General features: G+C 43.2%; 1 protein-coding gene across 1 annotated transcript; it reads left to right on the top strand.

Moving 5' to 3' along the window:
- The first annotated feature begins 5,376 nt into the window (after positions 1 to 5,376).
- Positions 5,377 to 35,682, top strand: TEX29 (testis expressed 29). Its single transcript, XM_029604688.1, has 7 exons — positions 5,377 to 5,488; positions 12,527 to 12,622; positions 14,253 to 14,363; positions 15,964 to 16,033; positions 22,219 to 22,346; positions 33,405 to 33,482; positions 35,391 to 35,682. The coding sequence occupies exons 1-7, from the start codon at positions 5,428 to 5,430 to the stop codon at positions 35,402 to 35,404; spliced, it is 558 nt and encodes a 185-aa protein (XP_029460548.1). The 5' UTR covers positions 5,377 to 5,427; the 3' UTR covers positions 35,405 to 35,682.
- The last annotated feature ends 30,195 nt before the right edge of the window (positions 35,683 to 65,877 follow it).

Genomic DNA, 65,877 nt, shown 5'->3' with positions numbered 1-65,877 from the left:
CGGCACTCAGACGGGAAGGAATTCTGGTCCATCCCTACCTAGACGATTGGCTGATCAGGGCGAAATCACGAGAGGAGAGTCATCGGACAACCGACAGAGTGATCGCCCTTCTGGAAAGCTTGGGCTGGGTAATCAACCTCAGCAAGAGTTGCCTACAGCCTTCCCAGTCACTGGAATACCTGGGAGTACAGTTCGACACGCAGGCGGACACAGTCAGTCTCACTACCAAGAGAAGGTTGCAACTTCAGACGCGTATCCAGTACTTGATGGGAGCCAGTCGGCCCATAGCTTGGGATTATCTGCAGGTTCTTGGTCTCATGGCATCCACCCTGGAAGTGGTACCTTGGGCAAGGGCCCATATGAGACCTCTACAACACTCCCTGCTCTCTCGCTGGAGCCCTCGACTACGGAACTATTCCATGCCCCTACCTCTGCCTGCCAGAGTCAGGACACAGTTATGGTGGTGGCTGCAGTCCGACCACATGAGCAAGGGGTCGAGGATGTCCTCCCTCACGTGGACCCTGCTCACCACAGAAGCCAGCCTGAGCGGCTGGGGAGCACACTGCGAAGGACTCACCGCACAAGGGCGGTGGCGCGGAGAAGAGTCAGCGTGGAACATCAACCGTCTAGAGGCTCGGGCAGTCCGATTGGCATGCCTTCGATTTGCTCACAAACTGAAGAACAGAGCAGTCAGAGTGATGTCCGACAACACCACCACGGTGGCATACATCAACCGTCAGGGCGGAACCAGAAGCCGACAAGTATCTCTGGAGATCGCCCCACTGATGGTTTGGGCAGAGGCGAATTTTCAGGACATTTCCGCCGTCCACATTGCCGGGAAGGACAACACCACGGCATACTTCCTCAGCAGGGAACGTCTAAATCCGGGAGAGTGGCAGCTGTCACCCACAGCCTTCCAGATGATTGTGGATCACTGGGGGATTCCGGGCATGGATTTACTGGCGGACAAGTCCAATGCTCAAGTACCCAGATACTTCAGCCGCAAGCGCGACCCGTTCTCCCACGGAATCGATGCCCTGGTTCAGCCGTGGCCTCCAGGGACTCTGCTATACGCCTTTCCTCCGTGGCCTCTGCTGGGCGCCATCATCCACAAGATTCAGAAACACCGGGGCCTAGTTCTTCTAGTGGCACCAGACTGGCCAAGAAGACCCTGGTACGCAAACATGAGAAGACTTCTGGCAGGGGAGCCTCTTCCCCTGCCTCCTCTCCGGGGCCTTCTACGTCAAGGTCCTATCCTCCACGAGGATCCAGTTCAGTTCTCTCTTACGGTCTGGCCATTGAGAGGGCTAGACTGAAGAAAAGAGGTTACTCGGAGCCCGTGATAGATACACTCCTCCGAGCTCGCACGTTTTCCACATCCCTCACCTATGTAAGGATCTGGAGAGTATTTGAAGCATGGTGCGACACTCATGGCACCAACCCACATGCAACCACAATCCCTATTGTGTTGGATTTCCTGCAGGATGGACTTCAGAAGGGGCTCTCCCTCAGCTCCATCAAGGTCCAGGTGGCTGCGCTGTCTTGCTATGGTCCCAGGAGGGATGGCAAGACTATCGCCAAGCACCCAGATGTTTCTCGCTTCCTGCAAGGAGTCAAGCATATTCGTCTGCCACTGAAGTGGCCAGTGCCCTTATGGAACCTCAACCTTGTTTTGGATTTCCTCGCGGGATCCACCTTCAGACCCCTTCGGGGCCTGTCTCTCCGTTCTCTAACCTTGAAGATGGTGTTCTTGCTGGCTGTATGTTCAGCACGCCGCATCTCAGAGCTACAAGCACTGTCCTGCCGGGATCCATTTCTCAGAATCACTCCGGAGGCTATCCATCTTCGCACTGTTCCCCTCCTTTCTACCGAAAGTGGTTTCACAGTTTCATCTTAACCAAACCATATCCTTGCCTAACACGGCGAGTTTGAAGAAATCTGAAGAAGGGCGTTTATTACGCCATCTCGACATTGGCAGATTGGTGCCCAGATATCTGGAAGTGACACAAGAACTTCGAAAGACGGACCATCTGTTCATCCTGCACAGCGGGAAGAAGCAAGGTGAAGCGGCCTCGCGGCCCACCATCACCCGCTGGATTAAAGAAGTTATCAGAGCAGCTTACGTGGAGGCTGGGAAGTCTCCACCTCTATAAGTCAAGGCTCATTCTACCAGAGCACAAGCGGCATCCTGGGCAGAATCCAGGATGCTGTCGCCTGCAGAAATATGTAAAGCGGCGACATGGTCCTCCCTCCATACCTTCTCCAGGTTCTACCGTCTGGATGTCCAGGCTAGGGAGGACTCAGCATTTGCGAGGGCGGTACTACATGGTCCTCAGGCAGCCTCCCGCCCAGGCTGCGAGTAAAGCTTTTGTACATCCCATTCGTTCTGAGTCCATCTGGCTACACGCCAGGAAATGTTGAGATTACTTACCTGATAATATCCTTTTCCTTAGTGTAGACAGATGGACTCAGCATCCCGCCCAGCTGCCTGTGTACATGGGTTTCACCGATTCAAGGTAAGCCATGTCATCTGTTTCCATAAGAGCGTACACTCTACCAGGTGTCAACGCCTTCCGGTTGGGAATGCTGGCGGTCTCCAGCTACTATCAATCGGTCAGGGGAATCCTGTTTCACTTTTCACTGAGCGTCAGTACACACATCCATAACAGCTTTTGCAAGGAAGATTACTAAGTTGCTACGCTTCCTGTGGGGGTATATATACGCCCGTGCTGACGTCAGATCCGTCTCCAACCGCTAGCACGCGGATACTATACCCATTCGTTCTGAGTCCATCTGTCTACACTAAGGAAAAGGAGATTATCAGGTAAGTAATCTCAACATTTTGATTATTTATTCAACAGAAAGTTTCAAGAATAAGTATCCTTGGGTGAAAAAGTACGTGAACCATTGATTTAGTAACTGGTAGAACCTCTTGGAGCAGCAATAATTTGAACTAAACATTTATGTACCTGTTGCTCAGTCTCTCACATCACCTTTGAGGAATTTTGGGGCTATTCTTCATATAAAGCTGTTTCAGTTCCTTGCACTTCAGATCTTGCCACAACATTTCAATAGGGTTTAGATCAGAACTTTGACTTGGCCAGTCCAAAACACAAATTCTCCTTTTCTTCAGCTATTCTATTTATGTGAATATTTAGGGTCATTGTCATGCTGCATGACCCACTTTTAGTTAAGTTTCTACTCATGGATAGATGGCCTGACATTCTCTAAAATTTTCTGATATAAAGCGGAATTCATAGTTCTATCAATGATGTCAAGCCAATCCAGGTCCTGGTGCAGCAAAACAGCTCTACACAATGATACTTCCACCACTATGCCTAACAGTTGGGTTGAGGTTCTCACTTTAGAAGGCAATGTTTGGTTTTTACCAAACAAAATGTTTGTTATTGTGACTAAAAACTTCTTTAGTGAACCTGAGGCAGACAGCAACATTCTTTTAAGAGAGCAGTGGTTTCTTCCTAGCTATTCTCCCATGAAGACCATTCCCATTCAGTTTTTTCCTGATGGATGACACACAGACCCCCTCATTAGCTATGGCAAGAGCTGCAGATCTTTAGATAGGGTTTCCTTGTGAATTTGTGAATGATTTTCCAGTTTGCTTTTGTGGTAATATTGGCAGGTGTTTCAGAACAGGCTCAGAAATCTTTATGACTACTACTACCTGCAACTATCCCTCACAGGGAGCCTCACTGCAGGTTTAGAGAGGTCAACTCCCAAGAGTAACCAGGTCATACCTGTGGCTAGTGCCTCGCCTCTGCTCATGCTGGCACCACGCTGTGTACTTTAGGCCTACTTCACCTGAATATATCACAGATTTATCCCTTGAGAGCTCACTTCAGCCTCATTGAAGTTTGTTAATTGGAATTCATAAAACATAGCTTTGAGTCTGCACATATTCAGATCCCAGTAATAGGTTTATTATATGCTTAGTTTTGCATATAGACATAGCAAACATAATGGTTACAATGATAATACATTATACTTTCCTTCACTGATGTTAAAAGGGCCCAGGAAAGCAGCATAGCTTTGGCACTTTAAAAGTTCAGGATTCACAAACATGCACACAGACTGAGAAGGTTTTCATGGGTAATGATTCAGATGGACTGAACAAGATCACGGTGAACCTAGATGTGGTAGGCCTTATTGACAAACTGAAGAGTAGTAAATCACCTGGACCGGATGGTATACACCCCAGGGTGCTGAAGGAACTAAAAAATGAAATTTCAGATCTATTAATAAAAACTTGTAATCTATCATTAAAATCATCCATTGTACCTGAAGACTGGAAGGTGGCTAATGTAACCCCAATATTTAAAAAGGGCTCTAGGGGTGATCAGGAAAACTACAGACCAGTTAGCCTGACTTCAGTGCTAGGAAAAATAGTGGAAAGTGTTCTAAATATCAAAATCACAGAACATATAGAAAGACATGGGCTTGGACTTCTTAACTGACGAGGAAGAGACCAATCCGCAGTCAGTACTCACTGATAGGTAGGCAGCAAATTCACGCTCCTTACAGAATTTCTGAATGGGAATTGGCTGCATCACATGAGAGGGAGGTGAATCAATTAATACTAAGTGCTTGTAACCGTCAGCTATTGGCATTGGTATTTGGTGGAGTATTTGCTTTGCTTTGGGGACATTTTGGGGGTTTCTGTGGTGGGCGCGGGGATTTATGATCACATTTTAAGGATTGGGGAGCAGGACAGCTTGACAGTTTTTAAGATATTGGGAAGGCACCACTTGACCCACTCTACAATATTAAAAGATATTAGGGGGTGAATAGGGCGGGATCAGCCACTGCTCGGCAGCAAGGTTTTGTTTTTTTAAATATTCAGTAAGCCGGTGAGCGGCAAAGTTACCTGATAACTTTATCTGAGTAACTTTAGCTGACTTATATGCAGTGAGCACCTAACCAGATTAGTTCTGCTGAATGTTCACTAAAGTTAACCGAGTCATTTTATCCAGAAAACTTCTCTGCCTACCAGGTTATTGAATATTGACCTTTAATAGCGACTAGCATAATGAGTGTGTGGCATTGTGTTTTTTAGTGCATTTTAGTAAATTAGCCCAGAAAACCTTTGTTTTGGCTTCACAGGCTTCTTTGGAAGTACCAAGAAACCAACTTACCAGTGAGAAAAACAAGAATAGATAAGGAGTTTGCATTGTCAGTGGTGATGTATTTGTGAAGGCAGTGGTTTGAATGCCAACAGAAAATCACCTGGTTCAGCTTCTTGTGAAAATATTTGCTTGTAGCTGGGCTTGCAGGAGTCCTAGGTCTTCCACAGTTATGATTATGATGTCACAGTGGCATCACTGAGTTCTCGTCTGGCTTTCTGGCATCAGCTTCTTTAGAGTAGGAATCCAGTTGGTTACTCAGTAACCCCTGGGCTCGCACTGATTTGAAATGAAGGAATGCATACTTTTAACGGCAATGTTTGTCCTGCTGAATTCCTGTGATGCTAACAGTAAGTAGAAATATATGAGGTAAAAAGAGGGCAGTTTTCAAAAGCCATGTATCCAGGTAAGCACCAATTTAACTGAGTAAAAGATTTTTCCGGAAATTTGCCCATACCTTAAAGTATGCGTGGGGTTCCACTTGCATTAGGAGGAAGTATTCGTGAGGTTGCGGGTAGGGGTTGTAGGTCATGAAAGGTAAAAAAAAAAAAAAAGAGTTGCATGGATAATGTTTTCAAATCTACATATGTTATTTTCCATGGAAAAAGCAGGGGCAAATGACAAAGTATTCTGAGGCAAGTTTCAAACTGAAAGGAGTGTCTACTTTCACTGTGAAAATTGGTGCAAAGACGGTAGGTAAATAGCATCCACAGACTTTGCAGCAATTCAGGACATCTGAAAATTGCCCCCAAAATCTAGTTCCCGTGTTTATTGTCCATTTGTTGCAGCATTTCTGCATTCTGAATTTTGAAGCTTTTGGTGGAACAAGAATAGTGAATCAGTTAGGATAGACCCCCAACAATGTGATTGCATTGCCCGATGGAAGAAGACTATAAGAAGAGGAGTGGGTTATGTTTTGCAGCTTAGCTTATATTTAGAGAATTTGCCAATCCATGTTAGAAAGTTGCCTTGTAAGATTTTTGTCGGAAATCTGATCACTATTAGGTAGTGCTAGACACCTTTCAGAGGAAAAAATACCATACATCAAAGGCCTTTTACAACGTCCAGAGCTTTGTTAGCGTGCTCAGTTCCTCCTAGGTCTAGTCAGAAGTGTTCAGGCCTCTAGGATAGCTCCTGCAGAGAAGAGAAGCAGACACTCTCTGAAGCATGCCGTAAAAAGACTGATGGTGAGCATGATGCGTTATATTATTTTTATATCAAAATATTTAATATATTATTACACTGTACATTAGTATCAAGGACTTATGATCATTTAAATTAAAATTAGAACAAAATGTTGTTCACATTATTTTAATTGGCCTCTGTCTTTGATGTGCTACTGGATGATAAATTATTTTCTGAAAGCAAAGAGTGACCTAGCGGGTAGAGAAGATCTAGTGAAAACTCTTGGATAAGAAATTGGTAGCGCATCACAGAGGATTTTTATTTTGACTTCTGTTGTCAGATGATGAAGCATGGATTTTATTTTACGCTTTTCCAAAATTAAAACTAAACCTATTAACTGCCCAGTGCCTGCACCTGGCTCTTTTTCAGCCATGTTAAATTCTTCAGTGAGGTGGAGGTGAGCAAAGGAAATGGGCCCATAGTTTCAAAGACTTTTACCTTTGGTACTGCTTCAAGTCTAGCTGAAAGGAGTGACCAAAAGTCAGTACCGTGTAATAGCCCTATGCGCAGTGAGCTCGTAGTTTCAGCTGATTCTCTTTAGACAGGTGTCTACATCACTAAAAAAACCCAAAAATCCCCACAAAAAACAAAAAAAACTCCTCATTCCAACCATTACAATTTGGCACTAATTGTTAGCAATCTCAGCAGAGAGGCCAAAAATTGCATAGGCATGGAGACCGAATTTTCCTCCCACCTATAGAGGTAATCCCTCCAGAGCAGGGTGATAGCAAGCTGGCAGGACAGTATCAATGTTTCTCCGAGGACAAGCAGGATGTTAGTTTTAACAAGTAGGATGACATCATTTGATTTCAGAATTTCTAGTGACAAACTGCTGTGTATCCAAATGGGGCCCCTTCAGTCTCATCTTTTCAGCAGAGGCCACCGGTCACGGATGTTTTCTCTCTCTTGCTGTTAGGGAATCTTTGTTTTCCAGGAGTGCAGAATTTGTTATTCATGGGGCCCTGTGATCTTCTCTTACCCTTTTAGTCATCTTTAGGTAGGTTGTCGAGTGTTTTTGTAAATTGTTTTCTTATTTTTTGGCAGCCATGTGGTACACCAGGATCAGTACATCAAGTTGGTATTAGTCACGATTTTACTCCTACATGGAGTCATTTTATTTTGCTGTGTTAATTTGCTGATTAAAGCCCCAGAAGGAGAAAAAAGCCAGCAGCTTTGAAAAGTGTGTGAAAGGGTTATTTATGTCTTTCATGGATTTCTATAATACATGTGTCCTTTACCTGGGGGCTGACCACACCATCTGGAGGAGTCCCCTTTGTGCAATTATGCTGCTAGATAGTGATGTTTCTGGCTTGACCTCATCGAAAAACATTTTGAGTACTGTAAGTTTGGCTATTGGCATTGGAGGCATCAACATCAACGGATCCAAAGACTGCACTGACCAATGGCAGTGCATCTACTTCATGAAGACATCTATTCCCCTGGAAGTTGAGCATCAATATGACTAGGGACACAGGCTATAATTTGCCTCCTCCCACCCAAAGAAAGAAAAGGGTTCTGTCACTACAAGTACTGAGGAGCTCAGATAATGTGATTTGCTGAAGGCCAAGAAGCAAAGACATCGGTCTCCATCAATATGCGATGCAGGAAGTAGGGTCATTCTGCCAGCAGCCTTGAATCCCCAAAAGCATTCCCATGGGGAAGAGAGCTAATCCTTAAGGCATTCCTGGGAATTGTGACAGTCTCTAAGGGTCCAGATGTCAGCCACCAAATACATCTCCGGTGTCCCAGAAAGTTGTGGCCTCTCTTTCTGCCTCTCAGGACATGTTGGCAACAGCAAATTTTGAGGAGGAGCTGGAAGATCCCAGAAATCCTTGCTCATAAGATGCACAACAGTAGTGCATTAGCATCATCTGCATTGGTGTCTCTTCAGATGGATGTCCTGCACCTGCTGGAATCCATGCTGGAACCCAGTGGAAGGGCTCCAATGCCAGTTCCTGGAGAGAAATGAACATCAAGTGTCACTGTGCAGATCATGTTTATGTCACACTAGGCGACAGAGAAACCTAAAACTTTAGCCAGCATCCCAGCCAAAACCCAGGATCCCAATATCATGCCAGAGGGCCTTCATATTGGAGAGAGGCTAAAGTTTTACATAAACCATTGGCCCAGAATAACTTAACTACCAACAGTCAAAACCTCTGTTCCCACCTTGAAAAATCATCAACTACTAACCATATATAGAGAACTCCCTAATGTGTGGTTATGTGCGGTAGCCATATATATGAAATAACCACTATGTGATTATGCCTTTTTATGGCTGCTGTCTTTATTCTCAAAATAATTTTTCTTTTTTTTCAAATCTTTAATTAATTTATATCTTTAATTATATCTTTATATCGTTAATTAATTATATCTTTAATTAATTTATATCTTTCTATGCACCACTGTTTTAATGTAAACCAGCATGATGTGATTGTATCATGAATGTTGATATATAAAAACCTTAAATAAATAAATATCTAATCCCTGATTTCCACTCTCCCTAGCGGTCAACCGACTTCTGTGTAGCGGGAGAGGCATCACGTGCAAGAATTATTCTAAAAGAAAATATAAGTGTTTTTCAGAGCCCTTGAAACTTAAAGATGGCTAATGTAGAAACTCTCCAAGGTCCCTGAAGCAGACAAGAATTGTCGAAACACGACCGATGTCGGACAGGCGGCTTCAACTCAAGTGAGAGACAACAGCAGTTGGGTAGGCTTTGACCCACATTACAAAGATAGATAAGTATTGATTTGAAGAAGCGTGTGTGTTACATGGGAGTCGGTTGACTGCTGGGGAGAGTGGAAATCAGGGATTAGATATAAATTAAAGATATGAAAAAAAGAAAAATTATTTTGAGAATAAAGATGGCAGCCATAAAAAGGCATAATCACATGGTGGTTATTTCATATATGGTTACCGTACATAACCACACATTAAAGCGTTCCCTATATATGGCCAGAATAACTTAAGACATTTGGGTCCTCAGCATAATTTGAAGAGAATACAGATTGCATTTATTGGATGTCCCTCCAAATTTCCACTTGGTCGATGTCTCAGCATCAGGAACTGCTGCAAAAAGAGTTCTTCTACCTCTTAGAGGCCAATGTGGTCAAGTCCATTTCACCAAAGGAAAGAAAGTGAGGATTTTACTCCAAATACTTCCCAATCCCTAAGACTACAGGGGGAACATCATCCCATCCCAGACCTAAGGGCTTTGAACAAGTACCTGAAGAGAGAAAAGTTCAAGATGGTTTCCCTAGGCATCCTGATTAACTTTCTTGGAAAGGGTACTGGCTAAGTTCTCTAGATCTGAAGGATACTCACACCCATATAGAAATATTTCCAGATCACAGATGATATTTCAGATTCATAGTAAGAAAACACCACTTCAAATATCAATGCCGTCTTGTGGTGGTGGTGAAGGCACGTCTATGAAAATTGGGGGTGCACGTGTTTCTGTACCTGGCTGATTGGCTGGTCAAGAGCACATCTCAAGGTTGGGGCTACTGAATAGTGAGAATTTGCTAGGGTTCATCATAAACTATTCTGTTACACTTGAGCTTGTCATCTCAATTGGAATTTATAATCATGCTGCTAGATACAATTCAGGTGAGAATCTTCTTCCCACGAGACAGGTTTACCGCATTGATATCCACAGCAAAGAAGCTATGAACCTGTCAGCAGGCATCATCATGGGCTATGTTAATGCTATTGGGTCTCTTGGCATCAACAGACCATGTTACTCCCTTGGCACATCTTCATATGAGAGAGGCCCAAGAGACTCTCAGATTGCAGTGTGATTGGGTCGCTCAAGATCTTCAGGACAGCATCTACCAGGATGCTCTGTCCTGGTGGCTAATTCATTCTAATCTGGCCAGGGGAATACCCTTCCAAGTACCTCCAGTACAAATTGTCCTAACCATGATGCATCCAACAGGGGATGAGGAGCATATGTAGAGGGACTCTGCACCTAGGATCTTTAGTCTTTTCAGGAAAAGCTTCATCAGATCAATTTCCTAGAGCTAAAGGCAGTAAAATACACGCTAAAGGCTTTCAGGGATCAGTTAACCAACAAGGTTATCCTTGTTCAGACAGACAAGGGTAACCTTCAGACAGACAAGCATGTAGCAATGTTCTCTGGCAACAAACAGGGAAGAAAAGGGACAGGAGACTGTCCAAATTTGAAACTGAGCCATTTCTCAAGGTATGGTCCTCAGAGCCAAGTACCTGGCAGGTGAAGAGAATATTCTGGCTGACATAGAGTCTGTTCATGGAACCTCACAAATGGTCCCTGGACCAAGGGGGCTGTGTAGCAAACCGGATATTTTGCAAATGGGGCACATCCATGGCAGATATGTTTGTGTCCCTGCTGAACAGAAAAGTTCTGCTTTTCTGTTCCAGATGAGGGACACAAGGAAAATAAGTCTCCAATGCTTCTGCTGTGAATTAGGGGTCAGTGTCCTACTGTATGCTTTTCTGCCAATTCCTCTAGTGGAAAAGGTTTTATTGAAACTGAGACAGACAAACTATGATTCTTGTAGCTCTCTGTTAGCTAAGACATATTTCATTTCTACTCCTGCGGGAGATGTCTGTTAGAGATCCATTCAGACTGGGGAATTCCCCAACTCTCATCACTCAAGATTGGGGGGGCTGTTGTGCCATTCCAACATGGGCTCCCTGGCCTTTACTGCCTGGATGATGTGAGGATAGCTCAACAACCCCTGAATCTTTCTGAGGATGTGTCTCATATTCTTCAGGTTTCCAGGATAAATACCATGAGGAAGTCCTGAGGTTTGAAGTGCAGGAAGTTTGCCTTTTGGTGTGAGAAAAAGCCCCTATATTCTTTCTCTGACGTCACACTAAAACTGCTTGATTACCGTCGACATTTTCCAGGTCGTGTCTTAGGACCAACTCAGGTTTCATCTTAGTGCAACTGATGCTTACCATTACCATGAAGGTAAACCCTTTTGTTGTCCATTTTATGTGGGACTTTTCACTTGAAGCCTCCCATCAAGCCTCAGGCTGTGTAATGGGACCTTAATGTGGTATTAACCCAGTTGATGCAGGCTCCCGTTGAGATTGCCGTGAGCTGAAGCACCCAACTTGTAAGGTCATATTTTTGGTGGCAGTCACTTCGGCATGCAGAGTCATTGAGCTCCAGGCTCCAGTGACGTATCACCTTATACGTTTTTCACCACAGGGTGATGCTGCGCACGCACCCTGAGTTGAGATCGGCCTCCATGGAAAAGATATTCAAGGCTACGACGTGGAGGTCTCACCACGCATTCACATAACACTGTGGCTCGGACGAAGACTCCCAATGTGACAGTAGGTTTGGCCAGTCTGTCCTGAAGAGTCTCTTCGAGGTATAGTACCCAACTTGATCCCTCCTAGGGCCTGGTAATTTGATTCCATGCTGCCCCCATAGAGGAAAAAAAAAAACCCTCACAAAATTGGAAAATGGCTTGTTGCCACAAAAAAGTTTTGCCATTGGCACTGTTTTATGGTCCCTGTCCCCACCCTTTATTTGTCCAGGGCAGTCTGTAGTCTCGGATTCCTCATATTTGAGGTCTGTCATCCTGCTTTTCTTGGGAGAAAGCAGAGTTACTTAACCATAAAAAGTGTTTCTCTGAAGACAGCAGGATTGTCCGTTCTCTCAAATTCTGTCCACCTCCCTTTGGAATTGATTTTTTCCCCCCAGGAAAGCTAAATCATGGACTGAAGGTGCACCCCATGTGCACGCATGCAGGTATAGTAGGCTACACTTACCCAGCAGGGCCATGTTCAAAACTTCTCGAAACTTTGAAGCCCAACTTCCATGCTAGGATCCATCTGACGCACATTCTGCTGCCCTCAGAGAACACTTGTTACAGGTAAGCAACTATGCCCTGCACTGCCATTTGCCTGTGCTGTAACTGTTTTCTGGGTACGTTGAAAGCTTTGGTTTTCATTCTCTCAATCTGGCACCTTTCATCCGCACTAAATTAACCAGAAAAGTAAAATAAAAGAAGAATATCTGATTTAAAAAATTGCATTTCTTTCCGTGTCCTTCCAGGCTCTTGTTATTGTGTCAACATACTGTAATGTGTTTTTTTTTTCCTCCATTCTGCTGGGAATAGTTTTTCTAATTTGCCATGCTCCTAACAAACAAACTTTTATGAGGAATTCAACAGTTTGTAACTGTGTGTTATATTTTTCAGGTGCATTTACTCTGCATTTCTACAGTATGGTTGAGTCCTCTATGCTACCTCATCCCTTAAAGAAAAGATCAGTACCTTTTCTTGGCAACTTTGCAGGTAAATCCAAGAAAATAACTTCTCAATAACATTTCTTCACCGAGGGCCCCCAATTCTGCGAAATTCTTGGGCTAGGCAAGTGGCTCCATTCCTGGAGATGCTCTGTCTGTGGCTCTTCCCCCCCCCCCCCCCCCCCCCTAATGATATAGCAAGATATTCTGGATTATTTGCTGGGTTGTTTTATCGTAGGACAAATGGGGCACTTGCCCAGGACCCAAAGCCTTAAAAATTAAAGAATAAAATGGTAAATAAAAAAGAAGAGCAGATAAAATAAGATAGCTGACTAACATGCCATATTATCTTCTTTAGGTCTTAACAAGCATCGTCTAAGTTGCGCAAAACATTTTATATGGTGAGGCGTGGGGAGGGGCCCATCCTAGTGAGGTTTACCCAGGGTCTCATAGAGGTTTAAAACTGCTCTGATTATTTGGCAGATTTTTGTTTATGCCCCTGTGGAGTTTACTTCTGTGCATAATCTTTTGCACAGCTTAGAGCCGTGATAGCGAACGCCAATCCTCAATGCCACAAGCAGGCCAGGCTTTCAGGATATCCACAATGAATATGCATGAAATAGATTTGCAATACAATGGAGGCAGTGCATGCAAATCCTTCTCATGCAATATTCATTGTGGATGTCCTGAAAGCCTGGCCAGTTTGTGGCACTCGAGGACTGGAGTTTCACCATCGCTGGCTTAGAGCTTTGCAGAAAGCAGGCCTTAATTGTGTGCCCGAAGCAAAAAGCAGTCAATGTGTAGGGCATGAAGCTGCTTAATGAGTTTAGACACGTGAAACGGGTGAATTGAGGAATTCCTGTGCAGAAGGGCACTTAGATTTTCCGTTGCACTACATTGTGCACCATCTTAAGTAAATAAAGCTATAGACATCAGTTACTCCATGCGTTCACTGCTTTGACAACAATCACTGCTGTTGTAGTAGAACCGCAAATGTATATTCTGCCAGCATCATCTTTGCCTCATTCTGCACAGCTCTCAAAAACCAGTCTCTAATGTATTAAGTTAGGCCAGTGAAAGCGCATCACCTGCAACTTGTTTGTTGACCTTTATTTCTGTGGTGGACTCGTTAAAATTTGGGTAAGATGCTAAAGGCTAATGCTGTATGTGGACATTCACGTTTGTTCGGACAGACGGATGGGTACTGAGGAAGGAAGTGAATTTTCATTATTTTTTTTACCAGAGTGTAATGAAATCTGAAAAAGAGAGTGAAGGCGATGTAAATGATTTTGAGTGAATATAAAAGTCGCTGTCCCGAGTTCACATATTGTGTTTTATTTACATGTGCTTGTAAATGAGTTTCCCTTGTTTTGTTTGGGTATTGTTGCTCAAATATTACAAGATGCTTCAGTTGTAATAGAGCTCCCTCTTGTGGGCGTATTGTCTTCTGCTTAACATTTTAGCATCGACGGAAGACATTCATACCGGATTTGTTAAAGAGGGTTGACGCCTTGCTTGGGTCAGCCCTGAGAGCGCTGACCCAGTACTAGCTTTGCCCCATTGCACGAAGATGTAATTCTTTTTTTTACCATGGGGGGAAATCAATTCAGTGTTGCATTCCTTATTCCAAAGTTTATTTGCTGCCATTTAGAAAATTCTCTTTTTCTCTCTCTGGGCAGTTTGCGAGCCTCCTCTGTATGAACTCTGTCTAACAAACATCTCGAGATTGAAGTGCGTATCATATGGATGCTGTTTCTTTAAAAACAAGTGCTACAACAAAGCGGTGCCGTGTAAGTGGACTGTATAGAGGCTTCGCCTCCTGCATCTTATCAATTGTACCAGTTTGTTGCAAATATTCAGAAGTCAAACTGCAGGCGTGAAATCTGAATGATCTAATGTGAAATATCAATACAGGGCCAAATTTAGTTGTAGACGGCATAGGCAAGAGCCAAGGGTGCCATATTTTGAAGGCACCCCAGAACTGGGACTCTTCCTGTTGCACTCTGATTTTTGGCAAAACCCCTTGCCTCGCATTACTCTGTCTAAGGGCATAGTAGGGGCATATCCAGCCCTATTAATAGATAAGTAAACAGAGCCAAGGTGATACCCTATTGTGGTCATCACTGAGTGCAAAGAGGGAATCTATTAGGAAATTATCCTCAGTCTAAACACTAGATATTTGTTCAACAAAAGATATATTTGTGTCACGTGATATTGCTGTAAAAATTGATGTGCCCATTTTAGGTCATTCTGCTCAATGTCCCATAGGAAGATGGGTGATGCTTCTAGCCACCCTACTGATGGCAGTTCTAAAATATTACCGGGTCACCCAACAAATCTGACTGCAATGGTCATGCTTCATGAAACTAGTATAAGAATTAGGGGTGAAGGAAGCTTGATGATGATGTCATAAAATGGATAATGATTGCCAAATGAAGGAGGCAGTAGTTTGTCATATGCCACTAACTGATCATACAGCCTTTGTGCCAATGTGTAATGCTTTTACAAATGTAAGATATTAGTGGTAAATATGTGCCACGAGTGATATGAAAAATGTTCATCATATGAGACAGGGCAAGAGGATTATATTGTCCCAGGTGAAGGTTGATTTCCCTCTAATGACCATTCCCTTACCTGCCCATCAGGAGATTCACACATTTTTTGGGGGGGATATTCCCTAGAAGAGAGCAGTATTTTTTTCCATTGTTGAATGCTTTTGCTAAAAATTAAAAAGAAAAATTGACCTTAGTGGCCATATTAGCCTAATTCTAGGTGAACAATAATTTAAGTGCACATGAGTTTCGGTAAAGCGAGAATTTGTAAAAACGAATAATTTTCAGAGCATGGGAGCATAACCTGTTCTTGCCAGTGCGCAGAAGAGTCAGGCATTTGGTTTTATTCCCAATTTTGATATATATATATTCTTTAATTAGTTTGAGCTGGCAGCACACTTAGCTCCTGGTGGAAGGATCACACAGGCAATACATTGGGGTGGTCTCCGTTGACTAGCCAAGATGAACTTTGAATACATCGTTGAAGTTTTGTGTTTTGTTTTTTTGGGGGTTTTTTTGCCACAAGCAGTTTATTCAGTGTTTGGTCATACATATTTATTGTATTTAAATATTTTTGAATAAATGTTTTTTTGGATACTGTCTTGTCATTTACCATTTCTAAGCTAATGGCGCTTTATCTCCCGTGTCAATGGGCATTTTAACCAGGGCCGTATTGTTGGGAGCAGATCATATAGTGTATACGGGCAGGGTGCTGGGGTTGGAGAAGACCTGGGGACTGAATGTGTTAAGATTTGGGAAGTGACCTTATACAGGAAGATAGCTGCCTGAAATTCTGACTGTGGTTTTTACAGTGTCTTTGTGCAACTATGTTTTTCAGCTTACACGAAAGCATTCGCCATCATGATAGTTGTCGTCTTTGGACTGTTTATTCTCTCTCTTGCTTACATGTGAGTAATGTTTCAAAAATCTGCTCAGTTGAACTTCATAATATTCAGTGAAAAATAACTCATGAAGCATTTGTTGGGTATAGAAGCTGAAGTTCAGACCAGATCTAAAACTACAAGGAGTAGTAACATATGTCTTTTTTTTTTTTTTTTTTTCAATTAAAAGTAAACAAACCCTTTATTTTACTTTCCAAACTAACAATCAAGTTAGAGGGGAAGAGTAAAAATTAATTTCCAGAAAGAAATAATAATGTTAAGAAGTAGGAGGAGCTGGTTGAAATAGCTAGATTACATTTATTTCTTGTTCAAAAAATCTTGATGATATTTAGTTCAGTTGAATAACATTTACAGTTTGGTTTGCAAATACCTTTCTAATCTGAGTCAAAATATTGTGTCTGGAGATCACGGTTTCTTCCTAAAGATTCATCATTGCACCAGGTCTGAAACTGGTGAATAACTGAGAAATGATTTGCCGTCGTATTCTCTGTTTCTGTGACTGTGCTGGAAGTTACAGACGTGCCAGGGGCACATGGCATGATGTCTCAGTGGGGTTCTAATCCAGCCCCAGGCAGAAGGGATAGAGGAAAAGGTGACGAAAAGAAAGTCAGCAGAGAAAGAAGCAGAGGTAGAATATGATCAGAAGAGGGCAAAGAGACACAAGGAGGAGGAAAAGACAGAACAGGAGGCAGACCAACATGGTAGGCAAATGCTGGAGGAGGCGGGGAGGCAAAATTGAGAACTTCTGCTGTTAATGTATGCTGCATTTTTGATGCATTTGTACATTTGATGTGTATTTTGATTTATATGGGATTTCTGATATGTTATGTTTATAATGTATTGCTATTTATTGCATTGTCTTTCTATTTTGTGAACCACTGTGGGTTGGATTATATCTAAGGAAGGCGGTATTCAAATATAACTGGGGGGGAGGGGGGGGGGCAGAAAAGCGGCAAAGGAGAGGCTGAAAAGAAAAAGATACAGAAGGGGAGAGGAATGCATAGGGAACATAAGAAATGCCATACTGGGGTCAGAGCAAAGTTAATCAAGCCCCCCCCCCCCCCCCCAGCGTCCTGGCTCCGACGGCGACCAGCCTGGGGTCGCAAGCACATCCGCCAGCATCCCACGACGCGGGCCCGGATTTAGGCACAGGCTTCCTAGGCAGCTGCCTTCCCGTGCCAAACGTTTCCAGGCGCCCGAGCGTCGCCACGGCTGCCCAAGTCTAAACTGAACTCTGCCGCCGTGCTTCTCTTTCGGCGCCGACGCCAATGGCAGCGCTAACAAAAAATCCGAGAAACGGGCGGTGCGGGGCCTTCCGCGGTCCTTTCGTGCTGACGGGGGGGGGGGGGGGGGGCACGACCCTGCGGTGCTCCGCCCCTCTCACGGGTTTCCCTGGGTAACAGGAAGCCCGGTGGCAGAGGAAGGGCGTGGGGTGCCACACCGCTGAATATCCCTCCAAGTCCCGCCAGTGACTGAATGTTTACCTCAGAGTGCAGGATATAAAGTTATCTGGGCTTGTGTGGCCAGATGACTTGCTACTTTACTGAATGTCTTCCAAGATCTCTGGTTAAGAACATAAGAACATAAGAAATTGCCATGCTGGGTCAGACCAAGGGTCCATCAAGCCCAGCATCCTGTTTCCAACAGAGGCCAATCCAGGCCACAAGAACCTGGCAATTACCCAAACACTAAGAAGATCCCATGCTACTGATGCAATTAATAGCAGTGGCTATTCCCTAAGTAAACTTGATTAATAGCTGTTAATGGACTTCTCCTCCAAGAACTTATCCAAACCTTTTTTGAACCCAGCTACACTAACTGCACTAACCACATCCTCTGGCAACAAATTCCAGAGCTTTATTGTGCATTGAGTGAAAAAGAATGTTCTCAGATTAGTCTTAAATGTGTTACTTGCTAACTTCATGGAGTGCCCCCTAGTCCTTCTATTATTCGAAAGTGTAAATAACCGATTCACATCTACTCATTCTAGACCTCTCATGATTTTAAAGACCTCTATCATGTCCCCCCTCAGCCGTCTCTTCTCCAAGCTGAACAGCCCTAATCTCTTCAGCCTTTCCTCATAGGGGAGCTGTTCCATCCCCTTTATCATTTTGGTTGCCCTTCTCTGTACCTTCTCCATCACAACTATATCTTTTTTGAGATGCGGCGACCAGAATTGTACACAGCTGTTAATGTATGCCTCGCTGTAAAACCTAAAAAAAAGAATATATTGCTTATAGGCCTGGGGCCTGATTCTTGCCTTTCTCTCCAATATGTTTTAAACAACTTTGCCAGGCCGAGCAGCTCCCATGCCCTCAATACCCCCACCGAAGATGGCAACGTTTTCTTTTAGGATGGGGGGGGGGGAGGGTTGCAGATTGCTGGCAGCCCCCTCCTTCCTCATTTCAATTTATTTTCCGAGCCTCGTTGCTCTCCTCCTCGCCACCCACACACACGACCTCAATCGCTCGTCATCCCCAGCCCCGGACCCCCCCAAAAAAAACCCCCCCGCAGGAGCCGGGTGGCTGTAACGCTTTTACCCACTCCCCGTGCTTCCGGCGCCGAGCTGATAAGACGAGCGCTGGGAAGCGTAAGCTAACCCGCAGCTTGCGCCTTTCAGCACTGCTCCAGCACCTGCTGCTCGGTTTATAAATCGGCGAGCTCTGATCTCCGCATGGCCACTCGTGTGCAGGTGCTGCGCCGTGAACAGGCGCGAAGGCTGGGCTCCTTGTGTTGCAAAGTTTCTTTCAGGCCTACTGAATATGGACTCCTTCATTGATAAGGATTTAGAAATAGCCAGGTAAATCCCAGGTCCATGATCTGGGAAGAACTCCTCGATAGCATCGGCTGAAATCTTTTCTGGCAAAGGCTTTGATTAGTATTTATCCGTTCTCTCTCATTACCACACACCTAGACTACTGTAAGGTGGTGGTGTTAATGGGAATCCCAAAGAAATACCCTTATGTTATTTCGAACTTGTTCCGAATGCCTCCGCCGGAATTGTGGCAGGTTGTCAACCCAATCCTCGGGACGCAACCAGCCAGTCAGATATTCAGGATTATCCCCAAGGAATATGCATTAGATAGATCTGCGTGCACTGCTTCCATTCCCTTTCTTCATGGATTTTGTGGTTTCTAAAGGGGACACAAGAATTTATTATATGAAGCTGTCTTCACTTCCCCTCTTCCTTTCCTCCAAGGTGTGGGTTCTTTTCTGCGGGGGTAAGGGCAGCCCTTCTTGGCCCAGGCAGTGAATGCCTTTCCTTTCGGTGTGTGTATCACTATCCCTCTCTTTCATACGTCTGTGAGGCTGCACTGGCAGGGACAGTCAGGCTGGACACTTTACTGAATTTTTCAGAAGTAAAAATCCATGTCCAGTCGATAAATACTTGTGTCAAATTACAGCTGGGGTTACACAGATTACCGACTCTCTGGTGTGTGCGTCCTTTCAGGTGCCTGGGCTGAGTGCATACATTGCCCCAATGGGTAAGGAAAATCCTGTGGGTGAGGGGATCCCCCCCCCCCCACAGTCCCAGAAAATCCTACCTGAGTCCTCAGAGTTCAGTCCTCTTCACCCCGCTTGTGTCCTCAAAACGCCCGATGGATGTGACTTCTCTGAAGGAAAAGTCTGACGTAAGCAGGAAACCAGCTCTCACAGCCCAGCTTCCCAACCAAAAAAGAAGTAAAAACTCAATCTGGCATGGTGCTATCACCGCAGCTCCTTCTTTTACTTGGAAAAGGGCTAGCGGGTCATCAGTTACCTGGTCCTCCCGATCAGGGGATTTGTCCTTCATCGAGACAGGACCAGGACTTCACACCAGTCATAAACCTTACTAGAGTCTGTCTTTCATAAGGAGGAGGCAGGATCCTCACAGGCAGGGAGTGCACTGTCCGGGGTCTCCTTCAAAAGAAAAAAAATACCACATCAGGGTTGGAAGGCCCTGACTTAGCAGAGCAATACAAATAACGCCTCTCTCCTCAAAAGGCAACGGAAGATGAGCACCCGCTCTAAGGCCTGAACCCCCATCCCTCCCTCCCCCCCCCCCCCCCCGCCTTCCATGTCTGGAAAAGGCTCAGACCATCACAGACAACCTCAGAGAGAGGAGCTGCAGAAAATTGTCTGTCCCTCTAGTTGTAATATCAGGACAGGGATCTGGGGCCATCTAGTGGGAGACCAGGGGGCCCGCGCATATGAAAATCTAAATAATTTATCTTTACGTGTTTTTATCTCTTTATATCTGCTCGGTCACTTTTTGGTTTCTCCAGCTATTTGCTCTATCCTTCCTCTATCTTTTGCTCTTTAGTGTTTTCCATCTCTTCTGTTCTATTTTCTTGTGTTTGACTGACTTTTCCATGTTTCTCTTATTTTCTCTTTTCCTTTCTCCCTCCTTTTTCTCCTCCCTCTCTTTTCCTTCCATAGTCTCCACCCTCTAAGTCAGCATTTCCCAAACTGTGTATTATGGCCCCAAATAGGACTCAAAAAATCAGCCACATGCTCTCCCTCCCTTCTAACACTGACATCAATGCCATGCCACCTCCCTCTGACAGTAATGCCATGATGCAGGCCCATCATCTCAACCCTGTTGAACTTTTATTTGATAATTTGGGGCCACGTTAAGCCCATCTGTGTGGCATCTGCGGCAGAATTAGCTTATCAAGGCACGTGGGATGGAATTAGCATGTTCTCTCCCAGGCCCCCATGGTGGTATCACCGCCTCCTGGTAGGATGCAGGATCCTGGGATAAGAGCACGTGCTGACTCTGTCCTTGGTCCATGCGTGCTTATAAGCTTATTCTGTTGTAGCCGCCATCCACATTGGGCTAAGAGTGGCCCCCCCAATTACAAACCAAGATTCTTGGGGCAGGCAAAACAGTAGGGGAGGCCAACGGTTGGCAGAAAACTGGCAGCTATATAGGCTGGTTTTCTGGTTCTGTCAGTCTCCCTTTTTAAGGCAACTGGCCAAGCCAGTCAAATACCAGTTGGTTGGCAAACCTAACCGCAAATGGGGGTCGCAATATGTTTGTTTGGGTTCCATGAGCATGCCCACATTGCAAAAAAACAAAAAAAATCCCCCAAAAACCCCACCCCAAAACCCATTACAGTTGGCACCATGTAGCCTGGTGATGCAGATGCCAAGCCGTCACAGTCCTTTCACTTGCTGGCTGAGAAGGAGAGTATAGAGTAGGGAGCCAGATGTTCTCATGTGCCTGCTACTTGAGAAAAAGGTGAAAAGCAGGGACCGGGAGCCTGAAATTAATGCTCACGGATGCTGTTTCCCTCCCCACTCCACTCAAGCTCCACTGCCATCAAAGGCCATAATTTTGTGGGCCTCCACACCTCCACATTGCCACTGCCAGCCCAGCCTGCTCTCCGCCTCACGTTCCCTCGGTGAACGCTGCCACCTCAAGCCCCTTAGTTTTTTACACCTTACCCATGAACAGCACCGGCAGCCTCGGATTTTCTTTCTCCCCCATGTTTCCCCCCACCAAAGATTAACTTTGACTGCGGCTCTTCCACTATTGCTTTGTAGAAGCCACCAATGGCTGCGGCTCCTTTCTGGCCCACGACACCTCATTATCCTCCTCCTGCAAGCTCCTCAGGCAGTTTGAAAAAATGGAACCTGGTGGTGGAGCGTTTGAAAGAGATTTGGTGATCAATGTGGGTTTAAAAAAAAAAATGCTGACCCCCCTTCTAGATCTTTTGAATATCAGCCTCTTTGAGTCTTAAAGTGATATTTAAAGGAAAGTTTCATTTTCTCTGGGTATGTTGGGAGTTCACATTGCAGGAAACCTTTGCTTTGTACACACAACAAAATAAATATAATAGGATAATAAATATTTGCCCTAGCAATGTTTGTTATTTTTAATGCAAACGGTCTAGCAAAGATTTGTTACTGATTATATTAATACTATTATACATTTTATTGCATGTACTTGCCCAGGCTAATAATATTGCATGCTAAAGTAGATTGAACAAGTAAATGCAGTATTTATTATCTTACTATTTCATGTTGCTTTTTTTTTGTGCAATAAGAGGTAGAACATGAAGCATAAACTGGTACTTTCCTTTGTTTGCTGCTGGCGCCGGCATTAAAACTGCACTCTGAGCAGCTGCGTTTGATTCGAAGTTACATTACAGTTGAAGCCTATCTCGTCATTTGTCATTAAAGTTTGGAAAAATCATGTAAATTAGCATTCTAGGGGAAAGAAAGAGAAGGGAAGAAATATTCAGAGAAAGAGAGTCCTCCGAAGAAAGCGCTGGTCCAGAGGAAAGGGAAAACCAGAAGCAACAGGAAGACACACATCCTTACCAAAGGAAGGGTACAGTATCCGTTTGTTGTGCTGTCACGGTGCGTTGCTCGCTGCGCTGGCGATGGATCTCCAGGGTTAAACTGGGGGGCAGTAGGCTTAGCAGGTAAGCAAAGCCAGGACGGACTTTCAGCATGGCTTGAACTCAGCCTGCTCGTCTGGCATGAAGACCCAGGTTCGAGGAGTCTTTTGTTCAACTCTACCGATTAGTTGTAAGGCAAACGTTTAGTTCCTCATCGCCCAGTGCGGCCTTCGAGCACATTTGCCTTTGGGAAGCTGGCGTGCCTGTCACCAGACTGGGGGTTCATTGTTGCCTGTAGGATGGATTTTCTGATTCACTAATGTTTGCTTCAGCTCTACTTTTTTTTTTTCTGTCATGGTCCAGTTGATGTTTTAAGCTGCATTAGGGTAGTTTTGGTAAACCACACTTCCCCACTCTGCTCTGGCTTACCCTTCTCTCTAAAGTTTATAGGTTTCAATCATGCATTTAGAGACCGAGGCGAATAACTATTTGGAACGGCAGGATGGATATTATTATTATTTCTGTTTATTTAGCACTACAAAGTGTACTCAGCACTATAGAGAAACACAAGAGACAATTCCTACCCCATGGAGTTAACCATCCAGTCAAGACACACAAAGGCCGATATTTAAAAAAGCCTCCAACAGACACCTTATTTGGCTAAGATTAGCTGGGCAAGTTATCCCAGATAGTTGACAGATATCCGGCTACCAACAGCTGGATAACCTTGCACCTCAGCAGCAGTCTTTGGAATATCGCTGGTTAGGATTACAGATATCCAGTCTCATGTGGCCAGATAACGTTAACCTTAATCCAGCTATATTCAAAAGACAATGCGGACTTAAATAAATAAATAAATAAATAGCTCCTTGCAGAAAGGGGCCAGGTGGGATCACCAGCCCCACTGTCACCCCTCTCAAAACAATCCTATAAAAACACACAATTGGACACAGAGTGGCCAGGTGTCTAAAGCCTTTTACACGAGTAAATACTAGAGATGTGAATCGGAACCAGAATCTGTTCGGATTTCAGTTCCGATTCACATCTCTATAGATGTGAATCGGAACCAGAATCGGTTCGGATTTCAGTTCCGATTCACATCTCTAGTAAATACAGATTTACCCAGGTGAAGGGACTTTTTGAAAACTGCCCAAAAAGTATTCACAGTTTTAAAGGGAAAGCAATGCCTATACTTTCTCTTTGAGAATTGGTGCAAAGTATTATCCACAACTTTGAACCAAAATGTAGTTTTCAAAATTGCCCCCATACTTTTGACTATGAGAGCTTGTTTTGTATGTCCGTGCTTCCCCCACCTTTCCAAGACCATTAACAAAAAGCTTGGCTGGCACGCCAATGTCCAAGGAGCCGGCAATGCAGACATGGAGAGGACTCTGATACTTACCGTACCTGAATGTCATTTTTTATTGGTAGCTCAAGACAAAACGTGAGCTAATAAATACACAAATATGGCCAAAAAAAAAGCAGGGGAAGCACTGGAAGCCTCACCAGTCTGATTTCCAAATTTTACAACCAAGACAGAGGGGGTAAAGGTGCACATGAATCTGCCATGTTGTACCAGCTCCCTTTATGTACAAGAGAAGGGAGAAGCCAGTGTGGTGCGGGAAGCCACTAAGTGAAGTTGCTTTGGACGCCACAAGTAGCTCCTAGAGATCCTTAATAGCTGCTGCTCCAAATACTCAGTCATTTGCAGTGCTCAGAACATCTCCCCCATCTCACTTAGGGGAGAAGACAGAAGCTGGAAAGACTCCAAGTCAGGGAATATGCGGAGGAACTCTGTGCAATGTGTGTGTGCTGTACAAACTACATAACAGCTGTCCAGGCCTTGCCTGCTTGCCCATTAATTAGGTCATATACGCAAGTGCATCTTCTGTTATCCAGGACAATTACAGCTATCACAGAGGAACTAGGCACAATTTAATGCCAAACCAATATTCTATATATGATTTTATTTCACAAACATATCAAAAATACATTTAATAACAAAAAATGCTAAGTGCAACAGGCAATACCCACATTAAAAACACTCACATCATACTTCCATACATACCATACATACCATCACCCCAAACAACATCCTATTAAAATACATCACGTACATTAACAATGCCAATAAGTTCTTATATTGCGTAAAGGCAACAATGTCAAATCATTGTTGTCTAGAACAAGGTTGGAGCAAGCACAGGATAATTGGGGCCAGACTACATGTGGAAATTGTTCAGTATGCCAAAATGTATTAGAGATCAATGAATATAAGGTATCCCATTTGGTTCATTCTCATTCTTTAAGAGGAAGGTTCAAGTGTGCGTCCTCTATGGTTATTTATGCAATTGTTTGCCCATGTGAGATGATATATATTGGATACACGAGTAGGCAAATAAGGCAACGCATCACTGAACATAAAAGTAGGCTCAGGACACATAAAAGTGGAGCCCCATTGGTGTCTCATTGGGATACTGCTAAACATAGCCTTGATGATCTTAAGTTTTTTGTTGTTCAACAATGTCACGTGCGCCAGCAGGGCGACGTGAGTAATATTCTGAGGAAGATTGAACAAAGCTATATTTATACATGGAGGACTGTTCACCCCCATGGATTGAATGATATGATCGAATGGGAAGCTTTCTATAATGCTTAAAATGATATTATTCTATGGGTAGCTTTTCAGAATATTTATATTCAGCAAGCGATGCATTTGTTGGATATTCATGTTATGTTGTTTTTGATAGGTTTGCAGATGGTTAGTTTTTAGGCTTCTTACGCTAATGGTGACGTTTGTTCAGGCTATTTAGTGATTGGATAATGAGGGTCAAAGAGACGCATGTTACGTATTTACGTCAGCCTTTTTGAGAAGTGCCGGTTAGGGAGGCGGTGATTGGATATGAGGTGATTGGATAGGAGGGTTAAATAGATGCATGTTACGTATCCACGTTAGCCTTCTTTGAGAAGTGCCGGTTAGTGCGGCGGCGTCTGATGCAGTAAAACCTTCGGGTGTGATACAAATCGATGAAGACTTATTTTAAGTTGTATTAAGGTAATATTCTATAGTCTTTTTTGATGCGAGTGAATAGCTTCTTGTCTTAGGATGCAATTTATATGGTGGGAAATGTTGATGCACTAGGTTTGAAAGTTTTTTTAACGGGGGTAAGAAGTATGGTATGGATAAGAAAGGAGTAAGTGAGCATTACTCAGGTTAGAAAACAGCAGTGAGATTTTATAAACAGTTATATAATGTTCCATGATTTGAAGGTGAGGCAAATTGCGCGGCATGAATGTAAAAATGTTGAATACATTCTTGTGTGTTTGTGTCAATTTTTAAGTTTGGTGAATTGACTTTGGGGTAGAGGCCGCTACATGAAGGATTTTTTCAGATAGTGTGTTTTTTATAGATGGGTTATGGAACATTTTGAATTTATGCATGTTACTTAATGATTTTATACAGGTTTTGTAAAGGTTGTTGAATCAGTCGTGGCCGGTGTGGCATGAAAATTTAATGATGGACTGACAACATATGTTCAGCAACTTTGTTGCAGCCAGTTAAATGGTTACAAACCATTGAGGAAACAGCATGTTCCCGTTGAATAGAGCTGGTTGGTACGGTGTGGTTAAGGTGAAGGTGCACAGGGTGGATTCACCAGTCTTGAATTGTTTATTTCAATATTATGATATGTTTTTTGTATAGTTATAGAAACTTATGCTTTGTGCAACTGATATCCACGCGATGAATATTACGGAATTCAACGATGCAGCATTGACCTATGGACATTGAATATTATGCTTTATGAAGACTACAATACATTGGGTCATTTGAATAGCACAGCACTTTCCCTGAAGAAGCCCCAAGACAGGGGTAAAACGGGTATCCCGTCGGGTATTATATGGGGTATTATACAGATATTACTTTGTCCAATTTGAAATAATACACGATGTTGTGAATTGTTTGAATACTGTAGATACTTGGTATCTGTTATAACATTTTATAACATTAGATAATATTTTCGTGATTTAAAATAAAATGATATGACACTATTTGTTAATATATAGTAGATACTGAGTATCTGTTAGAATAGTGAGTAACATTGAGAATTATTATGTGTTGCAATATTGTGGGTATATAAGAACTTATTGCCATTGTTAATGTACATGATGTATTTTAATAGGATGTTGTTTGGGGTGATGGTATGTATGGAAGTATGATGTGTTTTTAATGTGGGTATTGCCTGTTGCACTTAGCATTTTTTGTTATTAAATGTATTTTTGATATGTTTGTGAAATAAAATCATATATAGAATATTGGTTTGGCATTAAATTGTGCCTAGTTCCTCTGTGATAGCTGTAATTGCCCATTAATTAGCCCAGTGGCATAGCCATGGGTGGGCCTGTGTGGGCTGTGGCCTACCCTCTTTGGCCAGGCCCACCCAAACAGAGCTGCTCAACACCACAGCAGTGTGGTGATGACCTGCCCATGGAGAGTCTACTCCCTGTGGGCTCATGAACAAAACAATAACAGCGCGGTGATGCTGTGCCTGCAGAGATTCCTCACACACTTCCCCCGCAGGCACATAAGCAGAACTGCAGCGATTCGATGTGCCCGTGGGGATCCTCCCTGCATGAGCACATGAGCAGAACCACAGTGGTGCAATGATGACATGTCCGCCGGGATCCCACCCCCCCCTGTGGGCACATGAGCAGAAGTTCGGTGGCACCTTCAAGACCTGCCCACGAGGGTTCCACCCCTCGCGGACTGAGGACCACAATGGCCTGGCGAAGACCGGCCCATGAGAGTACCACTCATCAGGCTGAAGACAGCCATGATGATGTGACGGGCTGCAGGAGGTGAGGGAGGCAGGTTGTGAAAGGGGAAGGGAGGAGGAGTCAGAATGTCTCACTCCCTTGTCTCCTCTACCTGAGAGGGGAGAAAAGGAAAGGGATGGAAGTGGAATGACTGAGAGGGAAGGGGATGGGAGGAGGGAATGAATTGAAGGGAAGGAGGAGTAAGTGAGAGGGAAGAAGGGAAGTGGATGAGTTAGAGAAGGGATGGAAAGGAAATGGAGGAGGAGGACTGAGAAGGGGGGTAAGAGCGGGGAGAGAAAGTATTGAAAAGTAGGAAGAGTGAGAAGGAAGGAAAGGGGTGAATGACAGAGAAGCGGTGAGTGAGAGGGAAGGAGCAGGAGCAAGTTTGGCAGTGAGAGACTGGTGGGAATGGGGGCAATGAGGGGTAGGTGTGAAACCGTTGGGGAAGGGGGGGTGGCAGTGAGGGGGTGAGTGTGAAACCCCTGGGGACCGGGGGCAGTGAGAAGTGAGTGTGAGACTCTCATTTCATGTGTGTGTGTGTGTGTGTACATGAGAGAGAATGTGTGTGTGTGTGTGGGGGGGGGGGCCTGTGTGTGTGAACCTGAGAGCCTTTGTGTGTGTGTGAGTATGTAAGAGAAGAAAGGAAGAAGAAAGGAGGAGAGAGAAGAAGCAGAAAGACAAAAGAGACCTTGAAAAAAGAATTAGGAAAAGCCAGACAAGGGAAAGTGGCTAAATGACACCGGGACCAACTGATTAGAAAAATAAAAAGATGAGAGAACAAAGGTAATAAATAAATAAATACATACATGTAGAGTTGTTAGTGATTGGAATGTGCATTTCTTACATTTTTGTATTTTGCTCTTTAGAGTTCCACTGGTTTCTCAGGCTTTCTATTTCGGTTTTGTCTGCATGTTTCTGTTTCTAATTTGTACTCCCTTGTATCTGTATTGGGTAAGGGGCGGTCTTTGTTCTGCCGGTGCATGACAGAAGTGCAGTACTTTGGCTAGCGTGCAGTGTCTCTGTAGGGATTTGTAGCAGCACTGCTTGTTCTGTTTGCCCAGTAGGTGGTGTATTAGTGTTCTAGGGTCTGGCTTTTTCATAAATAATGGTACTGTTTGATTCCTGGGAGTTAATCCTGTGATTGTATGGAATGGCAAGGTTCTAGGTGTCTCTTGTTTTTTTGCAGTTTTGAGTTACATCACAAAATATTTAGCAGTGGAAGGATTTTGTTTTGCTGAGGTCATACCAGAATTTGAATATTCTTATTTTGGCACGTTGGGTTCTAATGTGAACTGTCCTAGTTCTGCTCTGTACTCATTCTTAAGATTATTGCTATTTTATTGTAGTTATGATGATCTCTGCCTTTCTAGAAAGAGGATTCATGAAAGCATACATTGATATTTGTTTTATTGCATGATTGATTGTGTTGTTTGCTTTTTACATGATGTGTATTTATAAACTACAGTAAATATTAAATTAATACAGATTAATAAGGGATTTTTAATGTTGGTAAGTGCTTGGAATAAGTAAGTTAAAATATTGTAAAATTTCACTCCTGATGCATAACAGCTGTTGCAGACTACTTAGAAATTCTTTGTCGGGTGCACTCTTAAGGCATTATTTATGGGTAAGAGCACAACTAGTAGGGCTCAGATCTGTATGACTACTGCCAGTCCATGTTAACCTTGCCCCCCCCCCCCCCCCAAAACAAAATCAGTTCTGGCTGTGCCACTGAATTATTTATTTATTTATTTATTTAAAAGTATTTATATACTGTTTTATAAAATGAGTTTTTGTCAAAACGGTTTACATTAATTAAAATAAAGTTTTTAAAAAGAAAAGTCAAATTAAAAATAAGTTAAAATATACAAAAATTAATCAATAGCTAAAACTTTTCAAAATAAATCAAATTAATTACTCAAAAAATAAAAAAAAATAATAAGAATATGTTGCCATGGACTTCCTATCGGGGGAAGGAGGGGAGGGGGGAAAGGGGGGGCATGAAAAAATGGGAATGTAGCTAATATGGGGGAGTGGGAGAATGGTAAGGAGGGAGGAGGGGGATAGGGGGGGAGAAAATGAAATGAGAGTGATGAATGTGGAAATGGAATGAATGAGCATTAAACTTGTTCTTGAGTGGATGTTTGAAATGCGAGTTGGAACAAATGAGTTTTGAGTGATTTTTTGAAATGAGAAGGATTTGATATTGATTGGAGAGGGTTTGGGAGTGAGTTCCAAGAATGGGACCGGCTACCGAGAAAGCTCTCTTTCTGGTGACGTCTAATCTGGCTTGTTTGGGTGAGGGAATGTCTAAGAGATTTTGGGTGAGTGATCTTAAGTGTCTTGTAGGTTTGTAAATCCGTAGTAATGAGCAGAGCCAGGTGGAAGTTGGACTGTGGATTAAGCTATGAATAGTGGAAAGAATTTTATATTTTATCCTGAATTTTATGGGGAGCCAATGTAAAGATTGAAGGATGGGAGTGATATGATGGTGTAAAGGTGTTCTAGTTAGAATTCGGGCTGCACTGTTTTGAATTAGTTGAAGAGGGTATAGTGAAGAATCTGGTAGTCCTAGGTAAAGAGCATTACAATAATCGAGACCGGAGAAGACTAGAGATTGAAGAATGGTTCGATAGTCACGGTAGAAGAGCAGTGGTCGGAGATGCTTTAGAAGCCGTAGTTTATAAAATGATTTTTTGGTAAGTGAGGAGATATGTTGCTTCATGGAAATATCAGAGTTTATGAGTATACCTAGGTTCGTAGCTTGACGTGGTATGGGTGATATTGTTTATTGACAAGTGTGATGGTGGACCTATTGTAGTATCTGAAATAGATGATAAATGTATAATTTCAGTTTTTGAGGAGTTTAGTTTTAACCGGTTATGAGAGAACCAGGAGTTTATGGTAGATAGATAGAGGGAAACCAAAGATAATGTTGCTGACCAAGAATTAGCCCTCTCTGGGGCTCATACTATAGCTAGGAAGAAGTAGCACAGATGATTAGATGTTCTCAGAAAGGAGCTCCCTCATGTTTAAGAGCCGGTCCTCATTTCTCCCTTTGTAAGGCACTGAGAACAAGGCCCAGGTGCTGGCCCGGTTCTGAGCATCAGGAGGCAGTGACTTTTCTGTGGCGCACGCACCTGGCCAGTTCTGAAGGCACAGTGGTCGGGAAAACACTTGTACATACACATAATAGAAATATATTTCAGAAATCATGTCACAATGTTGATGACTGTTATCTGTAATATTTGGGGGCAGACTACAAAAAAAACCCAAAACAGAGCAAGAAATAAAGTTTATAATTAAAAAATAAAAATCCATAAATCCATACCACATAGTCGAAAGGGAGTCTGAAATCATTGGTTGGGTTGAAATAGGTGGATTCCTCTTGCAGGTGAAGTACCACAAAACTATAAAAAAAGACACTTGGAACTTATATAGCAGACCTCCTATATTGAAATAGCACCAACTGCCAAAACTCAAACAGCAACATCCATACCCATGAAAAAGCAGCAATGCAAATATTACACTATGCCCTACATTAGTACATTAAAATGTTAAATTGAACGTGGAATGTCATGGGTAAGAAAGGGAGGTTCTCTCTCCCAATTCCGTGTCCCTTTCGTGCATTGGAGTTCTGTACAATGTGTACATTTCTGCACACGTTTTTGTGGCAGCCCCACACAAAACAAGCTGCATAAATCAGGGCCGCTGAGCACCACCACCGATTGCATCACCTTTTAGAAATCTGCAAGACAAAACCGTGACTGGAGCTGCTTTTCTAATTTCATCCTTGCCAAGGACTTTTTAAACAACTGCTCCAATCTGATTTTTCTAAACATAATGTCAAGTCCGGAGTAGCCCCCCAGACTCGTTACTGTGTAGGCAAAAAGCAGGAAACGAGGAGCGTGGGTAGGGAGGAAACAAGGTAGCACAGATCTGGGTTGTTGTTTATTTTTTTAATGCCTTTTAACTGCTGCAATTGAGGAAAATAAACACCTGCAAATGGAGTTTTGTCAAGACATCAGGCAGCACAATTAAAAAGAATTCCAAATAGTACGGTCAGAAGAATAGGGATAGCACAAGTAAAACAAGACTCTCTTTCTTCTTATCTGAAAAACTCCTTAATAGGTCAGGTTGATTCTCCAGTGCCCATAACTTATATGTCACCCTGAGTTTGAAAAGAGAGAGCTCAATAATAGAGGAGGATTTCCTTGCTGGTATCATATATAACCCTCCTGTTTCTGTGTAAGTCTTCCCACTATTCTGCTAATGCATCACTCCTCTTTTCCTCCATTTGTGTTGTACTACCATTGCAATGCAATCTGTTCTTGTAAATATGGGCACCATCATTCTTTGCATTAACCTGCTCATTATGCTTTGACCAGATGAAGAGAAGAGTACAAGTCTCAACAGATAATCAGAAACGTATTAAGTTAGTCTAATAAAAAAAAGGTAGCCCCCTAGAACTTTTCGTCTACCTTCATTCCTACATGCCCATTGACATTGCAATGAATATCGCTGTATGCCTTCATTTATCCAAAAGCCTGCTGTGATAGAGGCCCACTGGCCACTCTGGGAGCGCTTACGGGAGATCCACCATTGACTGTGGGCAGGGTGAGGGCTTGGCTTTCCTTCTAGTTCACCTCTCTGAACCTACAGGACTTGGGTCAGACCCAACCTGCTTTGGCGGCCAGGGTAGTACTTCTAGTCTCTCCTCCTAACTCCCCGGCTGATCCCAGGTAATGTTAAGTTCTTCCTCCTCCTCCGGTTACTTGTTGATGTTGTATCCCCCATACCCTGGGAAATCTCCAGATTTGGCCTGGAGACTCTGGAATTATAAGGAAATTGCCTTGGTCTCTGTTGCAGAGACTGGCAGTAGGCCCCAGAAAAAGAAAGCGGCATGGCTACTCAGGCTGAGTTTGGGAGGACAGGGAAGGAGGAGGCTGCTATTGTTGGTGGGGGTTCGAGTGTGGAAGAAAGTGTGTGTAGAAAAGGCGGAGGAGAGCGTGCACGTGAGAGTGAGAAAGGTACGAGTGTAAGCGAGCCTTGGGTGAGCAGAAATGTGCATGCGAGAGGGAGTGCGTTTGTGTCAGGGGTGGGGTGGGGTGAGAAGGAACATGTATGTGGGAGAGAGTGAACATGTGAAGGAGGTGCTGTCTGTTCACCTGGTCCCCCCACCCTCCCCTGCTAATCTACGATAATCTCAGGGTGACCGGTTATTTCCCCCCTGCCTTCAGTCTGGAACTCACCCTCCTGACTCTCTCTCTCCTTGCCAAAGTGCCCCCTTTTCCTTCCAGTCCCAAGGATGTGACAGATTTGGGTGGAGTTCGTCTCTCTCTCTCCTCCCCTTCTCTTTATTGTGTCATTTTTTCCCCTCTGCCATACTTGACTTGTCCCTGGGGCTGCCCTGATGCCTTTTCCTTCAAATTGTTTGTGGTTCGACTCTCCTATTACACTTTCCAAAATACGTGAAAAGACACGCAGAGATATTTACTTTACTTTTTAAAGCACATCATGTATCAGACTCTTGTGATAAATAGCTTTGCATTGGTAACTGAAAAGCCAATAGAGGATGGCAAAATGTATTATTAGGAAATATGTTGTTTGTGGGCTCGGAGAAGCAAGGAAATGTTGTGTTGCATCCTATCATCAGCAAGTTGTTCTCCTTTCATTTGTTTGGCTATTGGCAGTCCTTCAATGGCATCGGGTTATGAATGAGCTCCCTGCCGCTCGTGGCGTATCTCAGTTTCCGTCAGCGGCCCAGGCATCTGTGTTACCCTGTCATTAAAGGGAACAACAATAACTGCATCTGTTTATGCAAAGAAATACCCCAGCATAATTATAGCATGGCTTAGCGTTCGGTTACTAGAAGTACTAACGCACAGCTAAAGGATGGAGGGGCACGTGCAGTCGTGTAGTCAGGAAAGGCACCAGATAGAGCCCGACATTATTTGCATATTATCAGGCTGCATTTTTAAAGGTGGAGCATTTTGATTATCAGTTTAAAACCTTGCAAAGCTCTACACCTTGATAGGCAAAGAAGCGGGCAGTGGCTTTCTAATGAACAGTATTTGCCGAACGGAGGGAAGGTGATGGGTCCGAGGTTAGGATGAAGAAGGCACGAATGATTGTCGAAAGGCTATGGGACTTGATGGCATACATCCCAGGGTGCTGAGAAAGCGGAGGAAGTTACTCACTCTGCCCCTCACAGTTCTGTTCAATTTGTGTTTTAGAGACTGGAGAGGTACCGAAAGGCTGGCTGAGAGGAAACATCATCCCACACCGTGAAAATGGAAACCAGGAAAATGCAGGTAATAATTACAGAGCCCTCAGGTCAGTGCAGCGCAGGCTGCCACGGTGGGGAAAGCTAAGGAATCCTCACCAGTGGAGCCCTATCCCGGTCACTGGGCAACAAGGGTTTCTGTGGGACTGCTGGGGCCGGGCTCTGACACGTGCTCCCTTGGGTTCCTTCCTGACGAGGTGAAATAGGGGGAGAAAAGAGAGGTCAGCTTGAACCTCACCATGGTCCAGTGGCATCAAGCTTTCAAGGACAGGTGGCAAGGTCAACCAAGATGCAACTGCAGCAAGAACCCAATTTATATTCTTAAGCAGGGAAGCGAGGCAGACTGGGTGGACAAACAGTCCTCATCTGCTGACGTCGACTGTGCTACGACGCTATTCCCACAGTTCCTTGGCGCTGTTCTCGGATCACTCGCATTTCAGAAAGCAGCAGGGGAAGAATCTAGAAAGCACAGGCAAGCAGATTTATATCTGAGTTGATAACCGCAGAAGATATATCTACCTCTCGGTTCAGTTTTAAGGCTATTCTAATAAAGTCTGCTGGACCTATTTACTGACGTTAATGCGTGCTGACCTTCTTCCTGGAATTAGACTAGGTAATTTTGTTTCTGGTGTTGTGCAAAGCAGACTGCTATAGTATTTATTTACCAAAGGACTGTACCACAGCTAATAACAGTTTCACACAAGAGTCAAGGAGATCTAATCAGGTTTTTGGCAATGAAATTAATACTGTCCTCTTTCAATGCAACATCAGAGCTCCTGTCCTTTTTTTGTTGTCTTAAAGCAGCAGTAAATGCCTTTATAAAAACAGCATAGAGATCAAGCATCATAAATCAGACCACTAAGATTCTGCTAGTATATCGTCTGAAGCGACAGACGATATACCTACCTCTGTACATATGTTCCTGATTTATGGTTCCTGATTTATGGTTCACAGTTACGTTTAATTGAGTTTATGAAAGTTCTCTTTTAATAGTTTTCCTGTATACTTGTGTTAATGTATTCTGCCTTGAGGCGACTGTTTTAATGTATTTCCGCCCTGGAGGCGACTGTTCAGTTCCTTGTAAACCGGTGCGATATGTATTCTTTACAGGAACATCGGTATATAAAAATTAAAAATAAATAAATAAATAAATAGTCCTCTCCAATTATTCTTTTTATTTCTGAGACAAAATAAACATTGAAACATCTTGAAAGTATGCTCAGTGTCGCCACCCTCGGACTGACGGAGCCGCACAAATGGGAGTGCTCCTATTCTGAGGTCAAATGCAAATTCTAAGACCTCTCTCATGCATCCAGAACCTGACCCCATTACGAGTGACCTCCGTGGAGTAATCCTAAACGGGTGGTGGTGCGGAGGAGGTGTAGTCATCATAAAAGCTGCACATATTTTCTGCCTGAAAGATACAAAATCCATAGAGTGGAAGAGAGAGGAAGTCAATGAACAAGGTTAAGACTAAGAGGAACAGAGCCAAAATTAGAAAAGTATTCTTTAAAAAAAAAAAAAAAGCAGTAGTTTTGCTGTTTTAATATAGGAAGTTGAACAGCAGGCATTAAAATAAATAAATAAATAAAAATTGCATTTACTAATAAGGCAAAAAAAAAAAAAAATCATGCTATTTTCTTCTACTGATTTTGGTACCAGATACAGAACTGCCTTCTGTGCTTGATTTCTGACTTCGTTTGAGATACTCATCAATGGAATTTGTTGTGGTGAAATGCACCTCGTTTGTGCTTTGTGCATTTCATTTTATTTTTACATTTTTTGGAAACATTAGTTTTGCCTCGCACTTCACTCTCGTCTTTAGATTGTTTCCATCCGAAGTGGCTCCTCTCATAAGAGCCTGTCAAGTGATATGAAATTACAGTTTAATGCTGCGATGTGAAAAACTCTCTTCAATTAACAACTTTTCATGCAGGTGAAACAGAATAAAACTCAGGAAGAAGAGGAGGAAGGCGGTCTAAAAATGGAGACGAGAAAAAGAAGACACAAAACTGAACATTTGAGAACATGCAATAGAATGAGATGGTGTCATGGTACGTAGACAGCCATGATATTACATTCCAGGCAGCGCGTAAACTTCAAACCTTAGCCCTAAATGTCCTAGAACACTGTGAAATAGACTTAGCAATATTATTTTGCCTTTGTATTGTTGCTTCTCTGTGATGTCAGATGTCCTTGAAAATTTTGAAATAAAATTGGAATGAAAACTCGTCAGCTTTGATGAGCAATTTCACGACACGTGTTTTATTTTTCTACAGCTCAAACTAAACATTATCATATTTCTTGCCAAACAAAGAATTTAGAAATTTTCAGATGAAGTGGCTGGCGTTGGTAGTCCTCTTACTTGCACAGAAATAAAAAGTTAACAGATAAGAACAAAAAAAAAATAAAAGCAAGGTGATTACTTTTTATTGGATTAACTTAATATTAGCTTTCAAGAGGAAAGATTTCATATGAGGAAAAGATGATATTACCAGGAAATATAGTGTGGCTACCATAAGTGAATAATTAAAGGCATTCCAGTGATAAGGGGGAGGGGTGAGGGGAGGTTTGATGAGTAATCAGAATTTTATGGTACATAATGTGACAAGAAAGCTAAATCTGAGTCCTTTTATTTGTCAGTTCTAAAGTGTCTGATCATTTTGATGTCAAAAGTTGTGAGTTCCTGGATTATTTTAAAATTTTATTTGATTATCACAAGGTCATTGTTGCAGTGGCCTGTGCTAAGCATTAAAATAAATATTTCATATTCATCTTTCCTGAATGAGCAAACAGCCCCATCTGAAAAATTATTTTAGAAGATGCAAAGTGCAAGCAATTTGCACACTGATGAACTCTCATGTATATAAAATTTTTCTATATTCACGTTTGTATCATTGATGGTGAATTAAAGCAACAGGCATGTCTATACATGTATTATATAGAAAATAGGAACAAAAGATATGTCATACTGGGTCAGACCAAGCCCAGTATTCTGTGTCCAACAGTGGCCAACCAGTCACAAGTACCTGGCAAGTTCCCAAACATTAAATGAATTGATCCCAAGCTACTAATCATTATTGATTAATAGTTTATAGACTTCTGCTCTAGAAACTTATCCAAACCTTTTCTAAACCTAGCTACACTAAATGCTGTAATCACATCCTCTGGCAATCAATTCCAGAGCTTAATTATGCATTGAGTGAAAAATAATTTTTCCTAATTTGTTTTAAATGAGCCACTTGCTAACTTCATGGAGTATCCTCTAGTCCTTGTATTATCCAAAAGAGTAAATAGCTGATTCACATTTACCTGTTCAATTCCTTACATGATTCTGTATGGCTCTATCATATCTCCTCTCAGCCCTAAACTAGTGTTTTGTATGGTTTTAGCTAAGTATACAAGACTCAGATATTTTAGAAATTTAGTAAAATGTTTATTATGGTAAATAAATGATTGCCAATCACAATATGAGTGACTGGGAAGGAGGAATACATAAGATCCCTACTTGCCTATGTAACAATCTTACAAGGCTTATATGCATTTTTTCTGGTTTTCTTTGCCAAGTATTGATCATTTCTAAATGTGTCACTCTGGCCTGGCTTCCTTTCCCTAGACCAGGGGTCAGGAACCTTTTTGGCTGAGAGAGCCATAAACGCCACATATTTTATGTAATTCCATGAGAGCCATACAATATGTTTAAAACTAAATACAAGTAAATGTGTGCATGTTATGTAAGATCACACTTTTAAAGTACAATAAGTCTCTGAAAATATTACACCAGGCCTTAAGACACCAATACATCTCCTATTAGGAAAACGGACCAAGTCAGGCTGCTATAGAGTCCTACACAGAAACTACACGCCAGCAGAAAACCTCACCTGAATCACGTGCTGTCCCTCACCTAACATAGAATAAAGAGACCAAAACGCATAACAAGAAGCATGCAGAAAAAACTGAATTGGAAACTGCAACAAGCCAGAGTCTCTGTATGCAGTGTAACAAAGGAAAAAAGAAACATCACCCATCTGCTGATTGAAAAAGAGCACCGTGAGATCAATATTCAGCACTGGCCGATTGCAAATTTAGCTGGATAAACCTACGCAGCTAACCTTGGAGGGATGTTTAGTGCTGCAGCCACACTATTAGAGATAGCTGATTAAGTTTATCTGCCTAACTTTAGGACTGCTCTCTGGCACAACCAGAGTTAGATGGATGACTTATCTAGCTAACGTAACTTCTCTAAGAAATACTCTGGAATGCACCCAAGTTAGCCAGCTAAAGTTTAGCTGGACAAGTTCCCAAAATATTTAAAAGTTATTTATTTATTTATTGGTTTTTATATACCGCCGCTCATCAGAGATATCACGTCAGTGTACAGAGAACGAAAAATACGCAATTGCGTTGTACATAAAACAGTATGGTAACAATTAAGGAACGATACATAAAACAGCTAAATGCAGTAACAGCAAAGATTATATATTTAATAAAAACATGGAATAGCTATTATAGTACAACTTAATATAGTATCGAGGGAAAACTTTAGGTAGAGCTTAGAGGAGATGTAATAACTTAAATTGAAGGGGAAAAATTGGGGGGAAGGTCAGGGAGGAGAGATTATACACATGGGAGGCTGTTACATACAGAAAATTCTTAGGTTGCATAAATTAGAAGAGAGGGTTCTAGGGTTGCAAGAAGTAGAAAAGAGGATTCTAAGGTTGCAGGATGTAGAAGGGAGGACGGTAAGGGGGGCAGTACCTTCAATATCCTAACTTAAGGATAATGTTTAAAGTAACTAAGGGGGGAGGGTTGGAGATGGCTATAAAGGAACACGTAGAGGTCATGTGTAGGCTTGAGTGAAGAGCCATGTCTTGAGCTTTTGCTTGAAAGTCTTGGGGGACAGTTCAAGACGTATATCAGTAGGCATGGAATTCCATAACAAGGGGCCAGCTAGGGATAGCGCACGGGCTTTAGTGGATGCGTATTTAAATAGTTTTGGTGAAGGGGTTTGCAGGGTGGCTGTGTACGGGTTTCTTGTAGGCCTGTTAGAGCTATTGAATTGAAAAGAGTCGGAGGGCCAATTCATTTCTGGGTTGTGGAGAGATTTGTGGATAAGTGATAATACCTTGTATTGTATGCGAAAATGAATAGGGAGCCAGTGTAGTTCCTTAAGTATGGGAGTGATGTGTTCCTTTGTGGACGTGTTGGTAAGAATATGAGCTGCAGTATTTTGCAGGATTTGTAAAGGGTGTATGGAATTTTTAGGCAGGCCCAAAGCAGTGCATTACAATAGTCAATTTTCGAAAAGACCATGGCTTGTAACACAGTACGAAAATCAGAGAAGTGTAATAGTGGTTTATCTGACTAAATGCCTCTGAACATGGACCTCTATGTGATCAGCCTTATATAAAGTGTCCACAAACAGTATCTGCCCCAGAAGAATATTTGGTGCTGCTGTTAAAACTGTGAATAACTGCTGTGGGCACCCTGCTAACCCCCAAGGTATAGAAAAGTATGCAGTCATCCATGTAAAATACTGTAGGTTTCCTGGGCACTCTGAGGTTGTTTAGAGATCTTGCTTGGATTCAAATGGTACTGAGCTTCTAGATGTCTGGGAAAACGGGGAAAACAGTAGCAGCGATAATTCTGATAATTCTGGTGATGGAGATTAGCTTTGATGATGATCCACAGGGTACATTACTTTTGCTGACCAGCACATGCTGTCATCCTGATTCCTACATAAGCCATTCCTTCCTTTCTCCTGGGATATGCAATCTGATAGTGATTGGACAGCACCTGCTCTGTGACATTTTTTTTTTTTTTAAATCAAGTTACTCATAGACACAGAATGAAAGAGAAAGTTTGCTAAATCAGGTCCACTTTGTGGAGGAAGTAGTCTCCAGTGCAACGGAAACGCCAGTTTCTCCAAGAAAGCCATCGTTTTTGTCAGCCATTTTTGGTTGCTCCAAAAGGTAGAGGAAGATCCCAAATTGTTTCTCTTCAGCAACAAATATTGTTTTTTTTTTTATTCCTGCAGGCTTTTTTTTTTTTGGCTTGTTAAGAGGTTTAACCCTCGTGACTAAAAACGGCTATTTTCTCAATGTGAAACGCATCCTGTGATCTAATTTTAAATGATAAAAATGTTTGGGGGTTTTTTTGGGATTGCATAACTTGAGAGCTGGATTGATCCCAATGCCTCCTGTAACAACAGACGTGATCGCCGAGGGACAAAAAAAACCTAAACTATTAAAGGGACAAATGTATCAAAGTTGTTCTCGTATTTGTTGCAGCAATTTTAGTTTCATAAAAAGCCATCAAAAATGTGGTGTGTTTGTGCCACCATTTTCCCCATTGAAATAGTGGGATATTTTCATGGAGGAATCGGGTGCTATTTTGCACTGTAGAAGACCTGGAACATAATTGCTATATCTGCCCCCTGGCCCTGTTGTTGCTTTTCATACGAAATGCCTTTCTCGGTGAAAAGAGGCCGGCAATTATTTGTGGCAAACTGCTCTAATAGGAGATAAATAATGTTTATTGCTCTCCAAAAACATCCTACTCCGAACATTTCGTTTTAAAAAAAATTTTGTTTACATGCCATTTTGTTGTATTTGTTTTTACAGGTTTTAGGTTGTATTTTTGCACTATTTATATTTGTGTCTGTTTTGCATGCTGTATTACTACTTTGAGGTTCTTTCGAAAAGGGGATAAGAAGTATGACAAATATAATTGTCTTAAAAATCTCCCTTTTCTTCCATTTTTAGTTTCATAAAATAAACTAGCAAAAACAAATAGACATGCATGCTTTTGCATACTAAAAGATCTTAATAAATATTAAATTTCCATTTTTCACTGGTCGAAAAGCAAGTTTCTGATATGTCATATTGTGAATTATTTTTCTGGTTCAAGGGAAAGTTTTCCACTTGGCTGGTACAATAAAACTAAATTCACATGTGCCTCATTGATGCACCCTTCCTGAGCTGTATAACCATAACATTTTATAAAGATTTTTGCCCCTGAATCTTTTTGTGTTATACGTATTGTAGCACATTTTTCAATTTTGCAGCAGACATGCCAGGACGACAGAACAAAAGATTTAAAATATTTTTTAAATGTATGACTGAAATAACCAAGTGCAATTGATTCAAGTTTAAAGAATTGTCTCAGTTTACAAAATAAAAAGATAACCTTGGGTTTATCATACCACTTAACGGTAGAAAACTGTGAACATAGTTAAACAGTCCACCAGGTGGCGCTGATCAAAGACTTTTTTTCTTCACCACTTTTGAGAAAGGAATGGCCAACTATGATCCTTGGCCATTTCCAACAGATCTATTTATTTGTTTCGAATATCCATAATTAATACTCAAATGCTAAATTCTGAAGAAATCTGATCTGAGACCCTGGTTAATTTCCATATTTTGGTTACCTTTGAGGAGCAGAACTAGCCAGTCCTGTTTACAGGGATCTCACTGTTATAGAGCTAGGATGCAAATCAACAGTTCTCATCTCTTGTCCTTCTAGCTATGAAATAGGTCTGTTTTTTAAAGTAACCCAAAATATGCAGATTAACATTGTTCTTAGACCAAATATATTGCATGCGTATCCATGAGGTTATCCTTAAAACCAGACATGTTTGAGGAACAGAACCGAGAACCAATGATGTAAACGAAATTTTAAAAAGCAGCGAGTACAGCACTAGGATCCCTGCAAATTCCAGACATGCTTGGTCACTTACATCCTACACGACTAACATGGGAACTTTGAAACCGGCACGCGTGCGCCCATTTGCGTACGCCCAGGTACGTAGTCATTTTGTAACATACGCACGCATTTTATAAAATAGCCTGGCTGCGCGCATGTGTGTGCCAAATTTTAAGTGGGAACTTGCATGTGCATGCAAATGCCACTTCTACTGCAGAAATCCCAGTTTTTCCAGTTCGTCTCAGGTTTACCCAGTTGAGAGAGGTCCTACAACCCCCTCCCCAAGGTTTGATAGCCTCCCTCCAGTTAACTCTGACCCTTAAAACCCTGCAGATCTGCCTAGTTTTCTTGCTTTTTTTTTTTTTTTAACTTGCATGGCATCCACAGCAGAAGTAAAGTTATGCGGCAGGTCGTGTAAGTATATTCGCACTCATCTTAGGGTCACGTCCTGAAATGCCCATGCCCCACTCAGACCTCACCCCTGCCACACCCCCCATTTTGAAAACTTTCACGTTGCAACATTTATGCACGAATCCAGGTGGCTTTTAGAATTCACTCGGCGTGTGCGAGCCCGACATATTTGCGCATCCCCCAATTGATCCGCGCACCGGGCTTTTACAATTCACTTTTAATGTTGTGCAGATATTGGTTTTGGTCATGTACAGCATCCAGTATGTGACAAAAGCAACCTAGGAATTATCTGATAGCAAGTGCTCTACCCAGAGAGCACTGTTGGTATTATGAGATTACAGGTGTGTCGGGAGTTTGTATTTATTGCATATTATTTAGAAAAGGCGGAAAAAGAGGTGTGAATAAGTTCTTGGAGGAAAAGTCCATAAAACATTACTAGCCAGGTAGACTAAAGAGAGCTATTGCTATCCCTGGGAGTAACAACAGTGAGTAACAGGACTGTTAGATATTTGTGACCCCACTAGCCAATATCAAAAATAGGATGCTGGCCTTGATGGACCTTGTCTGACCCAAAAAGGCATTTCTTATATTTTAAACATGGCGCACGCATGTTATAAAATCCGGGGCAGCGTACCATGTTCTCTCACCCTAGCTTGATGGACTCTATGGGTACCATCAAGCTAGGGTGAGATAACGTAGTACAAAATTTCATCTTTGTGAGACCTTCCTCACTCCAAATGACATCAAATCTTCACCAAGATGGTACTGGCCCCTAAACCCTAAATCACCACCAACACCTCACCTCAACCTATTAGATGGCCCTCCTATAGTTTTGTAAATAGTTGTACACTGTGGGGCCCTCCCCAGAGTCTCTCTCTCTCATTCTCCTTCCCAAGCCCAGAAATGGTCAAAATGCAATTCATTTCGGCCATATCGCACAGCCTAACACCAGAAAAAAAGGTGTAGTTATTTCTGGTGTTAAAACCGTGTGATATTGCCCCTCATTTTCCTAAATCCCGTCCAAACTCCTCCCTGATCCCACCCCTCCCAAACATTTGCATTCGTGCCCATGCATTAATCTTCTTATCACATGTGTTATGGCGTTAACGCATTTTAATGGATGACCCTATAAGCTAGTTGAGAATTCTTTGACAGAAAAATACAATCTGTCGCTTATAATTTATTAAGTCTCATGAACAAGGTCCTCTTCCTATTCATGATACCCAACAAAAGTCTTTGGGGTCAACCTGCAGCTTTGGTGCTCACAGGGCCAATTCTACGCAATGCACATCTAGCCACACGTGCCTCAGGTGATGACTGCCATGGCGCTGTAGCACCTTAGCTATCTGTCTGTTGAATTTGGTGAGGTATCTCCCCCACCAACCTAAGCCCAACAGCTTCTGACGGGGTATGATTTCTGACCAGCATCTTCTGGAAGATGGCCATGCTGTGATGTTGCGGCTCAAGTCATCCCTAATCGTGATCAACAGTGAGAGGCTGGTGCTGCCCCCCAGGTTGTTACCACCAAGGTGTATGATGACAAGGTCCAGTGGAGTGCAGTGAGTTCTCTCTGTCTGCAGCATGGGTCAGAGCTGGTGCCAACGCATGCCTCTCTAGCCCAGCTATTCGATAGTCCAGCCTTAATCAGTCATCCCCAGGTCGAGGCTGAATTTCCCTCTTACAGTGGTTGATGAATGAGTGGCCCTCAATCCACACAGAATGATGATGGATGGCAGCTGCAAGTGAAATGAAACCTAAGTCTCGGGGTGTGCCCATATTGCTGCTAGCTCAGGGGAGCAGTCATGCTTGATGTATGACACGAATGCCTTGGACCTCCATTGGCCCATCTGCTGTATGGACACCTGTGGCAGGCCAATGGTCACTGCGTTAGATGTGGCTTCGATGTGGAATGAGCGAGAGCCAAAACATATGCTATGGAACCTGGCTTTCTGCAGCGCTTTCTTGAAGACTGAGGAAAATTGGTATCTGCTTAGAGGGGATTTGTCCTGGTGCAGTAAGAATAGGCCATTCACGCTTGGCGCAAAGCCAAGTATGATGTCACGGCTGCCACCAGACATGTTAAAAGACCTTTGACTGCTGCCAGATTGATGACTTGATGGCGTGCTCCTTGGTCAGTCTTTGACTGTCTCAATGTTTGTTGAGCGTAGCATGCCGTTTGAGACACTGACATCCTCCCGCAGCAGGCCATGCATCTGTGATGGCGCAGTGAATTCGCTAATGCACATGGCACTGAAGAATGCGAGTGCAAACGCGACTTGAAAGAGTGCAGTCTCAAACTCGCTCGATGCTACTGAGGGCATGATGCTCCACAGCAACAGCAGCAGGTCATGGGTTAATGGTCTTCATGTGTCATGTCGAGGTACAGACTCTCTTGTCTAGCCCAGCATCACTTTTTTTTTTTTTTTTTACTGCAAAGTACTGCTCTGCTCCTCCCATTTCCAACTTTGCGAAAAATGCCCAGGAGGCCAAGTGCAAGCAAACCATGTTCCTGGATACCCTGTGCTGCTTGACGTGGAAAATATAGCTAATCAGAGGGTCCTCGGGAACCTGGCGACCGGAGCAACCGCTCGCAGTGAGGATTGCCTTCAATTTGTTGTAGTTGCATATATAGGCGTTCCAGGTGGATGGAGCGAGTGGAATGCCTGGTTAAATCACAAGCGGATTGTGATACATTGCAGGAGGACCTTGTGAGACTGAAAGATTGGGCATCCAAATGGCGGATGAAATTTATTGTGGACAAGTGCAAGGTGTTACGCGTCCTGCGCATGGGACCGCTCACCTTCAAAATTCCACAGCAGGTCCCGGGATGACCTCCGGTAGTTGCCAGTCCTGCTAGGCCCCGGCGTCCCACAGCAGCGGGTGCCGGGCCTTCCACTACGCGCCAGGCCTCACGCCAAGGTTCGGCGTCCTCTGCCATGTTGGTCACGCCCCTACGCATGTGCGGACCGCCCGGACTCAAATAGGGCCAGGGGCGGGTCTTAGCTCTGCGGCGCACCCTGATTGATCCCTCGCTAAAAGGAAGTTCCTGGCTATGCTTCCTTGCCTTGGCAATTGGGTCGATTTGTTCTGAGATTGCCTCTGCGCTTGTTCCTGTCTTGCCTGTTCCTAGTCTCGTTCCAGGATCCTTCTGTTCCAGTCATGTTCCTGCCGTGTACCTGCATCCTAGTTCCTGTCCTCCTTGTTCCTGCATTCATTTGTCTGTCTACCCAGGTAGTACTCTCGGACTGTCTTACTGGTACTGACCTCAGCCTGTTCCTGACCTGCCTGCCTGCTGCCTGCTGCCTGCCTCAAAGACCTCAGCCTGTTCCTGACCTGCCTGCCTGCCTCAAAGACCTCAGCCTGTTCCTGCCTGCCGCTTGCCTCAAGACCTCTGCCTGCATCTAACCTCGTCTGACCTCCGGTACCTGACTCCTGCTTTGCTGACCATTCCTTGGACTGATCTCTGGACCTTGACCTTCGCCTGCCTGACCTTGTCTTCTGATTCTGGTTCTGTTCCTCGCCTTGTCATCTCCAACTCTGTTCTGGTTCTCCTTGCTCCATCTGACCTTCAGTCTTGAACCCGATCGCACTCCCCCTGTCTCCGTGGGCAAGCCGGACTTCCACTCTCCCAAGAGACCCTGTGAAGCTCACCTAAGTCCAAGCGGCCTGGGTCTCTACAGGCTCCTCCTGGGGGACCTCGGGCTTCCAGTGGTGAAGCTCATCCTAGCCTCTGTCTCCTCCAGTGCTCCGCCCCCTGGGGGCAGATCCCTCCTGCAATTTATCACAATCTGCTTGTGATTTAACTACTCTGAACAATTTTGTGTCATCTGCAGATTTGATTACCTCACTCGTCGTATTCCTTTCCAGATCATTTATAAATATATTGAACAGTAAGGGTCCCAACACAGATCCCTGAGGCACTCCACTGTCCACTCCCTTCCACTGAGAAAATTGTCCATTTAATCCTACTCTCTGTTTCCTGTCTTTTAGCCAGTTTGCAATCCACGAAAGGACATCGCCACCTATCCCATGACTTTTTACTTTTCCTAGAAGCCGCTCATGAGTGTCACATGGTAAGAGCAATGGATGGCCGGCGCCATCTTGTGCTCCTACCATGTGACAGGACCCTGACCCCCACAAGACTTGCCAAAAGTCCAGCGGGGGTCCGGGAGCGACCTCCTGCACTTGGACTGTCTGCTGCCAGTATTCAAAATGGCGCCGATAGCCTTTGCCCTCACTATGTCACAGGGGACAATGGTGGCACAAGATGGCGCCGGCCATCCATTGCTCCTACCATGTGACAGGGGCTGACCAATGGCACTGGTAGCCCCTGTGACATAGTAGGTCAAAGGCCATTGGTGCCATTTTGAAACCGGCAGCCGAGGGTGTGAGTGCAGATGGCTCCCGGACCGCCAGGGAGTTTTGGTAAGTCGGGTGGGGGGGTGGGGTGGGGTTTGTAGTTAATTTAATTTTAGCCGGGACGAAGAAGAATTAACATATAAACGTATCGGGGGTCCCCCTTGCCGAATACAACGTATCTGCCCCCCGATGAATACGAATCCCGAATGCAACATATGGCATCCCTCTGCAAATCCCTATTAGCTATAGCATCATTAAAATATGAATGCATCTTTTTATCCCTTCCCTGATATGTGGAATTGTTCCTCTGATGCCACCAACATCTGAAATTGGATAGAGGAAGCTCACTGGGTGTGCTCATGCCTTCACGTCAGTCTGATCTTAGGGAAAGAAGCTAAAATTCTTACACTTATACCATCCTACGCCATAGGATTTAATGGGGACAAAGAATAAAACAAAATTACAAATTCTTTATTTTTTGGAGTGAAAAAAATGAGGAGCAGGAAAAAGATGAACCCACAGACCCCTCAGATCCAGAAAGCCCGGAGAAGAACTAATGTACATCCAGTTTCCCCTCCGCCCTGAAAGAAAACACTAGGTTTAAGTTTATATGTTTTATTTTTGTCTCTGAATAAAAGATTTTTTTTATTAGCTTTTGCTAAGCGTGCATTGTCAATGTGGTACTGTGCATGTTTGAAAAGATATTCTAACCTGTGTATGTGATGGGAAGGAGTGCTAGGATTGCTCTCCGTGTTGCGTGATTGAGATGCGATTGCACGGAGCAGCACTATGTTATTATTATTATTATTATTATTTTTAGATACCGACATTCGATCTCATTCGAGATATCACACCGGTTTACATTCAGGTACTGTAGGTATTTTTCTATCCCCAGAGGGCTTACAATCTATGTGGTGCTCTCATTAGTCAATGCAAATAATTCCATCCTTGCTAACTGTTAGGTTGAAGACTGAACTGAAAAAGCTCCCTTTCCATTCCACTCCAACCTTACTTTTGCACGCCAGGTTTAGCAGGCTGTGCTTAAAGCACATTTCCATCTGGAGGTTTTATAGGTCTGCTTTGTTCCCAGCCATTAAGTTGCTAAGAATAAGCAACTATAGTAGTCCTGGAAGCCAGATCCTCAGGAGTTGGGTACACCTGTTCTTATATAGGACTTCCATGAGCTCTGCCTGCTAATTTACATTGAGCCCCACTTCCCTGGTGGCCGAAGGGACAAGCCACAGCCTTCCTTTCTGGCCAGATCATGGATTCAAGACTCTTTAACCTTTTTTTTTTTTTTCCTTGCACTAATGCAATTTTGCTATATGATATTTTAATGTCTGTATGTTCAGATCTCCTACAGTCCTAGGGATCTATAGTGTAAAGCATGCGTACTGTGAGTTAGAGGAGAATTTTGTATGTGAAAAAGGAATTCATTTACATTAGGAAAGATAGAATGATTGTTAGCCAGACTAATGTTGTAGGGTATACCAAACTGGTTTACAGAAGGAAATCGCCATGCATAGAAAACAGGTGGTGGTTAAAAATAGGGGAACACTGTTAAAAATATTGTCTGTATGGGCGTTATTTATTTATTTATTTTGTGATTATCTGTTTATTGAGTGATAACAAAAGAGCAAACATAGAATAACTAACACGGTCACAGTATATGTTCATGAACAAGATGCCACCTAGTCATCCCAGCTACTTAAGCAGCTTGACATCCACTGCCAGTTAGTTTTTTATTTACCTCCTCTATCCTTTGTTTTCCGGCTACCTCAGCCCCCCAAGTTCATCTCTCCTTGTTTTAATGTAACTTTGCTTCTTGTTAAATGGTTTGTTTTACAGTTATCACCCATTGTTCCATGTAAACCGATGTGATATGATACTTATCATGAATGTCGGTATAGAAAAGAGTTAAATAAATAAATAAAATAAATAAACTGAGTTTGAAATACAACAGATGTCATACACCATGTAAACAGATTAGGTAAGATCGAGGAAAAGCACTTGAACACTTAACAACAATCGCTACTCGCTGGAGCGCCTCTCATGTACGACCAAGCAACATATCATTTTGGCCATTTATACATGTAGAAGAGCAAATTAACTTTTAGTCCCCTCCCCCCCATCTCTCCTACCCTCCCCTCCCCCTTAACTCTGGTTTATCTATTAGAGGCGATCCAAAGTTGAAAGATATGCCATATACTATTAAATCGTCGCATGTTATCTCTCCGTAATGCAGTGAGGTATTCCATACAGTGAGTCCATTTCAGTCTCTGAAGACCAGGCCTCTTTCCAATGTGTCGCAATCTCCCCCCTCACTGCAAGAGCTACCGCTCTGAACAGAGGTGGTTGTAGGGAAGACACTCCATCCATTGGGTCATGTAATAAGGTCCCCCCTGTGCAGTCCAGTGTATGTTAGTACGTAGCAGAACACAAAGACAAAACTCTGCTTTCTCCCATAACTGTTTAATAACCGGGCATGTCCACCACATATGGTAGAAATCACCTGTATGGGCGTGTTTTATTTATTTATTTGTAAGGTTTTATAAACCATCATTCAGAAAACTTCCATCACAACGGTTTACAAGAATAACTAATTAAATAATAAAAACCTCTCATAAAAAAAAAACCTAAAAAGGTATAAAATAATCATGTAGAAACAATAAATCAAATCAAGTATTAAAACCTCTCATTAAAGGGAGATAGATATAAAATAATCTTGGGAAATACAATAAAAAGAACAAACAGATAGTAAAAACAATACAAAAAAGGAATGTAGGCAATTTTAAACTGAATATCCTGCCTTAATTTTGCAATTACTGGTCCTGGTCATATTCGTTATAAGCTCTGTGGAATAGCCATGTTTTAAGTTCTGTTTTTGAATAGTTTCATATTTTGCTGTAGTCTTAGTTGTTCTGGTAGCTCATTCCAAATTTTAGGTCCAGCAATGGAAATTGCTCTGCTTCTCACCTGCGTTAAATGTGCTGTTTGCACTGTCGGAATAGTAAGCAGGCCTTTATTGCTTGAACGTAAATTCCTTTGTGGTGTGTGCAGGCTAATGGAGGCATTGAGCCATTCTGTTGCTTCCCCATAAAAGATTTTGTGAATGATGCATAGAGGTTTATACTCTATACGGTAGTTTATAGGTAACCAGTGTAAAGAAATCAGTACAGGTGTAATATGATCATATTTTTTTTCCGCATTTTGCAGAACTTGCAGTGGGCGAATGGTAGCTTGAGGGAGACCTAAAAGTAAAGTATTACAATAATCGAGGTTAGAGAATAATAGAGTTTGCAGTACTGTTCTGAAATTGTTGGCATCCAATAAAGGTTTTAAACGTTTTAATGTATGTAATTTATTAGATCCTTCTTTCAATTTGTTAGTGATGTGCTTTTTTAAAGTCAGTTCGGAAGTCAATAAGAACTCCTAAATTCCCGTGCACTATTTCTTACTTCAAGGTTAGTTTTATTATCCTCTAGTATAATATTTAAAGGTTCGATGTGACCAGCTCTCCTATCGAATAATATAATCTCAGTTTTATCAACGTTAAGCATTAGTTTCATGTTGGTTATAAGTTGCTTAATCAAGGATAAGTACAAAGCTGTTAATTTAAGGGTGGTCTCAATTGAAGAATTTATTGATAAAAGTTAGAGAGGGTTTATTCTAGCTTCCTTTCATAATTGGTGTAAGGCTAACTCTAGTGACTATCTGCATCCATAATTGGTTTCCACCTTAAAGATGAATTTTAAAAAGTCACTTGCTGAAAAATGCGCACATACATGCACAAAAAGCACATACTCATACAAGTATTATTTTATAAACCTTAAACGTACACGCACAAGTAATGGTGCATGAACAAATTTTCTCATATAAAAAAGGGACAGGCCAGAGGTGCTCCAGGGCGAGGCCAACATTTATGCAAACATTATGAGCATATGGCTGATAATGGCAAGATTTACACCTGCTAATTATCTGCAAGTGAGGATAATAATCTTTATAGACAAATACTGACAGAATGAAGGGTCTGGGTAAAATGGAGGGAGTGCAGGCTGAAGAACTGGGGAGGTCATGATGACCTAGAGATAGACTGGGCAAACTGGTGGACTAATTGGTATAACTAGTACTTTTCTTCCGTTGCAGGTCAAGGTGGAGTTGGGTCGAGGTGGAGATGATGCAACCTGCAGGATGGAGCCCTCCAGGTCCCCATCATTGGCTGGTGGAGCTGGCTGAAGCTTCACCTATACCAACTGGAGCTTCACCTATACCAGCCCTCGTTCCCCTTAGGTTGAGCCCTCAGCTGCCAGGGCTAGCAAGTCTTAGGGGCCTCTGCTGATGATCTGGAGATCAATGGAGATGATTGGATCACAGGCCAGGGTCTGGGGAAGGCTAGGCACAGGCGTAGTCAAAAAGCAGGCGAAAGTTGGTGGAAAGCAGAGGCCAAACACGGTTGAGAGTCAGGCAGTGGTCAGTGGCAGGTGGAGTACAGGAATAGTTGTGAGTCGGGCTGTGGTCAGAACCAGAGATCCGTGCAAGGAAAGGCAGGCAGGGAGGCAAGGACACTGAAGAAATGAAGACCACAGATGAAGACCTAATGGAGAGATGAGACTACAGATGAAGACCACAGGAACAGATGAAGGGAAGACCAGGAATGCTGAGACAAAGATTAGAAACAGACAAGACAAAGACCACGAACATACTATGGAATGCTGGGGCAACTCGCTCTACTATGCAGTAGTGGACCTTTTGCCAAGGCACTGGAAGCAGAGTCAAGAGAGGCCTTTTATAGGCCTTAGCATCAGACGTCATCTTCAGGAGATGCGGGGCTTTTCTCACCGCGGCCCCCTTAAGGCCCGTGGAGAGCTACGTATGCCTAGGGAGGATTTGCTGCAGAAGAGGCATCAGCAGCATCTTGCCATGTCGGAGAAGGGCGGCTGGTTTGGGGGAAATTGGCAGCAGCATCCTTCCACATGTGCTTAGCCAGACTAGAGGTAAGAATGGTGGTCCATGGGGTGGTCCAGACTGTCAACTGCAACAACTTGACAAGTATATGTTACAAAATTTGAGAATATGCACATGTAAAAGCCGCCAAGTACTAAGGAAAATATGTGAGTTACATTTCTTTGTGAAAATGATTAAATTTAAGAACACAAATATGCACATATAACAGATGTCCACCAATTTAGCTGGATAAGTCTTACAAAGTGCTGGTTAGCTGGATAAGTAAGGTAACCAAATAAGTTGTCAAACATTATTTATCCATCTATCTTACTTCCCCGCATAAGTAGCACTTTTCTTTTACTTAACCAGCTATCTTACTTAGCGATAGGATTCTCCTTGTTTTGCTCGATCAGATGCTTTATGTCAGCTGTCTGAGCGTTGGACAGCTGCTTTCGGAAAGGAATCTGAGTTTGGTCCACTTCAGGTCCGACCTCTGGACCAAACTCTCCTTGCACCGTTTCGCATTCCTGTGCAACCCACTGGTAGATTCGAGGTTTTTTTTGTTTATCTGGCTGGGCTATTTTGTAATCCACAGGTCCTGTTTTCTCCAAAACTTCATAGGGTCCTTGCCAGTGGGCTAACAACTTGCTTTATGAAGATGGGAAGAGGAGGACAAGGACATGGTCTACTGGTTGGAATACTCTTTGGACCATAGGATGATTGGTAACCTCAGGCTTGGGTAGCCTGACTCTTCTCTTGGCATAGGCAGGCTGCCTCCCCATCATTTTTTAGGCGATCCTGCAGAACGTAGTCAATGAGGTTCTGCCCAGGGTTCTTTTCGTGTTCCCAAGTCTCGCAAGCTTTGTCCAAGATTCTTTTTGGTATCCTTCCATTCAGCAACTCAAAAGGGAAAATCCCCATCGAGCTCTGTTACATTTTGCGGATTGCAAACAGCACATAGGATAGCAATACATCCCAATTCTTGCTGTCTTCATTCACAAATTTCCTCAACATTTGTTTGAGTATCTGATTGAAGTTCTCAATGAGGCCATCTGTTTGCAGGTGATACACCAAAATATGCAGAGTTTTTACCTTTAGCAAGGTACAGAGTTGTTTCATTACCTTGGACACAAACAGGGTTCCCTGATCAGTCAGGATCTCCTTGTGCAGTCCAAGTCATGAAAATACTTCCATTAGGGCGGTCACCACCATCAGGGTTTTATATTCCATAGCGGAACTGCTTCCGGGTATCTTGTGGCATAGTCCAGAATGATGAGGATGTACTTATTTCCTCAGGTACTGCACTCTAGTGGCCCCACAAGGTCCATGTCCATCCTTTCAAAAGGGGTTTCAATTATGGCCATTGGTATGAGAGATGCTGCCTGTACGCTGGCAGGCTTTGTGAGTTGGCAGGTAGGGCAAGACCAGCAATACAACTGGACCTGTTTATGTAGGCCTGGCCAATAGAACTGTGCCAAAATTTTCACTTGGGTATTTTCCTGCTCAGGTGACGGTGGCTGTAAGCTAATTGCATAACCTTCTGCTGATATCGTTTTGGAAACTAGAAGTTGTTATATCAATTCTCCTTTCACACTTCTCTTTGTTGCTCAGTAAAGAAGGTCTCCTTTTATTCTGAAATAAGGAGGAATAGCGACTGTAACCTGTGCCCCAGGAACTGGCTTTCCATCCACCCTCTATATATGCTTCCCGGCCCACTTATAGGACTCATCCTCATTTCATTTTCCTTTATTAAAATTGTATATTTCACCTTTCAAACATGTTATCCATGTGGTAAAACAGAATACAAATCCAAATGCAGAAAATATCATAAAACACTTAAATAAATTAACATAAAACAGCTTGCTCCTACCAACAATACAAATTAATATAAAAATTAATAAAATGGAGAAACAATCACAGTACTGGCATTATCATTAAAATCAAAAGGAAGAAGATGGTAAAAATAGTAAAAACAGTACAACAAAATTCCTGTATTAAATTAACTCATTAAAAATTTGATTAAAAAAACAAGTTTTTGCTGCCTTTCTAAATTTTTAAATAATTTGTTTCCATATGAATATCACTAGGCAAAGACTTCCATAGACTTGATGCCTAATTACTGAAAGAGTCTAATCGAATCATAGAAGGAATGGAATATGACGGAAACCCATCCGAGAAGAGTAAAGGACATTTATGGGAGAACAGGGAATTAACAATTTTGATAAACATATTGGCAAACCAGATCTAAGAGAACAAAAAGTTAAAAATAAAATCTTAAATCCTCTTCCTCCCCGGTTGCCTCTAAATTAGCAGGATAATTATATTTGTCCAGTTGGCGTTGTCTCTGGGACTTAGGAGTTTTAGAGCCTTTATGGTACAGATCTGGATCTTCTAAGGTAAAAAGTTCTGGAGAAACCAATTTTTTATTTGTTATGGCTGCACAAACTCGTTTGAGCTGGTTCCACAGCTTCCTGTCCTATCTCTGTGGGGTAGGGTAGCCAAGTAAGAGCTCCCACTTCTATTCTTTTTTTTTTTTTGTAACTTACTGTTTATTAAAATCACCAAATGTAAACCACACAATATAGACAACATGACATAGTGTCATCTTAACATCAAACATCCATACTCCGCCATAACAAAGTCATCATAGATACAATAACAATACAACTTTGGTTGTGTCAAAAGCCACATATCATCCGTTTTAAATCTATATTCCCCACTCCCCCCCCTCCCCCTCCCCCCCCCCCCCCCCTTCCCCAGTCCTCAATCTGGAAAAATCATCCGTGGAGAGATGTAGACCATTGTTGATATGGTTGCCATATTTTACGAAATTTCGCCATCGAATCCTTACTCAAGGCCGTCAAATGTTCCATATGATAAATCCATTTTAGTCGCCTAAGGACCGCTGAAAATTCAGGAGCTTTCTGCAACTTCCAGTGCATGGCAATTTCGCCTCTCACCGCAGAGGCCAGAGCCCGAACAAAGGCACCGGACATCTGAGATCTCCGCTCATCGATGATATTCAGCAGCATTTCTTTCGGACTAAGTTGTAGTTCCTGTTGCAAGACCTGGTTCAGCCAAGTCCCCGCCTGGGTCCATAGAGGAGAGATGACCGGACAAGTCCACCACATGTGATAAAAAGCACCCTCCTGCCCACATTGACGCCAGCATAAGGAATCAGTACGTAACCCCATGGTCTTCAGTTTACAGGGAGATAAATACCAACGAAATAACATTTTGTAACTATTTTCTAGCAATTGGGCGGCTATGGAGCTCCGACTGATAGCTTTAAAACAGACGTCCCAATCTCCATCTGAAAACGGAGCCCCCAAATCTTTTTCCCAGGCAGCTATATGCTTAGCAGAAGGAGACACCGCCCCGTTAAGTAAGGTGTAAAGTTTTGATATCACTCCCCGAATTACGGAGGCCTTTTCACAATAACCTTCGAAGAGTGTCTTGCCCTTGAGCATATCCCTCCGTACCTTCTTAACAGATAAAAAATGACGCAATTGTATGTAGGCATACTGGTCAATATCAGTCAGATGATAGGATACACGTAAATCCTCAAAAGATTTCACTCCCTGGTCAGCCCATACTTGCCCCAACGTACTGAGGCCATGCCTAGCCCATCCCTGAAAGGTCTTCCCCACTCTCCCAATAGCAAACGCCTCACAGCCCTGCACCCGTGTAGTAAAGAAGTATTGTCTATCTCCCACCAGTTGCCGTCTCCACCTGTGCCATAACATCATGGTAACAGCGAGACAAGGTGAGGAACTTTGGAGACTGGGGGGAAGCCTACCCCCACCCCACAATAAATCTTCTACCACTACCGGGGCCACCATAGCCCTTTCTAAGCGAACCCAAGGTTTGATAAGGTTAGAGTTATGAAAATCAACCACAACTCGAAATTGGGACGCTAAATAGTACTTCAGCAAGTTGGGCACCCCTAGTCCCCCAGCTAATTTAGTCTGGTACAATATTACCCTCGATACTCGAGGTGGCCTCCGTCTCCATATGAAGGAGAATATTTTGGCCTGAAGCCGCTTTAGATATGGAACTGGCACTGTACATGGCAAGGTCGAATAAATAAGCCAGACGCGGAAGAAAAGTCATTTTAATAGCCGCGATGCGGCCCAGCCAAGTGAGAGTCAACCTATCCCATGTCTGGAGCTCTTTGTCCAATCGCTTACTAAGTGGGTTGTAGTTCATATCAAACAGATCGTTATAGTTAGGACCCAAGTAGACTCCTAAATACTTAACTGAATGTTTAGCCCACTGGAAGGGAAATTTCTGTTTCAATTGCTGGATCACTTCAGAGGATAAACAAATAGGTAAAATCTCCGACTTATCCATATTTATTTTAAATCCAGAAACCCTCCCATAAGCCTCCAACCTCGGCAGAAGACCCAGCAATGAGCTTTCAGGTGCTGTCAGAGTAAATAACACATCGTCAGCATACAGTGCTAATTTATAGGAACCATTTCCCACCGAAATGCCCTGTACACACCGGTCAGAACGAATTATTTCCGCTAAAGGCTCTAAGCAGAGCGCAAATAGTAATGGGGACAAGGGGCACCCTTGGCGTGTCCCTCTTTGCACCTCAAAGTTCGCCGAGTAGTTCCCATTTACCTTAATGCATGCCATTGGCTTTTGATATAAAGCCTGCACCCATGTCAGAAAATGTCCCCCTAAGCCCACCTTCTGTAACACCTGAAACAGGAAAGGCCAATGTACCCTGTCAAAGGCCTTCTCGGCGTCTACCCCAAATAATACTGAGGGAATGCTATGTGTTCGCGCATAGTATATTAAATTCACTACTTTGCGGATGTTGTCACTCGCCATTCTTCCTGGCATAAAGCCAGCCTGATCTTCATGAACTAAAAATGGAAGAACTACCTTAAGGCGGTTAGCTAGTATTTTCGCCAATAACTTCAAATCAATATTAATAAGGGAGATCGGCCGGTATGAACTACATAACATAGGATCCTTTCCAGGTTTTGGCAGAATAGTAATGCCAGCCACGTTAGCCGCAGAAGCCAACTGTCCACCCAGTCGAAGACTATTGAACATATTTACTAAAGGACCGGCCAATTCGTCCTTAAATTTTTTATAGAAAAAGGGGGTATACCCATCGATACCTGGGGCCTTACCCGATTTAAGGTCTGAGATAGCACTTGTAACTTCCAGCAAAGAGATTGGACGGTGTAGACTGTCCATCATGGATGTATCTAAACATGGCAATTGAATCCCTTCCAAATAATCCACTATATCACCCTCAGTAACATTATCCTCCCGTTTATATAAAGTAGCGAAGAAATGATTAAACTGAAGACCTATTCCCTCTCCATCTGTCACTATGGTCCCGTCAGCCGCTTTAATTTTAGTAATTTGGGATTGGGCTACTCTGGCCTTCAAAGCATGAGCCAAGAGTTTCCCCGCTTTGTTGCCATGCTCATAATAAGTTCTTTTAGTCAAATCCATTTGATATATAATTTCATCTGCATCTAGCTGTTGAAGTTGTTGCCGAAGACCCCCCAGTGTTTCCAAGAGGCGCTTACTCGGGTTCAGCTTATGCGCCCGTTCCGCTGACTCTAACTTTCCTTGTAACTCCTGACGATGTTTGACTTTCTCCTTCTTACTGTAAGCCGCCATCGCTATTAATTTACCCCGTAGCACAGCTTTGAGACATTCCCACAGTACTACTGGCGTAACCTCATCAGTGGAATTATCAAGCAAATATTCCTTAAGGGCCAACTTAATTTCCTGTACCTTGCCTTTCTCTTTGAGTAGCGAGTCATTCATCCGCCAAAATCGACGCCCCCTCTTTAAACCCGCAAGATTAATGGACCACCACACTGGCGCATGGTCAGACCATATAATACTACCTATTCCCACATCGGTGGTAGCCCCAACTAGTGTGGTATCTATAAGGAAGTAGTCCAGCCTGGAATATGAATCGTGAGCCTTAGAATAAAAGGAATAATCTTTTTCTTTCGGGTGACGGTCCCTCCAGACATCGATAACCTGCCATTTTCCCATAAAGGAATGTAAGGCTTTCTGATCCACCATGGAATAGTGCCCACCCCCCTTGGAGCAGTCCTGTATGGGATTGGGGACTACATTAAAGTCACCACCAATAATTAATCTCCCACTTGGGAACCGTAACAACTGTTCGTCTAGGCGATCAAAAACCTCCCTCTGATGCACATTTGCATTATAGAGAGATACCATAGTGTATACTGTCTGACAGATAGTCACAGAGACTATAATAAATCTACCGTCCTGGTCACGGTGTACCTTTTCTATATGAGCGGGAAGATCCCTAGATATCAGAACACCAACCCCTGTATACTTCAGCTGCGGCGTACAGGCCGCCAAAAGAATCTGAGGAAAATGTGCTGATTGTAATAAATATTCATGTTTTTTACGGAGATGGGTCTCCTGAATAAACAAAACACTGGCTTTTGAAGAGAGAGCCTCCTTAAACAGACTCTTTCGTTTAGAGGGATGGTTGAGACCTTTAACATTCAAGGATAATATCTTTATAGTCATCCTGAAATAATCCCCTCCACCTCTTCCCTATACACACATGGTACCTCAGGAAGGTTCCTCCCACAGACAGACCCCCCGATCCACTGGAACATAGTAAACCCATACTGAAACCCCAGTCTACCTTCGACTCCACAGCCCAATATCCTTTGCTCTGGACATCTGAGGACTCCTAATCCCGACCCCCTATACCCCCCCCTTCCTTCCCTCCCTTCTTCCCACCCCCCTCCCCCATCCCTCCCATACTGAACCCCTGCCGCTTATGCAGCAACAGGATAATCTGAGAGGTAAGTGAGGTCCCTCACCCTCTCCACCCCCGTATCAGCCATTTAAAACCATCAACAGGAAACAGATATAAAACAGCAAACTTATTTAACCACGTTAGTTCTAAACAGTGAACCACCACAGGATCCCATAATATATTTCTGGAACCCAAATAAAGTAAATGTCATCTTATCCAGCATTCCTGGACTGTAAAAGAAACCCCAAATGAAGGGGCCGTTGCAAATCAGTCCACACTGTCAGCAGGTTCGCCCCGATCCAGAGACTTGCGCTGCAGCCGGGAACCCGATTTCCCCACTCTTTGCCATCTTGGCCTATCCGACCCCCCCTGGCTTCTGTCTAGGAAGCTCAGCAATCGGATGAGGTAATCCCGCCGCCTCCAAAATCGAGGCCGCGTTTGCTGCGTTCTTAATATAATGAGTGACGCCATCTTTAGTAAACGCTAGGCCCACCGGATACTGCCAACGATATTTCAAATTTTCCTTACGTAGCAAGGCAGTCACTGGTTGTAAGTCCCGCCGTTTTTGAAGCGTGATCGCCGCTAAGTCATTATAAATGGACACTGTCTGCCCATCCCAACGAATATCACCAAGTATTCGCGCTTGCCGCATCACGGCATCTTTGAGTCTGTAGCTGTGAAGGCAAGCGATAATATCGCGGGGAACATTAGGGTTCGGAGCTCTGAGCGCTCGATGAGCGCGCTCGATGATAATTTCCCCCTCGAACAGTTCTTGTGGTTCCGAACGGCAGCCAAGAATGTGCTTACATAAGTCTTGCACGACGCGTCCCACCTCTTTATATTTATCCGTTTCAGGGATCCCCCGGATTCGAAGGTTAGAACGCCTGGAGCGGTTCTCTAAATCTTCGAGTTTCAATAGGATTTCTTCATTCGTAGTTTGCACACCCAGAACATCTGTTTTAAGGCGTGAGACTTCAATTGCCTGCCCTTCCACCATAGATTCTACATCTTCAACACGCCTTCCGAAATCTCCAAGTTCAGAGCGAAACTCGGTTAAGGCTTCTTGCATATCTGTTTTAATAGATTTCAAATCTTTTTGTATCTCAAAAAACCATTGTTTAAAGTCTGCTTTCGTAGGCTCAGAGAGCTGTCCCGACGGACCCGATTCCATAACGGCCTCCATCATGGCCGGCAGCTCAGAATCAGTTCGTGCAGCCCCGTCCGCCATTACTGGAGCTCCCGAGTCCTGCACCACGCTCAGGGCCGCAAATCGGGAACCACTCGGGTCGTATGCAAAAGTTTTCAGATCCATAGATTTTTTCCGATGAGTCATCACCAAGTGATCCGCTATCCTCTGGTGCAAACCAGAAGGGAAAAATTAGGCTGTATTGCTCAAAAAAGCTAATATACAACGGGGTAGGAGAGGAGCTATCGCTTCAAGCGACCATGCTGAAGGGCTGACGTCACTTCCCCCCTCCCACTTCTATTCTGTCTTGGCTGACCGGGGGTCTTCAGTTGTACCTGACTTGTTGGATGTCGCTGTTGGTCCTCGTGGATGCATGCCAGGGCCATGACTCTGTCATAGTCAATCTGTACCATTTCACTAATTCTCTTCCAATGAATGCTATCTAGATCAACCGCAACCACAAAAATAGAAACTCGCCACCTGGGGAGCGCCTCAAAATTACAAAAATGTGGGGCCATAGCATTAATATCCATTGGCTCACCTTCCCTGCAGGGACAGTCCTGTGCAAAATGTCTTCTCTCCCCACAGCTGAAACATGGTGGTCCCGGGGGTTTTTGCAGTTGAGAAAAGACCAGCCTGGCTGGCTCCACTGGCTATCGGGGTCTCCTCTCCTTAGGACTCCGGCATCCTCTGCTTGGGTTGGGTGGTCTTTCCTGAATCCATGGTGATTCAGGGACAGACTGAGCTTTGGTAATAAGCCTTTACTATTTCCATCGCTGTTTCTAGCATAAGAATTGGGTATCTGCACACCCACTGCCACACAGGGCGTTCTAGGCCATCTAGGAAATGTTCCACCAAAATCATGTTGGCTACCTCCACCCTTGTCTTCCCTTCCAGGTGCAGCCACTTCCAAGCCACATCAAATCAGTGGAAAAGGTTCCATGGGTTCTTCTCTGGTTGAAGGACTCGTTGAATGAATCGCTGTCTGTAGGCTTCTGGGGTGAGTCCTGCTTTCTCTAAGATGGCTGCTTTAACTTCCTAAAATGTGGTCCTCCCTTCCAGATTGGTGGTTTGCAAAGCCCCTTGGCTACTCTCAGTGAGTAGATTACCCAGATACCAGGAGGTCCACATTAGCCTCCATAAAGTAGGGCTTCCTGTACCTTTCTTTCTCCTATGCAGCTGCCATCTTTGAGGAGGATGGTGGGGACTCCTTCTCACGATCCATCCTACCATGATAAAATAAAAAAGAAGATGAAGAAAAGTATGTGTTTTAGGACAGCTGTCTGTCCAGAAGCTTACAACTTAATGCAAGGGGCTGTCTCACCCGTCATGACACTCTCCCCCCCACACCCACACACCATTCAGTGGCTGGTATATGGGGGAGGGGAGGGGAGGGATGACGGGCCAGGCACTTCCCTAATTTTCTTAATTTCAGACTTAGGGCGCACGAGAAAATTGTTGCAATGTCTGTACTGTAGTTGAATGGGGAAGGGAAATGGAATTTAAAATGGTGAGAAAAATATGGCCAGGTTGCCAATTTCTGTTTAAACTTTTTATTTCCCCTAATGTAACTTAATGTAAAATGAAATAAAGTACTTAATTTAATATTTTATGCTACTTTAGTAAAAAAAAAAATGAATACAGAAACTTGCAACCTGTGGTTTCTTACTATTACTGTTTTAAACTCGATTTATATAAAGTAAAGTGCATTAACTATATACTATCGAAAAACTAAAAAAAAAAAAAAGCGTATATACTTACAGTGGTTAAATTTACGCGGTGAGTAATAGATTATTCTGAATTCTCTCTCAATCAGTGCTGAGTGCACACAGTGCATGCCCTGCTCTCTCTGCTCGGCTGGCACTCCTGTAAAGGTTACTGTGCATTGAACAAGCAAAATGGTCCCACTGAGTATGCGTGGGTTAGTGCGCACTAATTCAAGTTAGTGCGTACTAATTCAAGTTACTGTGCGCGCTAACTCCGGGTGAGCAGCATGCACTAATTCAAGTCACCGCACACTAACCCTTGCTTAGTGCGCACTGACTAAGTATTAGTGTGCACTAACTCCGAGTGGGTAGCACAGACTAATTCAAGTCACCATGCACTGACTAAGCATTAGTGTATGCTACCTCCGGGTAGGTAGCACACACTAATTCACTGACTAAGCATTAGTGCACTCTAACTCCGGGTGGGTAGTGGGCACTAATTCAAGTTACCACGTACTAACCACGGGTTAGTGCGCTGTAACTTCAATTAGTGCACACTAACCGAGACGTAGTATGCACTATGTTACTTACAGTTATAGTTCTACATTCCCATTGGCTGTCTCCAAGGTGGAGACAGCCAATTGGAACGCAGAACCATACCTCTAGCTAATGAACTCCTCATGAAATGTTACTTTTTGACCTGTAAGTAACATTTTTTGTTAGTGCGCACTAACTTTAGTTACAGAGCACTACTACATAGTTAGTGTGCCGTAAGTTCTATTAGGATGCACTAACCTCGTTATAATGAAAACTGTTGGTGTGCACTAAATGGACCTTAATGCGCATTAACATCGAGCTAGTGCGCACTAATGCAATCCTGTGTAGTGCACACTAATAAGGAGATAGTGCGCACTAACTGGTTGTTAGTGTGCAGCAAGGCCCATTAGTACGCACTAACGCACTTTGGGGAAAATCGCTGAAAAAAACCCAAAAAACGAACCGTGGGAAACAGAACCAAAGCCCAAACCAAAAGGCTTAAATGAAGCACATTTCTAGAATGCAGTCTGTCACATCTTGAAATACCACTTTTTCTTTTCATGCAGATTTCAGGCAATAGATTCGACAAAGATACTGACATAAGATGTTTCTAAACAGAATTTTAACTCCCCCTTGCCTCCCACCCCCCTGGCAGCGGTACCACCTTCGGAGACAGGTATGCTGTTAGTCATTCAGTGCAGTGTCTGGAAGATGCACAGATTGATGCTGTGGGAAGCAGGATGCATCTCGAAACCCAGAGGATTACCAAAATAAAATCAGTCCACAACAAGTATTGTATTCCAACCTCCTCCTCCCCCCCCAAATATTAAAGATAAATCAAAATCCAGCAGTACAGATGAAAAACACAAAAATAGTTCTTATAACATTAGCACACATCACAAATAAGTAGTCACAGTCTTTACACTATTTACAAACTCAAATGCAAACTTCATGCTCCTGGAAAAAATGTAGCTAGGATCATTTAGACCTCCCAGGTCTCCTGAAAGATTCCTTTTCAGCAGATACTCTTCAGAGCTAAGAGATCCTCTTCTGCAGTAATGTTTGTTAAATACTTTGCTGGTGAGAACTGCCTCTTGGACAAGCTCCGAACCTTGAGTCGTGGTGGTAGAAACCCTCCTGGATCACTTCCCAGAGTCTCTCCTGGAACTCATGTTAACGACCAAGCAGATGGGAAAGACACATTCTCCAAATGGAAAGGAAAGGCAGCTATCTTTTTGTTCACTAGAGATTGAGAAGAGCACAGCCCCTTTTCTGCCTCTCCTACCTCATTGATGTTGCTGTCCTAGACTCAAGGAGACCCCTGTATAATAACCTTTAGCTCTTTGACCCACCCTTTGAGGAGATGAGCCCTCTTGGCAATCAGAAAAACCACTACACATCTTAGAACCTCCCACTGCTGAAGATTCTCTCTTTTAAGGAATAGTAGGGCCTAATCAATAATATAAAGGAAATAAATAATATAGGGTATCATAAATACACAGGTTAAAGCCACTTAGATTGAGAATAGTGCTTAACACAGGTCTATGCCATATTATTTATTTATTTATTTAGGGCTCTTATATACCGATATTCTTGTAACAAGTTACAAATCAATTCGGTTTACATTAAACCAAAAAACCTGCGCTAACAAGGCATTACATTAAACAAGGAAGCTAAGAACTTGGGCATGTGGCATGTTCTGGAAATGCTTGATGCGGAATTCATTACCCTGATCCATCCCCACTGAGGAGGATTCTTCTTGACTCTATAAAAATATTCAGTCAGAGTCATTGGAGAAGTATGTGGAGCAGAAATCAAAGGAGATGGAGTGGGAGAAGCAGTGTGTCTTCTGGTCTGCCTCTTGAGAAGAGCCAAAGGGGAAATTGCCTTCCCTCTCCATTTTGGGGATCCACTAGTCCTGGGGATGAAGGAAATGTTGATGATGAAGGAGCTGAGAAAAATCTGCATCTGCATCTTGAGGAGGGTATCCAACCCAAGATCGGAGAGCCAAACCAAGGAGCTGTAGATATTACTGGGATAGTATGGAAAAGCCACAGAGGATCCCTACATTGCTCTTAAATAAATCTTGGTCAGCACAGGAGGCCAATTAAACCTTAGAAGTTCTAAGTGCTATATATTTTTTTGTGTCTGTAAACCCCACTTTTTGACTGTGATTGCTGGAAGAGAATCTTGTTGTCTATAGCCATTGCTGCAACAATAAACTTTTATTTGGACCAACGTTTCTTATGTAAGGACATTTATTTGAGAGGCTATATAACTGATCCATTGGACCTAGGAGGGGATTGCTCCCATCTATCTGGAAGGAACTTCCAGGATTTCAGTGAGATTGCAAGGACTCAGGAGTGCTCAGTGTTTTACCGGGAAAACCATGGACACACAGATTTTAATCATTTACCTCTTTAGTCCAAATTTTCTTTCTAAAGCATTTTAAAAGGTTTTCTTTAAAGTATTTATAAAATGAACTGAAAACTTCAATCTGAAGATGCTTAACTTATGAAAAAATTAATTACAATAATGTGATTTAAAGGAAAAATATGTTCTTATCATGTGAACATTGATCCAAGATGGCTGCATGAACGAGCCATGCTGAATCCGGCTACCAATAACCTGTTACATGTTTTCTTTGTCTTTTAATTTTTTTGCCCTGCTATTGTGCAGAAATGCAAGGGGAAAATTAGAGAAATTCCTCCTCCATCTTTGAATTTACTTTTGGGCCATGAGTTGACAATTCCTGGATTCATGCAGACTGCAATACAACTGAGGTCTGATGGAGCATGTGAACAGAAGGGTTTGGTTCTTATCTTCAGGACTGGTGTGTCATTCAGTCCAGGCCTTCAAGCAGACCCCGTTTAGTGTGTGAGAGATGGTGTCTCCACAGACTCTGGGGTACTTCAGATCCGGGTTAATGTTTTGTAATTTGAGAATTGCGGCACTGAGTCATTTGATGCTTGCGATAGAGGATAGCAGTGAGGGATCCAACTTTCAGCTTGACTGGAGCAAGACTTGTGGTGAAAACGCTAAGGATTAGTGGTAAGGTAAGCGTTATATTGAAGGGGGAAAGTGGACTGGGAGCGCCCCATTTTTTCCCTTGATTGAGGTTCTCCTTATGCCCCCTCTGGTTAAGCCTGAGACTAACTTTGGAGGCCATTTGGTTTGCAGTAGCCTCCCTTCATCAAACTATTTCTTAGGGGTTTTTATCTCTCAAGTATTAGTGGATACAGGTGCAGGAATCCAATTTGTGGGTCAAACCCAGGAGCTGAGTCGAGTCGCTGACGAAGTTACCCAGTTTTCAAAGGCTCAGCCCTGTTTAATTCAGGATAGGATGGTTATCAGCAGGAAATTTTGAAAATTATACAAGGAATTTGAATTTGAAACTGATTAGCTTTTCAAAAATGTTCGTAAGATACTTGAAAATGATATATCTTCTTTGCCAGGTGGGAAAAAACTGGAGCAGAAAGGTAGACAACCTGCTGAGAAACTATCTTTTGACAGGTTGGACTTGACTTCTTTGCTGGAGGGATGGGTATGGAGGAAACCAAAAGGGTTTCACTTCTGGTTTCTTTTGTGTTTGCTCAAGATAAGTATTAAATCCTATGCATCTGTTTTTGCAATAATGAAACTTAATTCCTAGGAGGAAAGATTTGGGTGTTTCCAGATTTATGCAAAAAACCCCCCAATCAAGTAAAACATTTTTGGAAATGCACCAGAAGGTATTATCTCTTGAAGTATTTTTTTGTTCTGTCATGATCGGTGAATCCTTGGAGTTGAGGCGTAATTGGCATAGCCTAGCAGGCAAACCCACTAAGCCTATGCCATTAGTAGGCAGACAAGTTCAGGGACTGGGTCTGGATTTCATCTTTACTAACCCTGTAGGTTGTGAGACTTTAGGTTCGGGGGCTGTCAGGACTTGGTTGAGGCCCCAATTAGTGAAGAAAGTCTGGGAACAGGCCAATGGTCAGGTAGGCCATATGCAGGCAAAAGTCATGATCCAGGTGGGAGTAGGGGTAGGCGCCGTGCAGGCAGAGGTCAAGGCTGGCAGCATTCAAGCGGTCAGATAACAGGCAAAGGTCAAGTACAAGAGATTGTTCTGAGAGGAAGCAAGGGTCAAAGCAAGGAGAAAAGGCAGGCACAGGCAGGATCAGGGGACACAGGGAGAAGTAGGAACACAGGAGGCACACACAGGTTCAGAAGCAATGGAGTAGCAGCACACACTGTAGAGCAGGAAGACCTGTTGCTGAGGCACTGGCTAGTTGCAAGAAACTTCCTTATACAGGTCAGGAAGTGATGTCATGAGCCAATGCCACAGGAAGTCCCAGCTGGAGGACCCATAAAAGGAATCCATGGCTACAGGAAGTTCAGTCCTGTTCTTTGGATGCAAAATAATGCCAGAGGCACTTCCAATTAGAGGCGAGGGACATTACATGTTCATTACCTCTGTGTTACCTGAACTTCGGTATAAATAAATAAATAAATGCTTTATGAAGTTTCAAGATGTAACAGACTCCTTTTTTTGAACCATCCTAGCTTCATTTTTTCTTGGATTCTGTTTAGATACTAAGTGAAAGTGATGCAGAGACTGGTTGAGATTGTGGATTTGGATACATTAATATAAAGCAGCTTTATTGGCTCTGTGATGCTGAGTGCTCAGGACTAAGCAGAGGGCAGACTCCAGGCTGGACTCTGGCAACAATCTTTATAAGCTTCTTTACTGTTAAACAATATTAAACAAAACAGGTTAGCTGGTTTGTGCACGTCAACAAAATAA

Source organism: Rhinatrema bivittatum, chromosome 5 (assembly GCF_901001135.1).
Source record: "Rhinatrema bivittatum chromosome 5, aRhiBiv1.1, whole genome shotgun sequence".
NCBI lineage: Eukaryota > Metazoa > Chordata > Amphibia > Gymnophiona > Rhinatrematidae > Rhinatrema > Rhinatrema bivittatum.
Note: the sequence above shows the minus strand (reverse complement) of the source record. Positions and strands in the feature narration are given on the sequence as shown.

Coding starts and splice junctions, on each gene's coding strand:
- TEX29 (XM_029604688.1), top strand. CDS start 5,428: ATGAAGGAATGCATACTTTTAACGGCAATGTTTGTCCTGCTGAATTCC. Junction 14,364..15,963: donor CTACAACAAAGCGGTGCCGT/GTAAGTGGACTG, acceptor TATGTTTTTCAG/CTTACACGAAAGCATTCGCC. Junction 16,034..22,218: donor ATTCTCTCTCTTGCTTACAT/GTGAGTAATGTT, acceptor CATGTAAATTAG/CATTCTAGGGGAAAGAAAGA.